The sequence below is a fragment of the Triticum urartu genome, chromosome 1A (assembly GCF_056163025.1).
Source record: "Triticum urartu cultivar PI428250 chromosome 1A, HENAU_Tu73, whole genome shotgun sequence".
NCBI lineage: Eukaryota > Viridiplantae > Streptophyta > Magnoliopsida > Poales > Poaceae > Triticum > Triticum urartu.
In genome coordinates, this window is record NC_141873.1 from 520474907 (window position 1) to 520545165 (window position 70259).

Consider the following 70259-nt stretch of genomic DNA (forward strand, 5'->3'; position numbering starts at 1 on the left):
CAAACTGTTTCTTACTGATTTTTCTTGTTGAAAGAGGTTAGACTAATAGATTTTTCCTTTCCACAATTCCCTAGGTAAAAATGCCCGTATCAAGGAAAAACAGTGGGTTTTAATCACTGCTAACTTCAAAGCCAAATTTTTTGATATCATGAACCCGTACTACAGTGCTGATACATTTCTACCAACAATTAGTGTGGTTATCTACAACTTCAAGGTCTTGTTTGCTGCTACATATGGAAATTCTACTTCTTTCGACATAGGTAATTTCGAATCAAGATTTGTACCAGCTCCCAAGGTTAAGGTGGGTTTTCCATGGAAATCTCCAGTTTTACAATATTTGTACCAGCCACGGGCAAATTTTTGGCTCTTTCTCCTAAAAAAACAGATTAGAAGTATTTTAAATTCACAATAATTTCCATCTTGAGTATGGAACTAATTGTGCTATTTTATTTCACAGGTATGACTCAGGAATTTTCATTCTGCAGTATGTTAGCAAGTACAAAGGTCTTGAATTGCAGGGTTTCTCTAATGTAAGCTATAAACATTTTTTCTGTTTTTTGCTCATTACTTGGAACATATCAGGAATTAAACTGCACTTTTTCTAAAATACGGTAGGATGATTTACAAGCTCTACGTCAAAAATTCCTGTTTGAGATTGTAACATGCAAGGACAATCAAATTCAACTGCCGTTAGTAACTTCTTTCCTGCAGCGACATGTAAGTTCTCTATTTTTTTTCTCCTATGGAAACAAAAGAGATGTTATTTTCTTAGAGCCTATTCTTTCATTCCAAACAGTGAAATTAATTTCTTCTAATCGCGTTTACGTTTCTTCAAATTCTTCTTTCTATTCTCAAGGGTCTCATTAATACTGCCACCTTCGAGGGAAGTGCACTGCAAGATTCAACTCCAAGGAATACTTCCATGGCAAAGAAGTTTCCTTACCGATAGAGCAATCTTTTTTTCTCTTGCTGGTCTAGTGATAGTTTCTTCCAAGACCATCAGCTGTAAACAATGTCCGAAAACAGCTGAAAAAGTATTGAATACAAGTAGTAAGACATGTACATTTTTTCAGTCTTTCATGACACCTTGGTGATACTATTATCAGTCAATTTCATCAAGTTGTAAGCTCACCACTTTTTATGATAGTTTTAGAAGTACCAGTTTGTAATAAATGGAACCAGCACCTGGTTTCATAAAATGGAACCAGCAACCATTGTTTAGTAAATTCAAGGTTTTTCTGTTTCATGTTTCTTTGGGAGACAGTTGAAATAGTGGAACAGTAGAAACTATACCATTCTTTAATTTACTACCATTGTTGAAACAGAAGAAACAGAAGAAACAGAAGAAACAATGGAACCATTCTTTACTTTATAACAGTAGAAATAGTGTAAAACAGCAGGGACAGCAACCAGTGGAACAGCTTCGCGAAGCAGAAACAACGAAACGCTTGAAACAGTTCAAAAACAGTTCGCGCGCGCCAAGCGGCCCACAAAGCCCACCAGTCAGCTGCCCCTGTGCGAAGCCGCAACTAGTTGACGCAGAATGTGTCACATAGGAGTTCCCGTCTTTTTAGCAGTCTTTCGAGGGGTTCGTGGTGTGGCCCATGCCGGTCCAACTATATGAGGCAGGCCGTACAATGGGCCGATGGCACAAACAGAGCTCCATGTTTCTGAAAAAAGCACAGGTTCATCATTCCACTAGAAAAACAGAGCTTTGCTAAAAAACTAGAGTAGATGTCAAGGATAAAAAGATCTTTGTACAAATAGATAGCAGATTTTTTTACAAAAATAATAACAAAGCCATTTTCATATGTAAGTCCACACAACTAAAACATGACATTACAATTGAGTTCATAGTATGTTTTTTTGGAACTTATTTCTCATTTTCAGACAATACAACTCTTTATCCTATATTTAAAAATGAAATACATGAATATATCACTAATTAATAATTATTTATGTTTACTTTTAAAAATATATATTTCTCTAATTAATCATTACTCCCTTTGTTCTAAAATATAAGGTGTATTAAATTTTTGAAAAGTCAAGCATATTTGTGTTTGACCAACTCTATTGGAAAAAATATCAATATCCTCAATACTAAATCTCTATTATTAGATTCATAACAAAATGTTTTTTGGTATTGTAGATATTGATGATTTTTTTCTATAAACTTGCTCAGATATAAAATGTTTGACCTTATGAAAAGTTATACACCTTATATTTTGAAATGGAGGGAGTATTTATGTTTACTTTTTGGTGATATCAACATTTTGGAGGGCTCGGAGAGATATTAAATATGTGCAACTTTGACATTTTTCCGACAATAGAACTTCTCACCTACTCAACAAAAAGGAATTACTAACTTGTCCTAAATACCTACTGATGATGGTGTGGTTAAAGTTTTAATGTTTAACTAATGGCATATGAAAATCATCTTAATAAAGTAAGTTAGTATAATAGATTTTTCTACTAACATATTCACATCAAAGTAGTCAAAGTTATATGGGGACTATATCCATGTCTAAACCTTGAGCAAAGTGTGCTTAGTTCCAATGCCTACATACTCATAACGTGGGTGTCCTCCTAAAATTGGTAACAAGGGTTCATTGTCAAGAAATACGCTCCTTGGGTATCTTGGTTCAGTCATTTCTATGGATGGTTCACCTTCTGAAACTTGGGAGAGCTGACTTGGTTGTTTAAAAGCATATTACTTTGTGTATCTTTTATCCGTACCTCTACAACTCTACAAGGGAACATGTTGCAAATGGTTTCTCCAACTTCTTATACTTTGATCATTTGCATGGTTCTATTGTTTTCAAATTGTAGTTTCTTGTTTTTGCTTTCTCGGGTGGTTAGGCTTAATGAGTACTCCCTTCGTCCCATAATATAAGAGCGTTACCCTCTTATATTATGGGACGGGGAAGTCGGAGGAAGTATTTTTTTTTCTTTGGTGATTTGGTCTCACCTTTTGATTCTTAGCATTCAACCTCAACTTTCTTTGTCTACTAGATCGTTGATGGCGCGCGTTGCCGCACCTTATCTAATTTGGCTCTACAATTATTTGGGATATGAAATTATTAGCTCTAAAGTGGTATCATGATTTCTTGGAACTTTGTTCTTGTCTCCTTGTTTTACAAAGTAATTGAAGAGAGAATCTGATTGGATTGCAAGAAAGTGTTTGAATTTTTCCTTAAGTCTAATGGACTTGTGGTTGGTTCAAATTTGGGTCTGTACGTGTATGGGTTTCTAGAATGGTTGGCGGATACTTGTTTTTTTAGAGAGAGAGAAGTTGGCAGATACTTGTTGTGAAAAAGCTTTGTTGCAAAAGCGTCATGTTACAACATCTCAAGAAACAAAAAATTCAGGAAAAACAATAGGTATATTTGAGAAAATAAAATAGGTGGCACAAATACGGCTTGTCAGTTGTAATCAGATTTTTGAGATCGTTTGGGATCACATGAGAAAATCTGATGCCAGTTATGTAGTACCTATTGTATTGCTTTCATGCACAAAAATGGTCAATGGAGCTCGGCCTCCATGAAGGCCGGATTTCAAATGATAAAAAAAATCAAATTTGCATGTTTCAATTTTTTAGAAAATACATACATGCTTAGAGACATAATGCACAAGTGAGTAAAATTTCAGGACGAAATATGTTAAAATGAGTGCTACAGAAAAAACAAATACAAGGCTTTTTAGTAGGCGCATTATTCATCCTCAAAGTTCATGAATTATTATTTTTTTCACAAACACATTTCAAGGTATTTCATCCTGGAATTTTAAACACACAGAACTCACATCCTTGTATACTTGTACAATTTTTTCAGGTTTTTTGAAACTGAGAAGTTCAAAATTTGAAAAAAAAAATTCACAAAATTTGGCCTCCATGGACCATGGAGGCCGAGCTCCAGAACACCCCACCCTCTTGCAGTAATACATTATTTGTACCTGAAATTGGAAAATGATAATAGTTTACTTTTTTTATTCAAAATGATAATAGTTTACTGGAAAATTAAATAGCTTTGTTTGCTAAGTACTTTAGCATGTGTTTTAAGATTTTGGACACTGATACAGTGTGTACCGCACGGACGTTGTCTCCTCGCCGGAAAATCAACCACTGTTGCATCTCCACGGCACTCGCACTCCTTGCACATGGAATCAATGGCCATAAATATATCCCGGTCTCTCGGTTTATCACACTTCCTTAGAGCATCTACATCCATTGTGCCCCCCAGAGACATTTTGAGGCGCTTTTTCGGCCTCCTGGGTTGCCCCGGTGGAATTTTTCCAATGGGGGTGGGGGTGGGGGTGGGGGGAGGGATTTTTCCAGCTGTGTCCCCACCCAGGCGGACGCGTGGCGGCAGCTCAGAGCACGGGGAGGGCGGGGACCAGGGCGGGAGGCGCGTGTGGCGGCAAGGGCATCGCCTCGTGCCGCAACGTCGCCCCATGGTGCTGGTTCCGCTCCTCGAGGTAGGCGACGGTGATGTCTACTACACAACCTTCTTCTTGTAGACGTTGTTGGGCCTCCAACTGCAGAGGTTTGTAGGACGGTAGCAAATTTCCCTCAAGTGGATGACATAAGGTTTATCAATCCGTAGGAGGCATAGGATGAAGATGGTCTCTCTCAAGCAACCCTGCAACCAAATAACAAAGAGTCTCTTGTGTCCCCAACACACCAAATACAATGGTAAATTGTATAGGTGCACTAATTCGGCGAAGAGATGGTGATACAAGTGGTATATGGATAGTAGATATGAGTATTTGTAATCTGAAATTATAAAAATAGCAAGGTAACGAATGATAAAAGTGAGCGTAAACGGTATTGCAATGATAGTAAACAAGGTCTAGGGTTCATACTTTCGCTAGTGCAAGTTCCCTCAACAATAATAACATAATTGGATCACATAACTATCCCTCAACATGCAACAAAGAGTCACTCCAAAGTCACTAATAGCAGAGAACAAATGAAGAGATTATGGTAGGGTACGAAACCACCTCAAAGTTATTCTTTCCAATCAATCCGTTGGGCTATTCCTATAGGTGTCACAAACAGCCCTAGAGTTCGTACTAGAATAACACCTTAAGACACACATCAACCAAAACACTAATGTCACCTAGATACTCCAATGTCACCTCAAGTATCCGTGGGTATGATTATACGATATGCATCACACAATCTCAAATTCATCTATTCAACCAACACAAATGACCTCAAAGAGTGCCCCAAAGTTCTACCGGAGAATCACGACGAAAACGTGTGCCAACCCCTATGCATAGGTTCATGGGCGGAACCCGCAAGTTGATCACCAAAACATACATCAAGTGAATCACGTGGTATCCCATTGTCACCACAGATACGCACGGCAAGACATACATCAAGTGTTCTCAAATCTTTAAAGACTCAATCCGATAAGATTACTTCAAGGGGAAAACTCAATTCATTACAAGAGAGTAGAGGGGGAGGAGAAACATAAGATCCAACTATAATAGCAAAGCTCGCGATACATCAAGATCGTGCCAAATCAAGAACACGAGAGAGAGAGAGAGAGAGATCAAACACATAGCTACTGGTACATACCCTCAGCCCCGAGGGAGAACTACTCCCTCCTCGTCATGGAGAGCGTCGGGATGATGAAGATGGCCACTGGAGAAGGATTCCCCCTCCGGCAGGGTGCCGGAACGGGTCTAGATTGGTTTTCGGTGGCTACAGAGGCTTCTGGCGGCGGAGCTCCCGATCTATTGTCTGTTCTAGAAGTTCTAGGGTACGTGAGTGTTACGGCATATCTCTCTCAAGGTAGTTTTGGTGATTGATGACAACATGTTTGCGGACTAATCATGTGCTTTGAGTAGTTCACAGATTCATCCCTGGCACGAGACGTTTTCTTCCTTTCGGAGTGTCTTTCAAGACGGTGTAGCTCTTTCGTTTCTCTCTCAGTGGACTAGTTGCGTAGAGGGCACCGTACTATCAAGAGGGGGTCCGCTGGGGTATTGCATGGGTGGAATCAACACGTACACATCAGCTTCTCACCCTCCGAGCTCTTCCATTCCATTGAAGAGATCTCTCCTCTTTTCTTTGTCCTGTCTGGGTCCTAGCGGTAGTACCGCTGAGGAGCCACAAGCGGCAGTACCGCTCCGTAGCGGTAGTACCGCCCGTGACTCCACAGTAGTAGTACCGCTGGGGTGCCTGGCACCACCGCCTCGTCCTCAGCCTCTTTGGAGAGATCCTCTCTCTCTTCTGTGTCCCAGCGGTAGTACCGCACTACCAGCGGTAGTACGACTGAAGGGTCACAAGCGGCAGTTCCGCTCCGCAACGGTAGTACCTCTCGTGACCCCGCTGCCATAGTACCGCTGGGCTGTCTGGCTCCTACCGCCTCGACTCGAGGGCTCTTTTTCTTGTGTCGGGTTTTGCGGCACTAGTTGCGGTTGTAGAGGCGGTAGTACCGTTTCAGGAGCGGTAGTACCGCCCTTACGACCGCGGTAGTACCGCATTGGGTCCTATTCCCTACTAGTCTTCTCTGCGCGGCAGTACCGCTGGCTGGAGCGGCAGTACCGCTGACCTAGCGGTAGTACCACCCCCTCTTAGCGGTAGTACCACCCTATGCGGGGCTGGTTGGTGGGGGCAACGGTTGGATTGTTGCCCCCACTGTAAAAGGGGGTCCCCTTCTTCCCTTTGACCTACCTCTTTACCTTCAAGCTCCATTAAATGCTCCAAGATCCATTTTCGCCCGATCTATCTCTCTAACCAATCAAACTTGTTGATTTGCTCGGGAGTGGTTGAGAAGGCCCCGACCTACACTTCCACCAAGGGATTTTTGATTCCCCCACTCATCCCTAGCGGATCTTGTTACTCTTGGGTGTTTGAGCACCCTAGACAGTTGAGGTCATCACGGAGCCATAGTCCATTGTGGTGAAGCTTCGTGATTTTGTTGGGAGCCTCCAATTAAGTTGTGGAGATTGCCCCAGCCTTGTTTGTAAAGGTTCGGTCGCCGCCTTCAAGGGCACCAATAGTGGAATCACGACATCTCGCATTGTGTGAGGGCGTGAGGAGAATACGGTGGCCCTAGTGGCTTCTTGGGGAGCATTGTGCCTCCATACCGCTCTAACGGAGACGTACTTCCCCTCAAAAGGAAGGAACTTCGGTAACACATCCTCGTCTTCACCAGATCCACTCTTGGTTATCTCTTACCTTTACTTGTGCAAGCTCTTTAGTGTTACTTCTCTTGCTTGCTTGTATGCTTGTTGTTATTGCATCATATAGGTTGCTCACCTAGTTGCACATCTAGAAAACATACTTTGATGCAAAGTTTAATTTGATAAAGAAAAGTTAAAAATTAGTAGTTGCCTATTCACCCCCCCCTCTAGTCAACCATATCGATCCTTTCAATTGGTATCAGAGCCTCGTCTCTTTATTAAGGACTTTACCGTCTAAAGAGTATGGTTGATACCGTAGACGGTGTGGAGGAACACTCCGGTGTGAATCCGATCTCGTCTACGGGCGATGGGGGAACCTCGGTATCTCGTGAGGAGTTCAATGTGGCCTTAGAGACATTGAAGACCTCCATGACGACCGAGGTTGAAAGCATGTTTACTAAATTTCTTGAGGGGCTTAAACTATCCACCCCACCATTGAAAGTGGGTGACCCCACCGACAAGGTGATGGATGCTATCCCCGACAAGGGGGAAGCTAGTAGTGAAAAGGCTCCTTCTTCTAGTGGTAAAAAAGGCACCGGCATCTTTGCTCATGTGGAACCACCACTTGTTTATGGTGGACCAGTTCCTTCTACTCATTTGAATCATGCCGGTCCTCCCCCTAAGATTGTGAAAAATGAGGACTTTCATTCCTGGGTTTACCGCTTTAAATGTCATTTAAATCATGTGAACACTAACCTTTGGAGAATCATTGAAGAAGGTTTCTATCCGCATGATCCAAGCAACTTCACTCCTCGAGAAGCCGCAGATAATCAATTCAATGAGAATGCTCTCTTCATCATTCAAGATGCAATTCCACCCGAAGACCTACCTCATCTTCGTCCCTTCGCCTTGGCCAAAGATGCATGGCATTGTGTTGTCTCTCTCTACCGGGGAAGCGCAAGCATTCAACGCTCCAACAATGAAGTGGTGCAAGATGAGGCCGATGAGTTTGCTATGAAAGAAGATGAAGAACCTCGTGAGCTTTATCAGAGAGTAACCAAACTCGCGGTCTCACTACAAGATCACGGGAGCAAGGACACGGATGACAATTGGATCAAGCGCAAATTCCTCAAGGCAATGATGCCCTACCACAAGGCCATGTCCTCCGTCATTCGTCAAAGACCGGACTTCCACACTTTGACCTCAAGCGAAGTGTTGGATGAGTTTGTGGCCATGAAAATTTTGGACAAGACCGTCGACAATGCGGTGCTCCGTTCTCAACGGGCAAAGAAGCCTAACCTTACATTGAAGGCCAAGCTCACCGTTGAAGAAGAAGAAGAAGAAGAGGAGGAGAGCAACCCCGAAGATACGAAGTATGCGTATCATGAACACATGGCACTTGCTTCAAGGCAATTTTGGAGCAAGAAAAACTCGAGGCCAAACTTTAGCAAAAACAACTCAAGTGGCACGAAGAGCAAGCAACGTGTAAGGACTTGCTACAATTGCGGCAACGTGAGTCATTTTGTTGCAGAGTGCCCATATGAGAAGAGGGAAGACATTGGTGGCAAGCTCATCCGAAAGGACAAGGCCAAGTCGTTCCCCAACAAGAGCAACTTCACCAAGAAGACTCCTCCCAAGGCATTGGTGGTACAAGAAGAGTACAATGAGGATGATGATGATGATGAAGGTGATGAGTCGGTTGCCATGGCCTCCGTTGCCATTGTGACGACTTCACGGGTGTCTCTCTTCGACTCACCCAATGAGAGCATCACCGCCAAGTGCCTCATGGCTAAAACCACCAACAAGGTAACCCCCAACATCAAAATTACCATCATTAATCATCCTTCTCCGACGGATAGCATTAATGAACTTGAGGGAGGTAATGTGGAGGCTAATGAGTTTGAGGCCTTTATGGGCAAACTCAAGGGAAAATCCAAGAAGCACTTTGTTGCTCTCTTGGAACAACTTGGTGAAGCCAATGACATGATCGAGGCTCACGAAGGCACCATCACTAAGATGGAAGGGCATAGTCGTGACTATGCCGATGAGATTTCGGATCTTTCCAATGCTCTTGAGGAAGAGTGTGGTCTTCGTTTGGCTCTTGAGGAGTCACACAACGTTGATCATGCTAAGTTAAAGAAAGATTATGATCATGTCCTCATAGTTTCTCATGTGCTAAACTCCGAGAAGGCCGAACTTGAGGTTGATCTTGCTAGACTCAAAGAGGAGTTTGATCTACTTGACAAGGCTCACAAGGTCTTGAAGGGTGCTCATGCTAGCCTCAAAGAGTCTCATGATCAACTTCAAGTAAAGCTAACCAAGGAAAAAGCCACTTTCACTCGTATGATGTTAATTGATAATGCAAATGCTACTAACCCATGTTGTGAGCATGTGCATCTCGTTGAGGAGAACGCTAAGCTAAAGGGGCAACTTGAGAGAGGTCTTGCGACTTGCATACAAGGCAAGAAGAACCTCAACGATCTCTTGATCAACCAAAAGGGAGTTGTGGCCAAGGAAGGGGTTGGGTATGTGCCCGACTCCAAGAACAAGAAGAAGAATGACAAGACCAAACGACCTCCTCCTCTCATGCAAACCTTTGTGAAGGAGGGAGAGAGTGCCTCCGAGGAGAAGAAGAAGAACAATGCAAAGGGTGGCAATGTCAAGAAGGGCAATGTCACCCCTCCCAACAAAGCCGGCGATTTTAATCCTTCTTATGTGTTATGTCGTGCTAGTGATGGGCATGTTTATGCCAAATTTGTTGGTTCTCTTCATGAATACATTGAATGGTCTATTTGGGTTCCAAAGACCCTTGTTACTAACATCAAAGGACCCATCACAAAATGGGTACCTAAAACCAAGCATTGATCTCTTGTAGGTGTTTGCTTCCGGTGGGGGATCATGGTTGCTTGATAGCGGAGCTACAAATCATATGACCGGAAGCAAGGACTTGGTGGTGGACGTGCACAAGGTTCCATATATGCCCACCAATATCGAGTGGGGTGACGCCTCATCTTCTAAGGTATTGGGACTTGGCAAGGTGGTCATCTCTCATGATCTCACGATAGAGAAGGTCATGCTTGTTGAGTCCCTTGCATACAATTTACTTTCCGTTCGTCAACTTGCAATCATGGGCTTTGCCACTTTCTTTGATATCGATACCGTGGCCCTCTTGTGGAGCAAGACTCTTAAAGTAGCCTTTGTTGGGCATGTCGAGAACGGTCTATATGTGATTAACTTTTCGGAGCGACCCACTAAGACCGCGATGTGCCTAATGGCTAAAGTTGATGTGGGATGGCTTTGGCATCGCCGTTTAGCCCATGTCAATATGAGATCTTTGCAAAGTCTCCTCAAGGGGGACCATGTCCGTGGACTAACGAATGTTAGCTTTGCTAAATATCGTGCTTGCGGTGCTTGTATCGAAGGAAAGCTACATGAGAAGGCTCACCCTCCCACGACTATCATTTATTCAAAGAGGCCTTTGGAGCTCCTTCACATGGATCTCTTTGGGCCTCCATCCTTCGATAGTCTTGGAGGTAGGAAGTATTGCTTGGTGATTGTGGATGACTACTCAAGGTACACGTGGGTGTATTTCTTCAAGAGGAAGAGCGAGACCCAACAAACCGTCATTGACTTTGCAAATGAAGCACAACGTCAACACAATGCAAAGATCTTGACAATAAGAAGTGACAACGGCACCGAGTTCAAGAACGCACCGAGTTCAAGAACTACACCTTGGATGAGTTTATTAGTGATGAGGGAATCAAGCATCAATATTCCGCACCCTACACCCCTCAACAAAACGGTGTTGCAGACAGGAAGAACCGGGCGTTGATGGATGCGGCAAGGACCATGATGGTGGAGTTCAAGTCTCCGTACAACTTTTGGGCCGAAGCCATCAACACCGCGTGTCATGCATCCAATCGGCTCTACCTCTGCAAGGTCTTGAACAAGACTCCATATGAGATACTCACCGGTAACAAGCCCAACCTCAAGTACTTCTGGGTATTCAGGTGTAAGTGTTTCATTCTCAAGAAAGGTGTTCGGTTGTCTAAATTTGAGGCTAGAGCTTATGAGGGCATATTTGTTGGTTATGCTACAAACTCTCATGCTTACCGTGTCCTCAATAAATCCACGGGACTTATTGAGGAGACGTGTAACATGGAGTTTGATGAGAATAACGGCTCCCAAGTGGAGCAAAGTGGCACTTGTGATGTAGGTGATGAAATTCCTCCCCAAGCCATAAGAAGAATGGGTGTTGGCTTTATCCTACCCATTAAGGAACCCCTTGTGGCCGAAGGAGAAGGACAAAGCTCCACTCATGTGGAGCCATCACCAACCCAAGGCCCACACGCTTACGAAGAACAACATGAAGGCCCTCATCCTCAAGAACATCACCAAGGGCAAGATCACGCTCAAGACGGTGTTGACACATCAAGTGATGCCCAAGGCCAAGTTCTCTCCTCCGAGCAAGTTCAAGAACAAGAACAAGCCCAAGACAACGCTCAAGATGATCAAGTGACCACTCCTCGTCTCACCCCCGAGGAGGAATTAGAGCGTCGTGCCACCAAGGTTGCGTCCAAGCACTCCACCAAGGATCATCTCATGAAGAATGTGCTTGGAAGCTTAAGAAAGGGGGTAAGCACCCGTAGACAATTAGCAAATTATTGTGAGCATCATGCGTTTGTCTCTTGTGTGGAACCCCACAAGGTCTATGAGGCGCTAGAAGATCCGGATTGGCTCAATGCCATGCATGAAGAACTCAACAACTTCGAGCGCAACAAAGTGTGGAGATTGGTGCCAAGACCGACCGGGAATCACAATGTCATAGGAACCAAGTGGATATTTAAGAACAAGCAAGATGCCCATGGGATTATCATTCGCAACAAGGCTCGTTTGGTAGCACAAGGCTACTCCCAAGTCGAGGGTATCGACTACGGTGAAACCTTTGCTCCCGTTGCTCGTCTTGAATCCATTCGCATGTTGACTGCATATGCTTCTCATCATAACTTCAAGTTACAACAAATGGATGTGAAGAGTGCTTTTCTTAATGGTCCTATTAATGAATTGGTTTACGTCAAGCAACCCCCCGAGTTCGAGGATCCCTACTTTCCCGATCATGTGTATCAACTCGATAAGGCACTCTATGGCCTTAAACAAGCCCCACGTGCGTGGTATGACCACCTTACCGAGTTGTTACAAGACCGTGGTTTTGAAGTTGGGCTAATCGACCCCACTCTTTTTACTAAGAAGGTCAAAGGGGAGTTGTTTGTGTGCCAATTATATGTTGATGATATTATCTTTGGTTCTCCTAACAAAGCTTTCAATGAGGAATTTGCCGCTCTCATGACCTCAAAGTTTGAGATGTCCTCCATGGGAGAGTTGAAGTTCTTTCTAGGGTTCGAAGTGAAGCAAAGAAGAGAAGGAACCTTCATCAAGCAATCCAAATACACTCAAGACATGCTCAAGAGATTCAAGATAAGTGACGTCAAGCCGGCTTCCACTCCAATGCCCACCAAGTGCCAACTTGACTTAGATCCCAATGGTAAAGTGGTGGATCAAAAGGTATATCGCTCCATGATTGGATCCTTGCTTTACCTTTGTGCATCTAGACCGGACATCATGTTGAGTGTGGGAATTTGTGCACGGTTTCAAGCCGCACCTAAGGAAAGTCACTATGTGGCGGTCAAACGAATCTTTCGATATTTGGCTCATACCCCAAACTTTGGCTTATGGTACCCAAGAGGATCAAACTTCAAGCTTGTAGGGTACTCAGATTCCGATTGGGCGGGAGACAAAGTGGATAGGAAGTCCACTTCCGGAGGGTGCCAATTCCTTGGTTGCTCTTTGGTAAGTTGGTCTTCCAAAAAGCAAAGTTGTGTGTCTCTCTCGTCCACCGTGGCGGAGTATGTAGCAGCCGGTAGTTGTTGTGCACAACTCCTATGGATGAGGCAAACTTTAAAGGATTGCGGTGTCACTTGTGACAAAGTGCCTCTTTGGTGTGATAATGAAAGTGCCATCAAGATCTCTCTCAACCCGGTGCAACACTTCAAGACGAAGCATATTGAGATTCGGTATCACTTCATCCGGGATCACATTAGGCGAGGAGAGATTGAGCTCAACTATGTCAACACTCATGACAACCTTGCAGATATTTTCACGAAGCCCTTGGATGAAGCAATATTTCGCGAGTTAAGGCATGAGCTAAATATCATTGATTCGAGCAATGTGGCTTGAACCCTTGCACACCCCACCACGCTCAATTTGCTGTCTAGTTTAGGTGTAGGCATGGGCATAGGGGGAGTGTTGTTCTCTCAATGAACTCTCCCTCCCCCATTATGCATAAATTGATCAAGTATTTCTCTTTAGCCATTGTTTGATGGTAGTTGTGTTTCAAAGACGAGGTTTGGTCATGGGCTCAAGGTTAAAATCTTCGCGGCGCCATACCTCTTGAATCAAACATAGGTGGCCTCGGCCACCGCCCTCTCTTGAAGAGGTGTGTCTTGGTCGTTTGCTGGTGTGCTCTCTTTTCTTGCCGTTTTGTTTTTCCTCGAGCTAGGCCGTGTTGTTTGGTTGCCGTGGCGTACTAGGCGGTACTACCGCTGGTGGTGCGCGGTACTACCACTTATAAGCGGTACTACCGCCCCCCAGCGCGGTACTACCGCCCCCCAGCGCGGTACTACCGCTGAGGGACGGGACCAGGGGGTTATATCGGGGCAAGGGAGGTTTCTTCTCCCCCATACCCATTCGCTTTGCCCCCTCTTTCCTCTTCCTATCTCCAGCCTCCTCTCGCTGCGGGAGGGCTCCGGCGGATCTCCGTCTCCGGGGCATCCCTCTCCATTTCCTTCGGTGGAGTCGATCCCCACCTCGTTCTCTTGCCATGGATGCCGGTATTGCCCCCGTTCCTTCTCTCCTTTTGTCTCGTTTTTCAGATCTTGTTCTTAGGGGCAATGGTGGTTGCATCTCTAGATTTTTGGCTAAATCTAGGCTTGAGTAGGTTGGAGAAGGCAACTAGACTATCATGATTAGAGTTTGGTAGGAATATTTTTGAACTTGGCAGGCCGGTAGTGCCGGATCTGACCACGGTAGCAAGAAACTGTTGTTTCCCCGTCTCGAGCGGTACTACCGCTCTCTTTGGAGCAGTACTACCGCTTGGGCGGTACTACCGCGAGCATGTCACGGTACTACCGCTGCCTGCCAAGCTCCATCATATTCCTGCCTTTTCTTTGATCCTTTTGTTGTGTTTGTTGGCTTATGCTCGTTCTTTCCGGTTGTTTTGTGTGTTCTTGTGTTTGGCTCCAGGTGATTAACATCCCGAGCATCAAGCTCGCCGTATCAACCCCGGGCGTGCAACATCAAAACGCTACCGCACCTCTGAGCCAGCCGGTGGTTCCTCTAGCACCCAACCGCCTCCAGCAAGTGTTCCTCCACCTCCTCAGCACTCGAAGAGATCTGCCACCAAGCCAAAGGGGAAGACTGTGACTGAGATGACCAACAAGGAGTTTTGGGAAAGGCGTCGCCGCAATCCCTATGAGGTGGACCAAGAACCCACTTTGGTCAACCGCCCGTTCTGGAACCGATTTCAGTTTGCCATCTATTTTGATGTGATCAAGGCCAAGAAGAATCTCTTTGTTGATGTTCACTCCATTGACACGGATGCTATGGAGAAGGACCTGGAGTACTTTGGCGAAGCCCTTCAGATGTGCACTCAGCTGAACATTCTCGGGATCATGCAATTCAACAAGGATTTCGATGCAGATTTGGTGGCTCAATTCTTTGCCACCGTTCATCTTGGGACGGATGTCGACAGAACTCTGACATGGATGACCAATGGCAAGCTGCTTTCCGTCAAGTGGAAGGCTTTCATGGAGTTACTTGATGTGGTGGATCACGGGCTTGAGACTCCAGTCGGTTTCCGCCCTCACCGCAATGCTACGTCCACCCACAAGCAAGCCCTTTGGCCCTACTGCACTGTGAAAGTTCACCCAGTGACTAAGAAGAAAACCTATGAGCTGTCTCCGTATCTGGACATTCTTCATCGCATCTTCCGTGAGACTCTCTTCCCTCGGATCGGGAATCTGGATATGGTCCACTCTTACCTCGTGGACATGCTCCTTTTCTGTCAGCATGAGAAGGAAGCAAACACTGGAGAGAGCCTGGATATTTCTCATGCCATGTGGTCTGAACTTCTCTCTGCCGTGTCTGAGCGCAAGTGCCCGATATATGGTCCATTCATCATGAGGCTCATTGAGAGGGCCTAGGCATAGATCTATCCCAGAGTGTTGCTGGAAAATAGAGACTTGGTTTCCCATGAGATCAAGCGTCTGAGGAAGAAGGACAATTGGGTCACCCCAGCACCTCAATCCGGGGGTCCGTCTGCTGCTGCTGCTGCTGCCAAGGAGACCGAGGGCGGGGCAGCCACTGATGATCACGAGGAGGATCTTGGGCCCTCTAGCACTGAACCCTCGTGGGCGAAGAAGCTTAAACACAAGTTGAAGAAGCTTTTCTGCATGGAGTCTCATGGTCAGTACATGACTCATGTGGCGGAGAAGCATGCTAGGGTGCGCCACAAGGAGCTCATGCGTCAGATGGGAGCGACAGTTGCCAGTGGATCTGAGGGTCAGATCACTGAAGAGGAGGAGTGGATTCATCAGCATTGCCCTTGGACCGACTCCGACGCCGAGCAGTTTTCGACCAACGACGGAGATGCAGACGATCACGCTGAGATATGATGTTCGAGATCCTCAGCTTGCCATCACCTGGAGTTGTAGCGTTGCTCTTTTTCCCTTTTTGGTGTCTCACTGCCAAAGGGGGAGAGAGTGTAGGGATTTGTGTTGCCAAGCTTTGAGTTTGTCATCTTGTCATCTTGTGTTTTCTTGTGTGTTCTCTCCGTGTCTTTGTTTGGTTTGGTTTGGTGCCCGTGAGACCTAAGTTCTAGACATATGGTGTGAGACATATGCTCCCTGTCGCTACCTTATTACTTATGTCTATTCAGTACTATAGTATATTATGAGTTGCATGCTTGTCCTGTTATATACTCTTCTCTCATATATCTTGTGCTTAGGTTTGTTGGACTATAAAATATAGGGGGAGTGTTGATCCGGATGTGTGTGTCTTGCTTTCCTTTTGCTCCTCTTTCTAGGCGCACACATTCTAGGGGAGCCCGTCTATATTTTGTAGTTCTTAGTTTTCTTACGTTTATATATTTTCCTTGTGCAAATCCCTAGTTGTCATCAATCCACCAAAAAGGGGGAGATTGTTACGGCATATCTCTCTCAAGGTAGTTTTGGTGATTGATGACAACATGTTTGCGGACTAATCATGTGCTTTGAGTAGTTCACAGATTCATCCCTGGCACGAGACGTTTTCTTCCCTTCGGAGTGTCTTTCAAGACAGTGTAGCTCTTTCGTTTCTCTCTCGGTGGACTAGTTGCGTAGAGGGCACCGTACTATCAAGAGGGGGTCCGCTGGGGTATTGCATGGGTGGAATCAACACGTACACATCAGCTTCTCACCCTCCAAGCTCTTCCATTCCATTGAAGAGATCTCTCCTCTTTTCTTTGTCCTGTCTGGGTCCCAGCGGTAGTACCGCGCAACCCAGCGGTAGTACCGCTGAGGAGCCACAAGCGGCAGTGCCGCTCCGCAGCAGTAGTACCGCCCGTGACTCCACAGCAGTAGTACCGCTGGGGTGCCTGGCACCACCGCCTCGTCCTCAGCCTCTTTGTAGAGATCCTCTCTCTCTTCTGTGTCCCAGTGGTAGTACCACACTACCAGCGGTAGTACGGCCGAAGGGTCACAAGCGGCAGTTCCGCTCCGCAGCGGTAGTACCGCCCGTGACCCCGCTGCCGTAGTACCGTTGGGCTGTCTGGCTCCTACCGCCTCGACTCGAGGGCTCTTTTTCTCGTGTCGGGTTTTGCGGCACTAGCTGCGGTTGTAGAGGCGGTAGTACCGTTTCAGGAGCGGTAGTGCCGCCCTTACCACCGCAGTAGTACCGCGTTGGGTCCTATTCCCTACTAGTCTTCTCTGCGCGGCAGTACCGCTGGCTGGAGCGGCAATACCACTGACCTAGCGGTAGTACCGCCCTGTGCGGGGCTGGTTGGTGGGGGCAACGGTTGGATTGTTGCCCCCACTATAAAAGGGGGTCCCCTTCTTCCCTTTGACCTACCTCTTTACCTTCAAGCTCCATTAATGCTCAAGCTCCATTAAATGCTCCAAGCTCCATTTTCGCCCGATCTATCTCTCTAGCCAATCAAACTTGTTGATTTGCTCGGGAGTGGTTGAGAAGGCCCCGATCTACACTTCCACCAAGGGATTTTCGATTCCCCCACTCATCCCTAGCGGATCTTGTTACTCTTGGGTGTTTGAGCACCCTAGACGGTTGAGGTCACCACGGAGCCATAGTCCATTGTGGTGAAGCTTCGTGGTTTTGTTGGGAGCCTCCGATTAAGTTGTGGAGATTGCCCCAACCTTGTTTGTAAAGGTTCGGTCGCCGCCTTCAAGGGCACCAATAGTGGAATCACGGCATCTCGCATTGTGTGAGGGCGTGAGGAGAATACGGTGGCCCTAGTGGCTTCTTGGGGAGCATTGTGCCTCCACACCGCTCTAACGGAGACGTACTTCCCCTCAAAAGGAAGGAACTTCGGTAACACATCCTCGTCTTCACCGGATCCACTCTTGGTTATCTCTTACCTTTACTTGTGCAAGCTCTTTAGTGTTACTTCTCTTGCTTGTTTGTATGCTTGTTGTTATTGCATCATATAGGTTGCTCACCTAGTTGCACATCTAGACAACCTACTTTGATGCAAAGTTTAATCTGATAAAGAAAAGTTAAAAATTGGTAGTTGCCTATTCACCCCCCCCCCTCTAGTCAACCATATCGATCCTTTCAGTGAGTATATATGGGTGCAGGAAGTACGTCGGTGGAGCTTCGGGGGGCCCACGAGGCAGCGGGGCGCGCCCTAGGGGGGTGGGCACGCCCCCACCCTTGTGGGCACCACCCTTCTCTCCTGGCGTGGGGTCCAAGTCCATCCGGTAGCTTTCCTTCCAAAAATAACTTCTCCAATTGATTTCGTTCCGTTTCGACTCCGTTTAATATTCCTTTTCTTCGAAACACTGAAATAGGCAAAAAACAGCAATTCTGGGCTGGGTCTCCGGTTAATAGGTTAGTCCCAAAAATAATATAAAAGTGGATAATAAAGCCCAATATTGCCCAAAACAGTAGATAACATAGCATGGAGCAATCAAAAATTATAGATACGTTGGAGACGTATCAGACGGCCGCGCGCACTAGACGTGAGGTAGACGTCAGTGCATCCAGGAGGTGGAGGGCGGCTCGCCGGTGGGGAAGGGGCTTCGTGGAGGACGGCTCGCTGGTGAAGAGCGTTCAGGATCGCCGGAGCGAGGAGCAGGGGCGGTGGGCATGCGGGAGAGAGGAGAGAACTTGGTCTTTTTTGCATGCAGTAAAGCACGTGGTGGGCCTAGCCAGGAAAGGGAAGGAGAGAGATTAGAGAGGCTGGCAGTGGGCCTTTTGCAACTAAAATATAGCGCCAGCGCCCCAGCTGCCCCCGGCTCCTTGGGTTTGCCTTGCGTGCGCCGATTGTAATTTTGGCCAAATCGGCGCAAAACGAGCCCCCGAGGGTGCGGCTGGGACATTTTTTGATTGCCGGTGCTAAAAAAGGCTCCTGGAGGCACAGATGGAGATGCTCTTAGCAAGTCTTACAGTATGTTCATGATTGTATGCACTCTATTTTTCCATTGCATGAGCTTTGGCATGACAACAATGAGTGCAAGATTGCAAGACTCGTGCCTTGTCACCATCTCTTTCTCTAGCACTTACATAGAAGATGTAGAATCTATGTTTTTCTTGATGAAGATGAATCAGATTTTCATGTGATCAAAACATGTGTCGGTGACCTCTTCATTTGGTTGAACCATTTTACGCTGAAGGGTGCACTTTTATGACTAGGTGTGATGTCACTATAAGAAATATGTCAACTAGTGACCTTCGGTCAGTGACCCTGGAAGAATTGGTCATAGATCTATGACCATTTGAGACCAATTGGCCAAAAGCTGTTTGAGGGGCTCCAAACCCTAAACTATAACGACCATTTTGGTCAGAAAGGTTGTAATTTCCTTACACGAAATGGTCATAAAGCAGATAGCACAGGTCCGCTGCCTTATTTCTAGCTGATCATGACCAATATAGATGGTCATAACCTTGTAAATTATGGTGGGTTGCTATGACTAGGCGCCACCTCATCAGTTTTGCCTATGTGTCATGTCCATGTGGCAGTTTTTGCCCTAGGTTGTGAAGCAACCTATATTTCTGTCATTCCAAAAATTCCCAAAAAAATCTCATAAATTCTTTGGGTCATATCTTCGTCAAATATGTAAAAATCCTTCCCTACCTAGTTCAAAACTAATTCAACAATATTCATTTTCCTATTATGTTCACAACAGCACTTTATGAAGGAAGCGCTATTTATATATTCTTGATTATCCTCGAAATTTCTGGGCACTCTTTCCTATCCAAATCATTGCCTCATGACAAAATTCAGCTCCATTTGCCTAGCAAATCTTCCTCGGAAAATTTCCAAAGTTTTTGTCCACCTAGAAGCATTGTGAAGGAAGTGCCTTTTTTATATATCCAAATGGTATCAATTTTATACAGTGCTTTCCTATGCCCAAATAACCATCCTCCACCAAATTTTAGCTCAATCCATTCATTATTTTGAGCCCAGCTTCAACATTCATATTTTTGTGCAGTGTGATACTTTGCAAAGCAAGTACCACCTAGGATCCTCCTTTTGAGCTGAAAAATTGTGAAGACATTCCTCTTAGTAGATGATCATCCTCGGCCAAAACTCACGCCCATTGGCCATGTGCATTTCCCGTACCGCTAATCAAACACTTGGCTGCTAATTCATCTTTGAGCATAGGTCGGTCTCCTCGTGAGATTCTTCTGTTGTAATTTTCTTCCTAGCACCTACATGTTGAGTGCACAACCCACTAGACATGTCTGGGCCTCCCAAAACGCATGTCAACGCCAAGGTCACGCGGTGACCACGCGGCGGGCATGCGAGTTTACGCGTTTTGGATTTGGGGCCCTGGGCCACCATCCAAACATCGACGTGTCGCCACCAAACCATGTATTTATGCTTAAATAGATACTTATGTAACTAGAAATGATTTTTGAAAAAAATAAAGAGCAAACAATAAGGTAGCTGCAGTTCAAATTTGACCCGCTTTCTACTAAATCAGCGGAAATTTGTCTTTTTCACCAGAGGTGGATCAAAACTTTAGAAACCCAACCATTTTTCAATTGTGCATTAAATATGGCCTAGTATTTTATTAAATTGATTAGTTCCAATTTTGCAACAAATATATGATAGGTCCTTCACAAAAAAACTCATTTCGGGCACTCAAAAAATGGAAAATGAATTTTCCGTTCAAAGAAAATGAAAACTCCCTTAGGCAACATTGTTTGGAATTCCAAGATGCACCCTTGTGCACAATATGAGATCATTTGAACAAACTATGCCATGAATGTGGCCATAAGATTGATCATTTGGCTTGAAAGCCATGAATTTTTACGCATAATAGCTCATTTCTGTGAACACCTTTTTAAAATAATTGTCGTATTACAAGTTTATTATTTTTCTTGGAAACTTGGTAACATATAATGACACAATGTGAAGGTTTTCCATTTTTTTGATTTTTCTGAATTTTTTATGCCTATTTCAAAATGCGGTCAAAACGGCGGGTTTGACCGTTCCTAGCTAGTGGTTGAATCTTGGAAAACTTTTGACGTTTCTCTGATTAAATAGATACTTATGTACCTAGAAATGATTTTTGGAAAAAATAAAGAGCAAACAATAAGGTAGCTGCAGTTCAAATTTGACCCGCTTCCTACTGAATCGACAGAAATTTGTCTTTTTCACCAGAGGTGGATCAAAACTTTTGAAACTCAACCATTTTGTCAATTGTGCATTAAATATGACCTAGTATTTTATAAAATTGATTAGGTCCAATTTTGCAACAAATATATGGTAGGTCCTTCACAAAAAAACTCATTTTGGGCACTCAAAAAATGGAAAATGGTTTTTTCATGCAAAAAAATAAAAACTCCCTTTGTCAACATTGTTTGCCATTCCAAGATGCACCCTTTGTGCACAATATGAGATCATTTGAACAAACTATGCCATGAATGTGGCCATAAGGTTGATTATTTGGCTTGAAAGCCATGAATCTTCACGCATGATAGCTCGTTTCTGAGAACAAATTTTAAAAATAATTTCCGTATTACAAGTTTATTATTTTTCCTAGAAACTTGGTCACATATAATGACACAATGCGAAGGTTTTCCAAATTTTTTTAAATTTTTATGCCTGTTTGAAAATGCGGTCAAAACGACGGGCTTGACCGTTCCTAGCTAGTGGTTGAATCTTGGAAAAAATTTGACGTTTCTATGATTAAATAGATACTTATGTACCTATAAATTATTTTTGGAAAAAATAAAGAGCAAACTATGAGGCAGCTGCAGTTCAAATTTGACCCGCTTCCTACTAAATCGACAGAAATTTGTCTTTTTCACGAGAGGTGGATCAAAGCTTTTGACACTCAACCATTTGGTCAATTGTGAATTATATATGTCCTATTATTTTAGAAAATTTATTTGGTCCAATTTTGCAACAAATATATGGTAGGTCCTTCAAAAAAACTCATTTCAGGCACTCAAAAAAATGGAAAATTAATTTTCCGTGCAAAGAAAATGAAAACTACCTTAGGCAACATTGTTTGGAATTCCAAGATGCACCCTTGTGCACAATATGAGATCATTTGAACAAACTATGCCATGAATGTGGCCATAAGGTTGATCATTTGGCTTGAAAGCCATGAATCTTCACGCATGATAGCTCGTTTCTGAGAACAATTTTTATAAATAATTTCCGTATTACAAGTTTATTATTTTTCCTGGAAACTTGGTCACATATAATGACACAATGCGAAGGTTTTCCAATTTTTTATTTTTTTTTAATTTTTTATGCCCGTTTGAAAATGCGGTTAAAACGGCGGGCTTGACCGTTCCTAGTTAGTGGTTGAATCTTGGAAAACTTTTGACGTTTCTCTGATTAAATAGATACTTATGTACCTATAAATTATTTTTGGAACTATGAGGCAGCTGCATTTCAAATTTGACCCGCTTCTAACTGAATCGGCGGAAATTTGTCTTTTTCACCAGATGTGGATCAAAACTTTTTACACCCAACCATTTGGTCAATTGTGCATTAAATATGGCCTAGTATTTTAGAAAATTGATTTGGTCCAATTTTGCAACAAATATATGGTAGGTCCTTCACAAAAAACTCATTTTGGGCACTCAAAAAATGGAAAATGGTTTTTTCATGCAAAAAATAAAAACTCCCTTTGTCAACATTGTTTGCCATTCCAATATGCACCCTTGTGCACAATATGAGATCATTTGAACAAACTATGCCATGAATGTGGCCATAAGATTGATCATTTGGCTTGAAAGCCATTGATCTCCACACATGATAGCTCGTTTCTGAGAATATTTTTTTAAAATAATTGTCGTATTACAAGTTTGTTATTTTTCCTGGGAACCTGGCCACATATAATGACACAATGCGAAGGTTTTCTAATTTTTTTGATTTTTTTTCAATTTTTTATGCCCGTTTCAAAATGCGGTCAAAACGGCGGGAATGACCGTTCCTAGCTAGTGGTTGAATCTTGGAAATTTTTTGATGTTTCTCTGATTAAATAGATACTTATGTTCCTAGAAATTATTTTTGGAAAAAATAAAGAGCAAACTATGAGGCAGCTGCAGTTCAAATTTGATCCGCTTCCTCCTGAATCGGCGGAAATTTATCTTTTTCACCAGAGGTGGATCGAATCTTTTGGCACCCAACCATTTTGTCAATTATGCATTAAATATGTCCTAATATTTTAAAAAATTAATTTGGTCCAAATTTGTAACAAGTATATGGTAGGTCCTTCACAAAAGAACTTATTTTGGACACTTGAAAAATGAAAAAATAATTTAAAAGAACTCATTTCTCATAACTCTTTAAAAAAATATTTGTCTTATTTCAATTTGTGATTATTCCTGAAAACTATAGTCAAATTTGCTGACACAAGAAGAAGTTTTTTTTTCAAATTTTCAGGTCATAATAAAATATATAACATGATTTAGCACCTTACTTTTAGTCAATTACGACCAATTTAAATGGTCAAAATATCATACATGTATACTGCGTTCTGATTGGTCCAGGGGCCTCTCACGCGGATCATGGATAAATCACCGTCCGATCCTCCTGGATCCAACGGCCCTCACCTCACGGTCTCACCCACCCACCACGAGCTACCCCTAAAAAACCCACCACACACCACTCCTCTCTCTCCCCGTGCAGCGAACCCTAGCGCTCTCACCCTCTCCCTCCCTCTGGATCCACCGCCGCCGCACACAACTCCTCCTTCTGGATCCACTGCCGCTGCCCCCAACCCCACTCCCTCCCTCTGGATCTCGACGCGACGCCGCCCCCACCCCACTCCTCCGGCGTTCCCCACACACTGTCACCGCTCGGAGACCCCCACCCTCGCGGATCCAACGCGTCGACGCGTCCTCCGATCCAGATCGACACGCCCCTTCCACCACCCCCGCCATCGCCGCCCTGACCACCCCCCTTCCGCCACCCCAGCCCGCTCCACCTAATCCACCGCTGCCCCCGACGCCATGGCGGACGCCAACAGCAGCAGCAACCAGCTGCTCGCCGACTTCTTCTTCCCGCCCTTCGACCGCGTCGACCGCGTGCACCCTCTCTCCCAGTCCCAGATCAACCCGGCGGCCAGGACCCACGCGAAGCGACGGAGATCGGCTGCGTCGCCCCGCCACCGCCTCCTTACTTCCTCCCTCGGGGCGCTCGAAGATCCCGTGCCCGCTGCGCCTCCTCTGCTCCGACCTTCTCCAAGCCATCCATGGAGCTCCATCGTCAAGGTGCCTGATTCGTTTCGATTTTGATTTGCTTCTGCTTTTGTTTGTTGCTCAGTTCTGTACTGTTGGTGATGCCATGGTCCTCCCTTTCCATTGCTGCAGGATAAGAAGAAAAAACCCTAGCTAGGCCTGGAGGATGTGTTGGATTGGAAAACCACTCGAGCAGGGAGGAAGGAAGCAAGGAAGGTCACCATGGACCTCGCCCAACTCCCACCCTGCAGCTGTAGGTAACCCCCTCCCTCTCCCTGCCTTGTCAGACCTGAAGATGCAGTGTCTAAGATATTCAGTAATCTCCGCATCTGATTTGTGCAGTTTGTGCACATCTTGTCTGGTTGTCTAAAAGAATGGGGAGATGCTGCGTGCAGGCACAGGAGAATAAGCCACGGGTGAGGAAGACTAAGGAGGAGCGGAGGGAGATGGTCGAGTCCTTCGTCGACACTTACTTCCCCCATATCTTTCCCCTCTCGCCTCAATTATAGTTTTGAATTTTGTGTGTGTAGGCATGTAGTTGCCAGTAGGATTTACTTCACACGTTTATTCTATTTCTTTCTTGGTGCCCTCTGTTTGTTATTAGGATTTATTTAGTTCACACACGGCTGTTGGTAGTTTGTTTTGCAACCCTTTGCAGAAAGTTTGCATTGCAAGCCTACTTCTCTAGCGCATTGTTTCTTAGAATCATGATGCAACCTATATGTTCTATGATTTTGATGTTTTTTTGTGGCGTGATCTAGACTACAATTATCCACTGCTCTTATTTTTGCAATTTGGTCTATATGATTGGAATGCAATGTTGATAAAGTGTGTCTTCCTCTTGAGCATCGTTTTGAGCAAATGTTCTATATAGAAGTTGCTGCCGCGGGTTCAATTTGTTTCGATTTGGCTGGGTATGAGTCCCCCTGTTGCAAGGTGATGACTTGTCTCTCCCTTTGTTCGTTTCGCTCTGGCCACGGTCAAGTGTTTGATTGGAGTATACGCGAGGATAATATGTCATGTATTTCATTAGACAAATAATACTGCCTGTATTTGCATGCTTGCAGGAATGTGTCAAATACTTGTTATGTACATGTAGTGGCACGAGAGTCAAGGTTTACTAGTGCTTGCCTTCTTGTGTTATCCGGACACATTGGTTAATCTACTTTTCTTGTGATTTCCCAATTCAATATCTAAGAAAAGAATCTATAGACTTTAATGAATTCAATGTATGATCCTGATGAGAATTATATGATATCTACCTGTTTTTATCCTTGACCAGTATCAATTGTGGTAGCTCTTAAGTGACACATACTTTTTCTCGCTCCGAGTTCCTAAGCATGGTATTATATTTTTGTTAGCTAGAACATACAATCTTTGAATTTGCTGAACATTAGTAGCTAACTAAGTTGTGCCCCATTGATGTCTCAATTGTTACATTACATCTAAAAAAGTTAGCCTCAACTAACTGTGAGATTTAGAATGTTCAAATTCAGATCTTATGTTCTCAAACTGGACCGGCTTTGGGACTTATATATACACAAATCAGTACTGGAGTAGGTTTGTATGATCTCCTGTTAGTAAAATTACAACATAAATAACTTCCCATGTAGTTCTGCTATTTTTAGTTTGGGTTGAAGTGATTGGTAGGCCTAGTGGTTGTGCAATTTTGTGGTCCTATCCTGTATAATTTATATGCACACCTCATATGAATCTGTGATCATATCCAGTGAAATTTATATGCATGTTCCACTCCACTGTCTACACATTTACTTAGTAATACATACTTCTGCACTTCTGTTATGTTTCTCTCTTTGTTTGTATGAGGCGGCCAGGCTGCCCATTTTGTAGCAGTCTGCTTCCATAGTGTTTGTATGGAGTCGAGATGTACATAGACATGTTTTCTGAAAGTGTGACTGCACAGTATTGAGAAGTAATCAAGTTTCCTGTAGTTTTTACCAGAACCATGACCACTGGCTCAACGCCGACCCGGCCGTCGTCATCACCTTGGAGGACGACGAGGACGCCGCAGGCGCAGTCGGCCCCGGCAGCGGCTTCCACCACTACCACGTCATCGTCACCTACCAAGTCCACGACGACGTCTGGTCCTTCGAGTCCTTCTGCAGCCGCTGCCACTGCTCCATCCACAGCTTGGGTGGGACTCGTCGGATCGGCCTCCTCATTTCCCATTTCAGGTAGTACATCCTTCTTGCTCGAATCTACTATTTGATCTGCCTGCACATCTCTCGCTCCGGCGCAGAATTGATGTGTTCTTCCTGGATTCTTGTGTAATGAGCTCTTCTTTTTTTAGTACTTCTGTAATGGTATTCAGAAATAAAATTCATATGTTTCTATATATGTTCGTTTAGATAAGTATGTCAATACATAACTAGTAATGTAAATGGTGTGACGCAGTTCTGAATATAAATGCAAATAGCTTGTGAATGTCAATCTCATGTATTAGGGTCCTGTTCTTGTAAACCTTATGTAAAGCTAAAATTCTTGCTGTGTGCAGGGCGGCTAGTGATGCAGCAAACCAAGCAGTAGCAGGCACACCAAGCAGCAACAGGGGGAGGGTGTCTCTCGAACGTCGCCGCTGCCACTCATTGCTACTGTCACTGATTAATGATGGATGATCGCCGTTAGTTTAGCTCGGCCACTGTTAGTTTAGCTCCTTGGTAGTCCCTCCATCTCTTGCAAGCGTGTAGAAATAGAAATGGTAGCTGTAGTCCCATGTAGTTGTAGTTCCTGTACTCGGTCTGCCCTTTGTTGCTTCATTTCTATGTTAATTCAGTCTCTGTTGAATGTATCTACTGTCTACTGTTGTGGCTGTTGAAAGAAATGAAATGGTTTGGATACATACCTACATGCTGAGATGTAAGCTGGAATAGCCATCTGCCCTTGTGATGTCAACCTTCTAAATGCATGTTGTGGAGGCCCAAAATAGACTGGATTGTAAAAGGGCCGAGTCCCAAAAAATAAATGAATTATAGAAGGCTACATCCTAGAAAATAAAATGGGCCAGGCCCATGAACCCAACAAAAAACTGATGAAAAAAAACACAAATAGGCTGAATTAATGGGCTCGGCCCCATGGAAAACACCGAATCGGACCGGGTTGAATCTTGTCAGTGACCTTTTCAATTGGTCGCAATTTTGCCACGTCAGATTGCCACATCGGATCCGACGTGGCCTGTGCAGACAGTCAGTGACCAAAACAGAAGGTCATGGGTTCAACGACCTTTTATTTTGGTCGTAAATGTCTACGACCTTCTCACAGAGAAGGTCGCTAATTTTAGTTTACGACCGCCAGCTTTTGACCTTCTGTTTTTAGTCACAAAAAGGTCGCAAATGAAAAACTATGACCTTTCAGCGGCCAATAGTGAGGGTCACAAGTTGACATATTTTTTGTAGTATGTTCTCACAACTTAATCTATGACTTTCTTCTTCGTAGTCACTATTTTACAATTATTGCAATTTGTAAAATGGGTCCAAGCTAGCATTTTGCCAACCAAAACACCATAAAAAAACATGGTCGTGCCTATATTTAAAACACCATCAGATTACAAAACAAACCTTTTCAGGTGGAATTCCATCCCGCAAATGGCGTCAACTTGACTCAAGTTGATGTGCTCCGATGCAAATGGTGCCGGATGGATCGAGCGCAAGTGCTACCACACACTCATTCACGCGGGAGTGTCATTCTCATTTTACTAAACAACCAAAAAAACATAAACACAATATATGCTAATACTAAAGAAAAACAATTTTAGTTGTGCACATGCTTTGTACGAGGGTTCAAGTCCTAGACCAAACATTGGTGGTTGCAATATTTTTGGATTTATTTTAAGCTTGCGGTGATGTTCTTTCAGTTGGAGGGGGTGTTCCCGTCGAGTGCGAGGCGTTTATGATGACTTCATGAAATCTCAAGATCTCATGCCGGCTCAATCTCTCGAAGGTGCTTATAGGGATAGGGTGTGTGAACGCGTTGTGTGTGCGCGTTTATAGGGAGTATGCTCGTGTATGTGAAAGACTTTGATTGTGCTCTATTCAAAAAATATGATGATGCAGTGTGGAAGGAAAGAGAGAGGGTGAGGGAGGAAGAACCTCAAAGGACCAAACATTTTCCAAAACTATAACATGGTAAAAATAAATTAAAGAAAGAAAACAATCGCCAACTCCAAAGGCGAATCGACCCCCCACTCCCAATCGCCGCAACCGCACCACTAGCGCTGCCCTGATCGGCACCGATGGCGGGCGATCCGACCGGCGGCGGCGGCGGCTCCGCGGCGGGCAAGGGTCCCCGCTCGTCGACGCGGCACCAGCAGTTCCGCGACCGCGCCAAGACCCGCGTGGACGACCTCCAGGAGATCTTCTCCGGCCTCCAGTCCGCCCGCAAGGAGAGCCGCTCCGCCGACGCCGCCGTCCTCGAGGAGCAGGTCCACCAGATGCTCCGCGAGTGGCGCGCCGAGCTCAGCGTCGCCTCCCCCGCCTCCTCCCTGCAGGTGCCTCTCCAAACCCTAGCCTTTCCTGTTCCCTCCCCTTACGTGTTCAGGGTTTGCTGTCTCTGACTTTTGTTCTCGTGCCGCGTTGCAGAACTCGCTGGGGAACAACCAGGGTGCCGCGGATCCGCCGTCGGAGACGCTGCGGCTGCTGCAGCTGGCGATTGAGGAGGAGGACGACGCCACCAGCAAGCTGGCGCAGCCGATGCAGCCCTCCCGGCAGGATGGTCATCAGAATCTCAACCCCGGACTGCAAGTACATGGGGGGACTGTGGATGGCGGCGCCGACGCGTCACAGCAGTCAATGGGTCATGGAATGCAGGGAGAAGTAGCCGATGTTGCTAATGCATTGTTCAGTGATCAGGTACCTCACCGTGATCCTTTTTGAATGGTTTAGTGGAATGGTATTTTTTTGTGTGCCATCATCAGTCATGTGGATGAAATTGTGTGTTCGACTAGTATGACCTTCTTACTGACTAAATGTGTACTGTTAGTGGGGGTCAATCCTTGCCTAGTTGCCAGTTAGCTCCGGCATGGACTGAAGCATTCTGATGTGCTGTGTGATCCTTTGTAGTGTGCAAAAAATATCGTAGTGTAGAAATTAAGGTTTGGTGAGTAATTTTGTGTTAGCAGATACACTTATTGAAAAACTATATTGATTTTACTTCTATATCACTATATGTATGTGTACTCGGAGTACATGTGACAAAATTGTTCATTTTTTAACTGAACCAATATGTTTCGGTAGCAGTCGCACTCTTTGTTGGTGTGGACTACTTATGATCCTGTTATTGGTTTTGTCGGCCACTTCTTTTGTTGGAAAAAGCCAAGTGCTTGTATGCATTGTCCGTAGTTGACCTTGATAAATAATCAAAACTATAAAATAACCCCATAGTCCCACACCTTCGTATGAGATAATGACAAAAAGACTGGGGCGCTTTAGTATGCCATCGCAGCATAGAGAAATGGGTTGTTCTATTACGAGTAATGTGTTGCAGCATTATTTTTTCTAACCATCTGAGAAGCACAGGTCACAATAGTACAATTTATTCATTGGTTAACCCAATTATAAATTGGAATTAATGATGACCTTCGTAAGTTTAGATGGTGAGGCCTTGCTTGATGATTTTATATCTCCTTTGAAACAAGATTCGGTAGTTGTTTAAAGGTTTTAAGTTTCTGCTCCAAACTGGTCCTGTTGAATTTTAGTTTCTGAATTCTCTTCCTTTATTTGATTTCTCTTGTGTACCTTTTCATATGGTAATGAACACGTGTACATTTGATAATGCTTTTGTGGTCCTCCTTTTTGTTATTCTTTACAAAGCGTGCCTGCAAAATTGTTGAATCAATCAAAGTGCTCGTCAATGTGTTCATGTATGCTGTTGTTACTTTTCACTTGTCAGTATGTAACTTTTGGTCTGGTTATTGTAACTTAACTTTTCATGTTTTTTTTTCTACTCATAGCTTTAATGAGATTTTGTCATACCTTTGATTGCAGATGTACTATATAGACCATGAACTGAGTATTGATGATTTTCTTCATGGGTCAAACCCAGATGGCCTCAATAACCTGCAAGGGACTGGTCAGCCGGAACATCAACAGTTCAATCTGCCACTAGATCTGCAACATTCTAATAATTCATATGCTGATGCAAATAACTCTGTGCAAAGTACTGGAGATGTTTTTTTCCACATGTCAGACTTGCTCACAACAGTCGGCCCGTCGCCTTCTCAATATTTGGGGCCAAAATGTGCACTCTGGGATTGTGGTCGACCTGTGCGAGGATCAGAAGAGTGTCAAGACTACTGCAACCCGTATCATGCTGGTTTAGCTTTGAGTGATGATGGTCTTCTGGGGACAAGGCCTGTGATGCGGCCAAGGGGTATTGATTTGAAAGATGGGCCCCTATTTGATGCTCTTTGTGCAAAAGTCCAAGGAAAAAATGTTGGTATTCCTGTCTGTGAAGGGGCTGCAACGTCAAAATCACCTTGGAATGCACATGGTATGCTTGGTTATTAAGTGTTAGCATTTTGGGTGAACATTGATATCAGCAAATTCTTGTGCTAATTGTTGGTTCCCTGTTGTTTTTGCAGAACTTTTTGATCTTTCTCTTCTTGAGGGTGAATCTCTTAGGGAATGGTTATTCTTTGACAGACCAAGAAGGGCATTTGAGAGCGGCAACCGCAAGCAAAGGTCGTTGCCAGATTACAACGGCCGTGGATGGCATGAATCAAGGAAGCAAGTGATGAAGGACTTTGGGGGCCTGAAGAAATCCTATTACATGGACCCACAACCATCCAGCAACTATGAGTGGCACCTTTTCGAATATGAGATCAATGATTCTAACACTCTAGCCTTGTACCGGCTTGAGTTCAAGGCGTCTGATCCTAAAAGGAGTGTTAAATCAAAACTGGGCAGCAGTTCACTCTACGAAATCCAGCAGCAAATGGTCAAGCTTAGTGCAAACAGTCCGGTGGACAACAAGCGGGGTGCTAGGAGCAAGACAAAGGCTAGTCAAAAGGACACCAATGCGAATGCATATCCAGCTCTCAAGGCCACCAATCAAGCGGGTGCTTCAAATGCTTATGAAGCAGTGCCCCTCAACATCCCCAATCAGGCCAGTGCCCCCAGCGCTTACCAAACAGTGGCTCCCAACATCCCCAATCAGGACAGTACCTCGAATGCCTATGAAGATGCATCACAGGTGGACCCGATGTCATATCTGAATAAAAACGTTGTCTATGGACCTCATCTTCCATATGGTTACCCCGATGGAAAAGGCGACTTCTACTGGAACCCCAGTGGCGGCGCCTGAAGATGCAATATGCCAAGCTCATGAGCTGTAAGGCGTCTCAAGACAGATTGTAACAGTGTCAACTAAAATTTGGGGCTCAGCACCGTGGCCCTGCAGTTTTTCGTAAGTGTAGACATCTTGGATAGATACCATGTTTGGTGTGCTGTACTTTGACTGTAAAATATAGTCCGGTTCTTGCCTGTCGAGCTAAGATAGAGGATCTAGGTATCTGCTTCTTCAGAAGCTGATGCGGTTGGACCCTAGCAGCGGAGGATTCGCAAATTCAGTTGGGCTCTGTTTTTCTTCTTCTTTCCCTTAGATGTGTATATATCCTGAGAATGGTCGAGGATTCGTATGATTCGCGGAATCCCAGATTCACTTGCGTTTCACATGCAAGATTTGGTGACAGCTCCAACCATTCTCTTTTTTATTTTTTTTGAACACCAGTACAGACGCAAGTGCTCATACATACGTGCATACACTCGGGAAGCGGATTAGGAGCACTCGGGTGCTCCACCCCCCTATATTCAAAAATAATTTAATAATTCAAAAAAACGTCAAAAAAATCCTGAATATATTTTTGAACCAAATATGACTAGGTATTGTACTCATATAAAAAGTTTGGCCAATGAATGATTCTCGTTAACTTCGGGGCAAATAAGACAAATTTATGACGACAATATAGCATGAATAGTGCTTGTATCTAGCATTTTCTGAGAAATCTTTAACCCCGGATACAATAAAAGTCATTCCCTGTTTAATCTTTTTGTACGAGTGCAATACTTGGTCATATTTGATTCCGTAAAAAGTTTAGGGATTTTTTTACTTTTTTTGAATTACTAAATTATTTTTAAATATAGGGAGGCGTAGCACCCGAGAGCTCCTATGCATTTTCGCATACACTCGTCTCTATGAATGCACAACCTACCCCTATGAATGCACACCTGCACACCCTATCTCTATGAACGCATCGCCGGAAATCCTGAAATAAAGCCAGAAATAATGCGAGCTGATGCTACTTCACTGTTTGAAGTTCGAAAGAAATCCAGAAATAATGCAAGCACCAGGACTTAGAACACCAGCAGCTGATGCTACTTCTCTGTTTGAAGTTCGAAAGAAATCCAGAAATAATGCAAGCACCAGCACTTGAACCCTAGCAGCTGATGCTACTTCTCTGTTCGAAAGAAATAAACGTTACCATGTGCTGGTGACTGGTAACTGGAATTTCTTTTCTTTTTCCAGGAAGAATACAGTATTTGTTCGCCTATAGTCAAACTTTCTCAAAACAAAATCTGTTGCCCAACTTTTCTAAAACAAAATCTGTTGTTTCCGATCGCATACTGCATGTTGGCAAGGAACAGCATTGCAGACAAAAAGAAAGCGAGTAAAATTTGGTTTAATCTTCTCAACGCAAGGCATAATGGAGTCAATGTGATAGACAAGATAATTAGGTAAATCTGAACCAAACTAGCAGGTTCCTCGCCTACTAACCACCACGATAACATGGCAAGTATAACATACCCTAAATTCCGACAAACAGAAAGAAGCAAACTAGTAGCGTAGATAAATCCAGCAAAGATGAGACTTTCGGACTCGTTATGTTTTCTCCTCCATCTCACAAAAATTGTACCTAGGAGCTCTCTGCCCTCCCACATTTCGCCTCTCTTGTTTCACAAGCTGCGGTTTTTCACTCGGATGGGGGTGTGCTTCAGAGCGGGCATGGTGGGACTTCGAGCGTCGCGCCAGCTTGGATCTGGCCCCATCCGATGAGGCGCCAGTGCTTCTCGACACGGCGGCTCAGGGCCACCTTCTCGCCTTTGCTAGTGCAGACGGGCGCGGTGAGCTGGAGCTTGGCGAGATCGTTCTTCACGGCCACCACACGGGCGCCGGTGGACATGGATCCAATGTTAAGCATCAGGATCTCGCCCTTGGTGAGCTTGGAGACCTTCCCTGCCTTCTCTGTACCCTTCGTTCTCACACCCAGCAGCCTTCGGAGAAGGAAGAAGTTGATCTGCAGAGAAATGTCCAAGGATGTCATTAACGGCTATCACTTGTTTGGCCAAAATCATTAAGCAAGAAAGATTCGACAAACCTCAAGCTCCACGAATACGTCGGGAAGTGACCCGATTTCTCCTAGAACCTGGCCAACCAGCCTGTCGGCACGAGTCAAAGTTGGATCCATGGTGGTTCCCACACCGATAAGCCCTCCTGGCACAGCAAATTGGAGTTCATTCTGCTCTGCGTAGAGCGAGACGATCCTCGAATAGATTGGGGTGCATTTGATGTTGCCACTCTCATCCTTCATGACAATGCCAGGGCGAACTTCAATATTCTGGTTCACCCTGAGGACTCCCTGTAATAAGAATCGACATTCAGTTTATGTTTACAGCCAGAGCTCTCATGATCGAATTCTGTACCAGGACTGAGATCTGCATACATACCCTGAGGATGCTGCCACCTGCTACCCCACCCCTAATTTCATCAACCTCTGAACCAGGCTTGTTGACATCAAAGGAGCGAATAACAATCATGTTGGGAGGTGAAGTGAAGTTCCTTTCTGGAATGGGGATTTTCTTAATAATATATTCGCAGATCACATCAATGTTGTACTTCAGCTGTGCAGATATTGGCACCACAGGAGCACCTTCAGCTATAGTGCCCTGCACAGATGGTAGTAAAAAAGATCAAACCATGAAAGGGAATACATGTATTTATAACACGGGCAATAACACACAGTAGTGACCTGGATAAATTTTTGGATTGCTTCATGCTGGTTCATTGCTGCGCTTTCCTGGATAAGATCGATCTTATTCTGCAAAATTATGAGATGCTGGAGACGCATGATTTCAACAGCTGCAAGATGCTCGGATGTCTGGGGTTGTGGGCAGCTTTCATTTGCTGCTATCAAAAGCAAGGCTCCATCCATGATAGCTGCTCCATTAAGCATTGTAGCCATGAGAATGTCATGGCCCTGTTCAACAAGGTAGATATTGTAAATACATAAAACAATTATGTAATATCATATTCAAGTTCAACTAATGAAAAGAATATCTAATGATTGATCAGATAACTCTGATGACTTCCCAATTCATATAATAATTCAGTTGAATAATTGGGAATGCACTTATTAGTGTAAACAGCCATTATCATCTATGGTGATGCAAGGGAAACCTCACGATCATAATTGACAGCAAATAAAACTGTAGGGTGCAAAATGTTACTAATCACTTGGGTACGGCAAGAAATGATCAGTGTAAGCATTCATGTACTAGATCTGTAGAAGGGAACATTCATGACAGCAAAAGGGTAGGGCTTCGTCATACCGGGCAATCAACAAAGGAAACATGTCTCAGGAGCTTCATCCTGGTGTTTTCAAACCCAGGAACATCACAGGCAGGAGTATCTTCTTTTCCGCTTCCATAAGCCCTTTATATAATTGAAATAAAAGTCAAATAATGTAAAAGAGCTTAAAACCTTGTAAATAATCACATTGACTAATTTCTGAAGGTCAAGTTTGAGATTTCAATCATGAGTTTTACATTGTATTCACTAGAAAACAATCATGTGACATACAAGTTTAATAATTTATAGGAGTACAGAACAGTGCCCCCTGAAGTTCTTTGCTCTAAATTGTGAAGAGGCTGATAGTCATAGAAGCTAATCATGTAAAAAAAGATAAGAAATTCAGCATACTTGTAACACATTGGTCGTGGACATCTGTCATCCTCGCATTTATATATTTTTGCATTAGCATAGCCCAGCTTGATAGTGATGTTACGTTCAAGCTCATTCTTGAAGCGAACAGTCTACAAATCAAAACAAAGAAATCAGAAAACAAGAATAATAATAAAGAAATTCCATATGAAAAAGAATGTGCACATCAACATTCATCAGTTACTAATCATTCTAGAAATTATTGTAAAAAACAAAGGCAAAGAAGCATGAACTACAACAGTGCCATTACTCAAGCCAAGAAACTAGAGCACTTATATTTTTAATAGTAATTCCAAGACCAAACTTTTATCAGGTTTAAAGAAATCTGCAGTGCATTCCTAGCAAGTGCTAGGTTAGTTTACTCGTTCAAATACCAAAAGGCAATCTAAGCATGGCATATTTGAGTAGTATGGCAAACTCAGAAGAGCTACTGCTCAATGTGATAAGGCTTGGAAAGAAAATATGGCCACCGGAATGAATGATACCTGAACTCCAGATATAGCTTTCACAACAGTAGACTTTCCATGGGCCACATGACCAATTGTACCTGAGGTGTAACATGAAGATCGTAAATATTATGCCCCCGCATAAAGTCACCCAAAATTCAGATATGACCCAAATACCACAGAAAAATATAGATAAAAAAGCAAACAAGAGCAAGTGATGGTTCACAAATCAAAATTGCAAACAAAGTAACTTGTTATACTAATGAAAAGTTTGCTCCATCAAAGCCCCCAGGTATTAAGAGTTCCAATGACATTTTCCAAAACTGTGGATTTTGCATAGATATTTATTTAGTCTTAAATAAAAGACCCTTCATGTGCATCACTTAAGGTAACATGTGGTCCATCAGATTATCTTAAAATAATCGTATTGCTTCCCCCATGCACTCACAAAAGGATTAAGCGCAACCAAAAAGCAACGTCAGACTTCAGTATGGTGGAAATGCTTAAACAGGTGCATAAAGAGAAAAGATAATGGTTCCAACATGTAACTGTCTATGTATCAGAGGAAAAGATAATGGTTCCAACATGTAATTATCTATGTATCAGAAAAATAAGGGGCATCATGCAAAAGACACTCCAGTCTGAATAATATGTGTAAAATAAGCATCACCAGCAAACATATGACAGTAAATAGGAACCATTCCACAGTGAATTGCACCACACTAAACGCGCAGAGCTCATTAGCTAACGAGGGACAATCCACATAGCTTGTAATGCTGTACGCCTATGAATTCTCCACACTGATTACTACTTGACATTAAACATTGCCAAAAGGATGGTATCAGTACCAATGTTGATGGTCGCTTGGCGCGAGATGACTTCAGGTGACAGCGGGTGGAGCTTGGTGACATCAAGCTTGGTTAGGTCCTGCTCCATCAATCCTCGGCGTGCCATGATTGAAACTGAAAAGGAAAAAATTGATAAATAGGGTTATCAGCTTGCCTCTTCTACTCCTGTTCACTTACGCAAAGACCAATTGCAGGGAAATAGAACACGTGCTATCTCCAGCAGTCGGAACTGCAACAGACAGTACACTGATCCAAAAGGTCAACCAGAGTCTAAAATCTGACTCAAAGATGAATTGCTAATCTGATGTCACGATAGCCACTATCTACCACACACCATACAGAAGCACATCAAGCAACCGAACTAGTAGCAGCAGCCAATTCACACTAGCAGGAGCATTGGCTGTACCAACAAAACCATACTAAGCATTGACAGTGCCAGTACCATACAAAATTGTTTCACTGGCAGCCACCAGTCCAAACTAGCAATTCACACTAGAGCGATAACGCACGGGAGAGGAGGCAGAGAGATGTGGAGAAGAGTGTTGGTGGAGACGGGACGAGAAGAGAGAGCTGAGGAACTCACCGGCGTCTGGCGGCGAGGGCGGGGCGGAGTCGGGGGACGGCGGCGAGGGACGTGGAGGGCTCGGGCTCGAGCGGCTAGGGGCGTTGCGGAGGCGGCGGAGACAGCCGGCGGCGAGGGCGTGGGGCGGAGTTGGAGGAGGGAGAAAGCCGGCGGCGCGCTTGGGTGGGGTGGGGGAAAACCTAACAGAGGAGCCGAGCGAGCGTGAGAGGGGAGAGGGGCCAAAGCGAGCGGGGCGAGAGAGGATGATGCGAGTTGGGGGCTCGGTGGCGGATTCGCTGTAATTTTGGGTTCTGATAGGGGCAGAGCCATGAAGCGAATCGTTTTTGTTTGCTCAGCTGACGGGCCGGCTACGCTACCTATTTCTCAAGCGTGTCTCGAAAATTAACAGGGTAAGTTTGTTTTCCCCTACAAAAATTGTTTTCCTTAAAAATGTAGGCTCTGTTTGTTCTTTCCTTTATAATTTTCCTGTGAAGATGAATCAATCAAGAATCGAAAATTGATGTTTGTCTTTGGTGGATGGATCCTGTCCTTGTTCGCCTACGTCTATGTGTCTACAGGTTGGATCCTTTCGATCTAGCCTTCTTTTCAACGGCGGTGGTTGCTGTTCTGGTCTTAACACGACGACTTTCCGACTATTTACTACAACAATGTTTTCCCGACTCCAAAGAGGAAGGGGCAATGGTGGCGGCGCACCTTCGGCTCGCTCCAGTGCTTGTAGTCGTCGCTAGGTGGTCAACGGACATGTATGTAATTCTTACTTCTGGTGTTCTTTGTACTAGACAATTGATGGACATATCGTAGTTTTCTAAAAAAAGGCTATGCCATGTAAGAAAAAGCAATGTCGTGCCACTGTCTATCATGGTGTGTCCAAAAGCATTGACCATGCGCTACGAAGTTTACATAGTAACAAAGGTTTTGTGGTTAATACACATGGACTAATAGAAAAAATGCTGACCATTCCTATTATTTATCCCGTATAAAAACCTCAGCGAGGAGGAGGAAACTTTTGGATCGTCTACTTTTTTCACAAAAAAGCAAAGCTTGCGTATCTTTTCATTGATAGAAGAGTAGAACAAGTTATAAGGTCTCAAAGAAATGAAGTGGAGAGAAAGGGGGTTAGGAATACGAAGTATGACATGCTGACTACTCCTGACGATGTTGGCCAAGCCAAAAGCCCCTACTTGTGCCCATAGCCGAGCTTCGTCCATGATGAACTATAGGAAATGGCTCAAGGAGGGTTGTAGACCGTCAAAAACGCATCCATGCTGATGCTCCCGTAGGTTCCATGACGTCAGAAGGAAGAGGGAAGAGAGCCCTTTTCGATAGAAGGAAGGGGACGTGGCCAAGGCATCGAGCCACCACTCCGAGAAGAGGACGTTGGGTGGGTTGGAGCAATGGTGGAACGGCACCATGCGAGGAACTCGTACCATAGCTAGCGAGAGAAGGAGCATCCAACCAGGAGTTGTTGCATGCTCTCTGGCTCCTGGTCGCAAAGGAGGCAACACTTGGCATGAGGCAAGCCATGGCGCGTGACCCTTTTCCGTGGTCCAGCACCGGACTTGGGCAGCCAGCCACATGAATATCTTGGTGTTCAGAGGCGCCCAAGTTTTCCAAGTTAGCCACCAGTGCAAGTCCGACAACGAGCCAATAAACATGGCGGAGTAGTGAGAAGTGGCGTTGTAGACTTCAGACTCAGTCCAACACCAGACGAGCTTGTATGGGATATCTGAGAGGATGGTGTGGTGGTGCATGCGCCAAAGGGCACCAACACCGTGTTGAATATGTTGGGCCCATCGAACGTGAAACCAAGCCGGCACGCCGCCGCCGCTTCTAGGCACGCACCTTGTCGCTATTCACAACACTTGCCAAGCTCTTAGTTGGAGTGCTGGGAAGCCGATGACCGAAGCTAGGACCCATGGTTTCAACCAGTCGATCACCATAACATGATAAATGACGCACAACAGAATTTTTGTAAAAGTGCCGCAACACATTACTTTTATATGACCAAATGGCGCAAATTGATAGATTCATACACGGGGGAAATTGCTGATAAAAATATCAAAGTACAAATAACAATTTGACATGTGGGTCCCGAGCATCAAGTACATGTGGCTTGCCACGTCGTCATTTTCAAATATCAAAGTAGAGGGTAATTATTGTCAATATTATCAAAGTAGGGAGTAAAAACTGGAATTCAGTCTATTTTCAAATATGTGAAACGTGGAACTTACTACCTCCGTCCTACAAAATAACATTGTTTTTTTGCAACATACAACTTTGATGACGACGATGCACGGTACTAAACATATTCTTGTACTCCCTACTTTTTGCAGAAAACATGAGGAAATCATTGATTAAGGAATTAATGGACGTGATCTGGTGTAGTACTAATTAATGTCGATATAAATAGGAGAATATTGACATTTAATAAGGAGAGAAATATAAGAGTAAAGGAGTTGATCTTCAAGATCCGGTCGCCCCCTCCCTATATAAACCCCATGCCCGTACACAAGAGCACTGTATTCATAGCTAGAGACGCTGGCGGGCATAGGAGAGAAAAGAAGTCTCCTCATGGCGCTCACCATGAACAAGAAAGCGACGCCTGTGTGCTTGGTGTCTCTCCTCCTCGTGATGTCCGCCGCTCTCCTCTCGTGCCACGCGGCAGGGAGGGACATAGGTACGTACGTGTGCGTGCGTGCGCATCGGACCGTTTTCTTTAACCTCATCGTCGACATACTATCTCTATGGTTTATAGGGCTTACCTCAAAATTTTGGTTCTTTCATGTTATAAGTCTCAGTTGTATTTCTCCCATCATATGTTCAAATTATAAGATGCATTAAATTGCTGTATGCAAGGATTAAGAGAAAACTCACCAATGGTGCTAGAGTTTTGGCCATTCATTGGTCAAGCATGCATGTATTGTAATTAATGCATTGGTAAGCCCACTATTTGTGAGGGAAAATAACGCATTAATTGAGTGCTTTTACAAACTATATAAAAGTTATTTCACCATCTACCTTGATTGGTGAGATTTTTTAATTAAGTCCTATAAACATTATCGATTCATTTTTCATGCTACTCCCTTCGTCTCATAATTTAAGACGCATGCATGAAACTAGTGCATTAATTGAGTGCTTTTACAAACTATAAACATTATTTTACCATATACCTTGATTTGTGAGATTTTTGAATTGAGCCCTATAAACAAAAAGAAAGGGTATTATCGGTTCATTTTCCATGTTACTCCCTCCGTGCTCATAATATAAGACGTTATTGTATCTAATATGTGAGTATATTAATGTAATAATGTCTTATATTATGGGAGAGAGGAAGTATAATATGTGTATGTATATCTACACTGTTATGTTTTGATGAAGCCTGCCAACGAAACGAAGCCAGGTGACCTGATTCGGTCTTGGTTTGTTGTGCGTGTGTGTGTGCAGGCCCAGCAGAGCAATGGGCCAAATACTGCGTCGCCAAGCCGACGTGCAAGACGGCGCCGCAGGCGGCCCTCGACGCGTGCAGGAACGACTGCAACTTCTTCGGCTACCCTGCGAGCAAGGCCTACTGCTCGGCCTTGGAAGGCGGCATCTGTTGCTGCCTCAGGTAGTACGTAAAGAAGCTAGCGACGACGGCGGACACGTGTCGTCATCATGTGCTAGCTAGAAAGCCAACCGTGCATCAGCCAGTCAATTCCTTTTTTTTTTGTAACGGAGAAATCAAGAATCCATCGGTCGAGCCTGCATTGTTTACGCAGAAGAAAATAACAAGGTCAAGAGAAAAATTTCAATCAATAAATATAAACGTCGACCTGCGTGTGTGCCAAGTACCAACCGGTAAAACGTGCGCGTTTCTCGCCTGTCGCCGCAGTAAGAAAAGTCGCAACTCATTTAAAAAAAAGAAAAAGAAAAAAAGTCGAGCCCGTTACCGTAGCGCGCACGGTAACTCGCACCGTGCCGGGCCGGGCCGGGCCGCGCGGAGCCCGAAGCGACACGGCCGCGGGGGAGCCGGCTGGGCCCAGGACACTGGCTGGCTTCTCCGCACTTCCTCCGTCCGCCGAGCCAATAAAAGCCGAGGCGCCGCACGGCAGGAGAGGGAGAGAGAGAGACCATCCCACCACCCCGCGGGAAGCAGCCTGGGAAGTAGCTAGGGTAGCTTCGAGGAGTCCGCACGCGCCGCAGCCGCCGCCTCTCCCCAGCGCCACCACAGCCGCGCCCCATGGCCAAGGGCAAGTTCAAGGGCAAGCCCACCGGGCAGCGCACCTTCTCCTCCAAGGAGGAGCTCGGTACGTACGGCGCCGCCGCAATGCCCGCCCCCTCTACTCTTCCCCGGTTCGATTCGCGAGCTCCGCTGGCGGTTTGTTCGGTCGATGTAAGGCGCTTAGTTCGTTGCGCGATCGGCGGCCGGCGCGCGCGGCGGAGGCGCTCGCTGTCAAGGGCGCGCGGTCCGCTTGTGCTTGTTTTAGTCAGCTTGAAGAGCGTACCGGAGTCGATTGGCGCCGCAAGGTCGCGCCTTTGGGGTGGGAGGCGCAGATCGGACGGTTTGGTGCCCCGATCGACCATCCGTTCGATGCTTTGGCCACTTATTGGGTTCGTTAGCTTGAGTTTACCCTTTGAAAATAAGGGGGAAGGGTTTGCTTGTGTATCCTCCACGAGCCGGCTCCACTAATTAATTGGTGCCGAGGCTTACTAGCTACTGCATTCCGCGTGTGGACGTTCCTCCCGACCATTGTTTCGGTTGTTCGACCCGGTTATGACTGCTTTGTTCACCTGTAGAACTGTGTGTCTGTCTGGCCGGTTGTCTGCTTTGATTGGAAGTAGCACCTTAATTAGTTTAGCACTTGTCGACTGTTCCGTTCAGATTCATTGTGCAATGTGGGTATATTAATTTTGCAATGTTCTCTGTGGGTAAAATGTTCCTATTTATCTGTTTTTGCTCTTGTGACGATTCCTGTAAACTGGAACATTGTATTCTGGGGCATGGTTTTGTCTACTCCAATAGTACGTAGGTGAAAATTGTCAACACTTTGCCAAAGTTTTGAAATTAAGGTGGAAATTTGACGTTATGCTAGCTTTGTGTTGCTGCATGATAATTATTTGGACAAGTAGATGTTCCTGGTTTGCTCCAGCTACTTTCCTAAACAAATGAATCGCCATCCGCCGGAACACCAGTTTTTATCCTCCTTTCACTATTTTGCACTACCCTCCGTTCGATAATTCTTGTCGTCGTTTTGAACTAAAACGACAGCAAGGATTATGGAACGGAGGGAGTACCTATGAATTGGCCCTTTTACAAATCTCTTCTCATAGTTTTCATCTGAAACTGAATGTAGAGGCTGGTACTTCAGCAGATCGCCCAAAGACCTTTTCTAAGAAGGTTTGCATGCATCATTTCTTCCCAATTACGATACCAGTAAGATCAGTTTGACTAGACTATCTCATATGCTTGTTTTGGCTCTTGGCTTGTATTTGTAAACCAAACAGAAGCAAGAGGTATCTAACAGAAGGGAAGAGTCAATTGAGGAGGAAAGCGATGAAGAGGTTGAGAAGACTGTAAGTTATTCTCTTCCTGAAAAACTTACATCAAACTCTATCTAGATCCTTCAGTCCTTCAGCGTATACACTATTTATTTTACGTGACAATCTGCTTCTGTTTTTTACTTTAGCAGAAACACAAAGGCACTGCAGGTCTCATCGAGATTGACAATCCAAACCTGGTGAAACCAAAGAGTATTAAAGCCAAGGATGTTGATGTAAGTCTGATTTTTAATATGTGTTTCCTCCTCATCTTCAAAATATAATGTACTGCGTCCATGATTATGGATAGGCTGGCCACATTACAAGTTTACTTTTCTAGAAAGAAGATTTGCTGTTCCAATATAAGAATTTTCTACTGCATGTACTTGACTCCTTCAGGCTGTTATTATGCACACTCCTGTCATAAACTGTGTTATAGTTAGGGCCTTGTAAGCATTTATCAGTTCATATCTATTCGCTAACTCGTTTTGCACCTGCACAGGTTGATAGGACAACTGATCTCTCCAGGCGTGAAAGGTGTGTGCATGCATTTCCTGGGCATGCTTCTTTATGTACCATTGATGATTGTGTAAAACATATTTATCTCCTTTCTATGCGAGTTATAAGTGCACTTGAAATGTTGCTGACACAATCGGTACAAGTTCTGGAATGAAAAATGAAATTTCAGTGAGCTGATATAATAGGACTATCTAGTACTCGCCATTCTTTTTGGCGGTTCTATAGGTGTTGTTGCACAAGGAAATTCCACCCTTTGTTATGTTTTTATGTCAGGGGCTGTTGAAGAAAAAAATGCCATGTTATGCTATTATATTTATTCTGCTGTATGTACTTCGCTTGTAATTATAATCAACAATGATAATATATAATTCACTATTTGAAACGATTAATAGCCTATCCAGAAAAGAGAATGTACATTGCCAATGCAGTACTGTTACTTTCAGTGCATTTTAATTACTACGATTTTTTTTGCTCTTTCAGGGAGGAGCTTGAGAAGCAGAGAGCTCGAGCGCACTATATGAGACTTCAGGAGGAAGGGAAGACAGAACAGGCTAGGAAAGACCTAGGTGAGGGGTTAAGAGAGATTGTCTCAACTATTCTCCCCTTCGGTGCACACGATTATGATCATACTTTCCATTATATATATTTTTTCAATACAGCACATCCAAGATTATAATTGACTTCTACTATGTTCAAGCCCATTTTACCTTACCTTCCCACTTGAGCCTTGTGTGCAAGCCCATTTTATGATATGGTTTTAAGCATGTTAGGTCTAAGGAAGTTGGTGCATTTTAAGCGTTAAGTATATGTGTCCTTCCTCAGTCCCAAAGCAGTACAAGAATAGAAAACAATGTATTTCCTCTCTTTTTTTAATGTACTGCAAGTATATATGAGGTTGTCATATATTTCGTGCATTGGATGTTTACTGTGGTTGCATCTTTGTTTAGTAGCATCAGAGCATTGTTCCTTTGACTATGGGCAAACAACCGTGATCTTTACCCATCTTTTTCGCAAATGCAGATCGCCTTACCTTGATCCGGCGGCAGAGGGAGGAAGCTGCAAAGAAGCGCGAAGAGGAAAAAGCTGGTACACCCTCTTTTGCCGCTGCTAGTAACATTGTTTTAGCTTTGCTTCGGCATGTATTTAGTCGACACGTACAAAACTGAAACCCTGAACAAACCTGTTATGTTAGAATCAAAACATTTACCTGCATCTGCTATTTTCTACACTTGCTTGATTTCTAACCTTGTGCCTCACTGCTTGCAGCGAAAGAGGAGAGGAAGGCTGAAGCACGCAAGTGAGCCAAGCTATGGATGGACCAGACATGATAGATGTGTTTTGTTGCGAGACTCAACGCTGATATTAGATGAACTTCCTTTTACTGCCTTTATTATTTGCCTGTAGTAGTATGCAGTATGACCGAAGAACTGTGTGAATGATGCCTGTGCTTTCATCCCGTTAGATGTGAATTCTGAACTTGGGGTTGTTGATCTTCAAGTTAGCAAAAGCTTCTGTTGTCCTATAGGATTCATTGATTATTTTTCGTCTGATTACTCTGTACCTTCCCTGTATGCTAATGCATAATCAGAACATCTGCTATTTTCCTGTAAAAAAGTTATTTTTTCGGCTCTGCCACGGTAGGATATCAGTGTAGCTCCCCTTTTCAAAGTTCAAAACCTGAAAACTATAAGGGCAAAAAAAAATCGACTCCGCTGGGGATCGAACCCAGAATCTCTGGTTTCGTAGACCAGCGCCTTATCCATTGGGCCACGGAGTCCTCGACGAATGATATTAAGGACGGCCAATTGGATGAATGACTTTCTGGTGATAACATTTCTGACAAAAAATAATCGACTCCGCTGGGGATCGAACCCAGAATCTCTGGTTTCGTAGACCAGCGCCTTATCCATTGGGCCACGGAGTCCTCGACGAATGATATTAAGGACGGCCAATTGGATGAATGACTTTCTGGTGATAACATTTCTGACAAAAAATAATCGACTCCGCTGGGGATCGAACCCAGAATCTCTGGTTTCGTAGACCAGCGCCTTATCCATTGGGCCACGGAGTCATTGATGGGAGAGCAAAAATTCATCTCTCTGTTCATCAGATTAGGTTAAATGAACCCGCAAAAAGAAAAGATTAGGTTAAATGACAAATTCATGACCTTAGAAAGGTGAACAGTGACACGTGCAAAAAAATAAATAAGTTGACACGTGAGCCACATAAAAATGAAAAAAAGTTGTGATTTTAAAAGGTAAACAGTACACACGAGGTTCACCGCTAAAAAAACACGCATCACCATCAAACTTTGCACCTCTGTACTATACATCTATATTATCATGTCGAAATTCTTTAAACATTTTCTAAAACTTCAAACTATTCAAAATAAAGTGCTCACTGACACCTGTGTTCCAAAGTGACTTTCCTTTTTGCAAAAATAGTTTTTTTTCCCTTGATAGCTGCAAGATTTATTAGAGCAAAACCAAACCATATAATATGGTAGAAGGACATACCTAGGCATGGATTCATCATCCTTCCAGTTTCCCGCATTAACTGGACCAATTATCTTGTTCTATATGAATTGCAAAAAAAAACCCACCCTCCAACAAGGTTCTTGCAAAAAGAAGAAGAGAAACTGGAGTGGGATTTAGACAACAGTGATGCCACCACTGCTACTCCTGCTAAAGTTAGTGTTCAGGAAAAGTTCCAAGTTCCATAATTATATTTCTAGGATACTTGGATTTCACTATTACAAGGAGATTATATCTCTGCACATGTCACACACAAGAGTAGTGGCCTACTATCTTAGTACCTCCAAGCACTAGCGGAGCTACCCAAAATTTTTTGGGCGGGCCACAGGGAACAAGGCCAAAGGAAATCACAAAATAATTACTCTCAGAGCCCAGCTTTCCGTCCACTCTTCAGTGTTTTTTTCTTGAATAGGGCGGGCCAAGGCATAGTTTTGCCTGCATGTAGCTCCGCCCCTGCCTCCAAGGTTGAGGATCCAGAATGTTTACCCTTAGATGGTGATGATTGGATGAAGCCGTCTGTTGTATACACGCCTTGCTGGATGGAGAGTTCCTTGATAGCAAATATAGTTTAGAAGCCAATACGGGGTTATAACACTTATTGCTTGTAGCAAACTCTTTGTTTATGTTGAATTGTCGTCATGATAAGGTGGACTTCTTTGACTTTCCATACGCAAGCATACTAGAAGATAATCTCTGTTTCTGTGTGGGGCTTTACACGCCCGAAAAGCGCGCAATGTGGCACAATTGGAGGCAGCCCATGCACCAGATCGTGTCTCTGCAGAAGCGGCTCGATGACCTCTAGACAGGTACCGAAGGAATTGATCCCTGATGCTCCTGATCATCACCATACTCATTGATCACTGGCGCGGCTACTATCTTGTCAATAGTTTGCATCGCGACCAATGTTGTATGGCCAGAACACATAGTGTTTGGTTCTGGCATCGTGTTCATGGAATTCTACCATATTCTATTGTAATTGGCTTGTTGCATGAAACAAGATGGCATTTATCTAGAAACAAAGTTTCATTTATTTGGGAATAAATTCCTTTTTTGTTGGAACCAAACATGTAATCGATGGAGTGAATTTGTGTTATGGAAACAAATATGTTCTTATATTATGGGACAGAGGAAGTACATAGTTGGAAGCAATTTGCTAGTTGATTGAAGCAATATTGTGATGCTCGGACCCCAATAGTCGGGGAACGTCACCTGGGAGGGAGCCTTGAGCGAACTTCCCCCGTTCCCCAGCGGGGAGGATCATGGTGACCCCAATTGGCCCAAAGATCGACAAAATAGTTTTTCTTTCCGGAAGTGCTATGAACAGAAAATAGAAAAAAAAATGCCACAAAAATTGCCATTTTCCTAGTCGGCACCCAATTTTTTTTGCAAAAAAGCAGTAAAGAAATGCCAACTCTAAAAAAATGTCATCCTCTTAAATAATAAAAATGCCATCCTCACAATAATAAAAATGTCATCCTCACAATAATAAAAATGCCATGATTTTATAAATAAAACTGTTATCCTCTCATAATAAAAATGTCATCCTCTTAAAAAAATGCCATACTCTTATAATAAAAAATGCAATGTGAAAAGTAAAAAAAATCAGGATTTTTGGACAAATTAACAAACAAAAAGCTACAACAGATGCCAACAAATATATGCAGAGATGCCAGAAAATATATCTTCTAGTACCACTAATCTCTAAAACATATATGCAGCGGCAAATCGAACAGTTTAGAACGTTTTCGAACATTTTCTTGAAAATGTGATTTAAAAAAAATTCAGAACAGTTTCAGAAAAATGCGAACAAATTCTGAAATTCCAAAAAGGTTTTGAAGATGAGAACAATTTTTCAAATTTGTGATTTATTTTTGAAATTCCGAACATTTTCTGAAACTCCCAAACATTTTTTGAATTTTTGAACAAAATTTGAAAAACAGGAACATTTTTTGAAGTTCAGAAAAAAATTGAAACCACGGACATTTTTTGAATTTGTGAACAAATTTTGGAAAACGGGAACATTTTTTGAATTTGTGAACAAAATTTGAAAAACAGAAACATTTTTTGAAACTCAGAACAATTTTTTTAAACCGCAAACATTTTTTGATACACTAATATTTTTCGAATTTTTGAATTTTTTTTGAAAACCAGGGACATTTTTTGAAATTCTGAATAATATTTAAATTTCCAAAAAAATTGAAAAAGAAAAAAGGAAAACAAAAAGGGAAAGATGGAAAACAAAAAACAAAAAAGAAGAGAAATAGAAAAATGAAAAAGAAAAGGCCGGTTCAGGAACCTTCTAGAAGATTCCAGAAACCGGAAAACCTGTCTGGAAAACTCTAGAAGGTTCCCAAAACCGGAAACACTGCAAACAGGTTAAATGGGCCGGCCCATGACATCGCTCGATCGGCAGGTCTGTGCGAAAGGGTGACACTTTGACGCAACGAGCGTCCAATAGGAAATTCCCAACGGTTGGCCTTCCAGGGAACGTCAGCAACATTTTCATGCTCATAATTATAATATGCAGTTTACTGGACACTTTTGTACGGGTAGGTCAAAGCAAATTTGAATCAACATGGAAGAAAAATTATCCAGAAGTGGAAATAAATTTCTTTTTTTGACCGGATCCAGAGGTGGAAGTAAACAATTACAGTACTAGTACAACAAAACCAGACGTGGTCCTTTCCAGATCGAATCAAAGCTGTCCGATCTCCCGTGCTTTCCCCAAAACCAGTCCGTACTCCGATTTGATTCCTCAGTCCATGGCCAAATCCAATACGTGATCCAACGCCCTAAGGTCTTGCAATGCGGAGGTCGCCGGCTGAAGAAGAGTTTTTGTTCAGAGTGGCCCGGATCCTGGATTGGTTTCCTCAGCTTCTTCGCCGTCCGGAATGACGCGATCGTCAAGACCAAATCACGGGGTCGGACTGGATGAGCCTGCATTTGGCAAATCTGGAATAGTTCTGCTGCTACCTTTGGTTGGAGAGCATTGGCACTTTGGTGGCTTTCACGGGGTCGGACTCGGACTTGAACAAATCGGGGTGTGAAACTGGAACAAACTCTAACCTACCATTGGCCTTGGGCCCTGGCTATGTACATCTTCCCTTGTTGGTAGCCGAGGTAGAAGCAAAGCATCAGACTATCGAGACCCCTACCTGCCTGCCTGCCTGTTCCTTTGCACCGCGTGCGCACCGCGCAGTCGCCAGACATCATGGATCCGGCGGGTCTGCTACCCGGCGATGTGCTCGCGGACGTCCTCCGGCGCCTGATGCCGCGCAGCCTCGCCGCCTGCCGCTCCGTCTGCAAGGAGTGGTGTGCCGTCGTCGACGCCCACCGCCTGCTGCGAAAGGACCTCCTGCCGCTCTCCCTGGCCGGCATCTTCGTTGTCTACCGCTTCGTTGACGGCGAGCACTTCCCCCCGGCGTTCCTCTCGCGCCCCTCCGTCGTAGGCAAGATCCAGGGTAACCTCGGCTACCTCGACGACGTCCACAATGACTGGTCCCACATGACGGGTCACTGCAACGGCCTCCTCCTCCTCTGGGGAGGCGTGGCCAATCCGGCCACGCAACAGTGGGCTAGTCTACCGCGTCATCCTGATCGGACCCCGACCAAAGGCTTCATCAAATACGACTTCCTCGCGTACGATCCTATGGTCTCGCCACATTTTGAGGTGTTCTTCATGCAGTGTGTTAGGCGCAGGTATGGGAACTGATACGAGAACGAAGCTGAATTGGTCCCCGCGAACCCAAACTCAGAGTGGCCTCCATCGCCTTACACTATGAGCGCATTCTCGTCAAAGACCTGGCGGTGGGAGGAAAGATCTTTTATCAGGGAAGGGATGGCTCCACGGTCCATCGACCCCAAGCTACTACCGCTCATGAAAAACGTGTTGTTCCCTCGTGATGCTGTGTATTGGCGGGGCCGGCTCTATGTGTACAACATATTTTTTGTTATCAGGTATATATGTTTTGTTTCCCTATTTTTCTTAGCAAAGGCCACCCAATACCAAGGTGACTAGCTAGCTAATGTTGTACAGTAATAACGAATTTATTTGTTTGTGAAGATTGGATTTAGAGGATAATAAGTACCGAGTAATTGAACTCCCCCCGATTAGTGAAGCACGCGGAGATATTATGCCTCATTTGGGAAAATCTGGGAATATGGCGTTTACTATGGATTCGTCGGTGATTGCTGCAAACTTCAGATTTGGTTTCTTAATGAATCAATTGATCACACCGAATGGATGTTGAAGCATGAGATTGGCCTCAAGCCGTTGCTAGAAAATTTTCCTTGGGAACACAGTCATGGCTCTTGGTTCGTGCAAGGTTTGAGGGATAACAATGATGAAACACTTGACAGAGAGAAACTGGAATGGGATTCAGACAACGATGATGCCACTACTGCTTCTGCCACTGAAGTTAGTGTTCAGAAAAAGTTCCATAAATACATTTCAAGGATACTTGGATTTCATCCTTACAAGGAGATTATCTTTTTGCACATATCGGATACAAGAGTAGTGGCCTACCATCTTAAGAACTCCAAGGTTGAGGATTTGGGGTGCTTACCCGTAGATGGTGATGATTGGATACAATCGTCCTGTGTATACACGCCTTGCTGGATAGAGAGCTGCTTGAGAGCAAATAGTGTAGAACCCAATAGTGAGCTCTAGAATGTATTGCTTGAAACAAGTTATCTATTTACGTTGAATTGTCACCGTCCATTTACGTTGGACTGCTTTAACTTTCCACGTGGGCGCATATTAAAAGATAATCTCTACGAGTGGCTACTTCTAATGAGTCATACTAGCAAAAGGGTCCGTGCGTTGCAACGAGAGAGAAAATAAGTGTGTTCATCAAAACATCTGTCATATGGTAAGATAGTATGGAACGGAGCCACCAGAGGGAGCCTCACGCGGAGGTGTAGAAGAAATGTATATCAGCTGCGCATTAATCACAAAACCAGCCTTAGCAACGATGCAAAGAAAGCTTACTTCTCCAAAATATTGAAATCTACATTTAATTTTTTTAGGGGACAAATCTACCAATTGACCTTGCAACGATATGCTTTTGACTTTACATTGATGCCAGTCATCCTTGTAGCGTTCATGTGGTCGGCTTTGCAACATCGTCCTCTAACTTGAAATACCATCGACCATACTTGCAGCATATGCATAGTCGGTTGCACCATGGCATTCCAACTTTTCCAGTAAAAAAGAATAGTGGCAACTGGTGTTGCATTGGCATGCTTATGCTAGATGCATAGAGTGTTTGCTCTTGGAACGCCGCGCCCTGCTTGCAGCAGCAACAGCCAGGCTTCTAGTGTCGTGTATTCCGGTTGCATCAATGATGTACGATCAATCAGGTAAAATTTTAAAATAAAATGTAATATTTTTATATGCATGATCAACATTTTTTAAAATACTTTTTTAACATTTTTATATACATGATCAACATTTTTTAAAAATACTTATTTAATATTTTTATATACATGATCGACGGTTTTTTTAAAATACTTCTTTAACATTTCTCAAATACCTATTCAACATTTTTTAAATATTTTTTAAATATTTTTTAAATACTTGTTCAACATTTTTTTCAAATGCTTGACTAACATTTTTATATGCATGATCAACATTTTTTTAAATACTTCTTCAACATTTTTCAAATACTCATTCCAAAGATAAATGGGTGCATGCACCTGTCGACCTAGAGGAAACAGACTGGGAGCCAATCGGCCAGCAGTGGGCCGACTGGATCCAATCAGCGTACAGTGGGCCGACTGGGGTCCAATCGGCCAGCAACAGGCCGACTGGATCCAATCGGCCAACAGTAGGCCGACAGGATATTATTTTTGAAAAATATAATTACGGCGTAATATTTCTGAAATTTAATAAAAAAGATGTATTATTTAAAAAAATTTGGCGTAGTTTATACAGTACTCACAATTTCTCACACTTCCAGCGAATTAAACTGATGATTAGATGTGCCTTCTCTCCTTCGTACATTGTTTGGGGGTTTGGTCTGAGAAGGGGGTTGCAGCACTCATGATTTTGCTTGTTTCGGGGATGGAATGAATTGGGCATCAGCATCTAACAGAGAGAGAGGGAGGGAGGGAGGGAGGGAGGATTCTGTTTATTACGTCAACCATGTAGTAGAAACCAGATAGAACTAAACAGCTAGGGTTTTGGTTGACTTGGTAGCTGAATCATGGTCCATGAATTTGTGTAAAACGACAAGTGTGCTACTGAACTAAAATTCTACCTGTTCATTCCACTGCCTAGTTACCATCTGAAAGGTTCTATTTTGCCACCGCAACTTTAATTAGATTGTTATAGTTCAGACTAAGGGGATCAAAATTAGTCATCTGTTAGCTATGTACTGTGGACCTCAACACTAGCTGAGTAGCTACGTAGCTAATCATTGATCTTGTCTTGGGTGAAAGGCTGGCGTTTGTTAATTCAGATACTAAAAGGTAACCGACACTGACTTTATTTGTTTACTTTCCTTCTGAACTCTTATTTGCTTAGCTTCTATTGATGATATTTCTAATCTTTTATCTTCGTCGGTAAACTCAACTGCATCTCAGTTTTCTGTTCCCATTTCCTGGATTGCGGGTCCTGATGCGCAAGATTCTTCTGTTTGCTACAGCGCACGCAGGCCTGGACGATGGCAAGCATTGATGTGCGCACGTCGTTGCAACAGCCACATCTCAACCATCCCGACGCACGCAATAATCAGAGGTGCCAAAATGATTTGGTGTTTGCAAGGGTCGCTTTTGTTGCATTTTCTACATGAGAAACCATCTCAGGCTGTAAGTTTGCACAGCCTGGACACTTCACTTGCATACCTTGTTAGTTACTGATTGGACTATACGTAATTATGTTCACTTATATATATAACAAGAGTTACTTTACCCAACTCCCAAGGAAATTGATAAAAGAAAAACATGTCTGCATACTAAATGTTCTTGCAAATCTTGTTCTCAGATTGTCAATTGAAGGCGACAACAAGATATTCTCATGTTCTTTTAGAATGTTTATTTGGGGATTAAAATCTTGATAATTAGATGTACTGCTTCGCTTCATATGTAATTTCCCTCATGCCTTCTAATCCGTTCAGATGACTAGCTATTATCCACATTAGGTTTTGAAATGCCTATGCTCTATCTAATTGGTCGTTCAATTAGTCAAATAGCCGTTTCATTTTTATTATGCTGACACAAGATCTGTCTCTGTTCTAAGATTTAGTTTCTGGTCACTTTTTGTGAGGTTTTTCATCAAAGATTCTCTTTAAACTCCTATTTTATACCTTTCTTTATGGTTCTTTGCATGGAAGTACTCTGTTTTCTTGCTTATATTATTCTTCTGCTATCATACAGATTTGGATGCACCTGCACAGTACTGATAGTACATGAAATTCATCAACCTGCTGTTGCCGCAACCAACCAAAATCTGCTCTAACAGAGTGATGAATACAATATTCATGCTAAGCTTTCTTCAAATTATGCTAATTGATCTTAAAAAGCTGGCTACTGGTGTTATTTGCTGCAATTTATTTCTGACAGCCAGTAGTCTTGGAATGCTTTCGTGATGCAATTTATTTCTGACAGACAAGCTATGCTAATTGATCTTTAAAAGCTGGCTACTGGTGTTATCTGCTTTGTGGAAGGCTGTTAGCATTAAAATTTAGTGCTCGGCTGTTCATCATAGTCTCATTCCCTAGATAATTAATGAGGCATGAAAAATAGGTGAAATTGCAGGAAAATTGAAGATGGGAACACGATTCATTTTGTCAATGAGAACATCTACTGTTACAGATACACTTTCTGTATTCTACCTATCGATGGCGTAATGTTTGAATATTAAGTCATTTCTTTTTGTCATTAGCAGGTGCTTTTATTTATGTTCATATTCCACGTATGCATGTGCTGCTCCGGTGATGTTTTATTAGTTGATTGGCATATATGGATCTCTCCATGTTTATTAGTTGATCTCCAACCCCTACTTTGCTGTGGTGCTATGGGAGCAAGAAGAGCATGCATGCTTTCTCTCTACATCTAGGGTCCATATGGCCAGATTGACGGGCCTAAACTCTGGGTGAGCTCCTCCATGACCCGATCGATTTCTTACCTTGCTGGTTGTGTCATATGGCTATTAGCATTTGATTGATAAATATTTCAGTTTTACTGGATGATCTTGCTTTACCCATCTGCACCTTGAGTTGATCTGTTCTTTCATGTTTACTTACTTTTGCTACTATTCTTGTGCAGCTCAAAGGTTTCTTTCAAGAATCATGAGAGAACATTCAAGGAGTGGATTATTTGGAAATTAGAACCTTCAGATTTCTTAGAAGTGAGGTTACTTTCCAACTAGAATTATAGGCAAGCATTGGTCTTTAATTTGGAAGTGATTATCATGTCTAAGAAGGGAGATCAACCCGGTTTGGTGTACATGATGTATGATCCCTTTTTTATTGATTTCTTATACTATGTTGACATGACTTATTTCACTCAATTTTCTGGTTTTTTTACACCATACTTCATGCGGTAGCCATACAAGATCATTTATTATACCATTGTACTAGCATATTACAAAATATTATGCTAGATATAGATGGATTAACATGAAGATAATTTCTTTTGTTCTGTTTTTTCACTAGACATAGATGCTATTTATGCTTCTTTAGCAGTGACATCATAGTCAACTTGCATTTTCTGTCTTTTAGCTACACTACCAAATCCAGCAACTTTGATTTGTTCGTACCATTAGGCTGTAAGGAAATATTACTATATGTAACATGTTTTTTTTTTCTTAAGCTACTGTTGTTGCTTCTCATGTCCGAAATATATTTCTTGATGCAGCTTCACTCAGATTTATGTGAATATAAGCGTAAGAGGTCTAGTGGCAATGCTACAAAATCATTGCAGGCGTGAGTATCCAGATTGCACTACTGCTGGCCGTTTCTTGCCATTGCCTACAACAGGCTTCTGACAAAGCCAAGTCATGGCCTCATTAGGCCCCTTTTTTCAGCCAAACTGAAAGCACTTCATGTTAGCTTGTATTCGCTTTTGGATTAACTACAATGCATTGTACCCATCCATGCTCCAGGGTGAGCCGCACATTTTTTGTACATATCCTCGTTAGATGTACCAACGCCTATGATGGTTCTGAACTCTAATAATATAGTATCATATGTTTCGATGTTCTACAATTAGATCATAATGTTATAGCATATGCCCATATTGATGTACATGAGTTAGACTAAACATGGCAGCCGAATGTGCCGAGACAAGATAAATGCGCACAGGCCTTCTTGTAAAAGTTTTATACACTTTTCAAGAAAACGAACTTTGGTTAATCATTAAGCTATAATTTTTCTCATATTTGAACAAGGTTATTTGAGTTCTGCTAAAAAAGTGGCAATGTTAAAAAAACGGTTATTTTTTGTAACTTTTGCAAACTTTGTGGAAAGAAGCTGCAAATAACTGATTTCGCTGTCAAGTCTACAGTCCAATGTTAATCTAGAGGGTGGAATCTTTAAACTTCGTTGATGCTTTCTTGTCCGTTTTGATCTAATATCTGTCTGATGTGGTTTGTATAAAACTTATGGTAGTATAATTAGTTTTGCTTTTTCTTGTCAGGATATAATAACATTGTAGATAGACGGAGACTGAATCAGTTCACACTACTTTGATGTCTATCGAGCCAATGGGACAACAAAGGTAGTTCCTTTGCATAATTTGAAGAATGTTATTTCATACTGCACGATATGTCTGACTCCTTTCAGTGGGCATTCAATTAATTTGAGGCATCCTTTCCTAGGATCTTACCTTGATATTCCTCTATTTTCTCCTATTCGTCCCATGCTTTTTTAAGAACTGAAATAAATATAACCAGTGTTACAAATGTTTGCTGAGGAAAAGTCCTTGCAGAAAAGAAGAACCGGAAGCAGGTTATCTATCTTCACGAGCAAGTCGGTGTTTGTAAACCTTCACCAGAGCCATTCCAGCTCTTTCAGAGCCACAAGGTGAGCCGGAAGTCAGTGTATGTTTGAACGAGCACACTCGCTTCTCACAGAATTCATATAATTATTAGAAGCTCAGAACCAGTCATGCCAAAGATATGAAGTGAAACTCATTTATAGGCAAGGAAGTTGAGGAACCAAGACCCCAACGGCGCGGAGCAGTTTGCCGTCGAGAGGACTAGGGCTGCCATCAGGGACCTCTAGACCAAGCTCAACATCTCCCTCGTGCCTCCATCAACACCGTGTCTTGGAGGGTCGTCGCCGTCCGCGACGACGAGCTACTGCCGCAGCTTTGTCAGCCACACGGTTAGAGGGAGGCATCAAGGGCCTGCCACCGCTGCCGGGGCCGACGTGCGTGTAATTTCTATTAATGTATCTTATGTTGCCAAACAACAACATGCTCCTGTCAATGCTATATCGTTGTGGGTATGGCATTTCAGTTTCTTCCTCAGGTGATATTCCAATATAATAAGTTCCATCAAGAATTGCATGTACATGTACTGCTATCCTGATCCAAAAAGGAAAGTAAAAAGGGCGTTCATCTACCTGGCATCGCCCAGATGCCCATCAAGCGGCGCGCCACGGGCGCGCCCCAACTACTAGTGGATAGAACGCTCCCTGGGTGGGCGTGTTTTCTGATTTTTGGAAGCGACAAAACCCACCGCTCTCTCTTCTCTTGGTTCGAAACTGTCGAGATGAACGGCCTGTGTGCGGACGCTGAATCGCGTGGAGCAGCGTTTAGGTTAAAACAAGGGGTTTTTTGGTTCCTAGCCACACTTTAGCACATCTAACCTTAGGCAAGTTTGATCAAGTTAGGTAGGTGTTTGGTTCTAGCCACATCTAAGGCAAGACTTTTTTATGAGCAGTGAACCCTACATGTCATAGACATAAAAAGTGGGGCATGATTTTCTTAGGCAAGCCAAAGTGTGGCTAACAATTTGAGCAATTCAACTAAGGCAAGTGTGGCAAAAATCATGTGGATATGACAATGATAGTCATAATCCAAACAACCCCCAAATGCACGAACGATTTTGGATACCACAACGCAAATAGTTCACCACGAAAGACATTTAAAGTTCAACATTCGGATCAAAGGGGAGTCAAAGAAGAGCAAATGCATATTACATTCCTTGCTCATCAAAGGCGCAACTACTGATAAAAATAAACTATGGCAGGCTTCCTCTCCATGACATGATCTTGATTGAGCAGTAGGTTCCCGTGCCCATTTCAGTCTTCCTATCCTGTCGGAAAACAAAGATTAGGCCACTTGTCGAACAGTAAATGCCAAGACCAGATGATGCGAATCAGAATAAAGAACAAAGGCCAGGTTGAAAATAATGTACCCGGTGATGAAGTGCTGATCGTCAAGCAGCTCCGTCCGGCCGAGGGTTTCCTTGCCCCTCTGGATCCTGGTCATTGTTCACCTCTTGCCCACCCTCGTTGTCATTTCCTCCTGCAAACCAAATGAAAAGCACCATTAGTCCTATATAATCGAACTAGGTTGACATGCAATAATTAGAGTGAATTCCACTTTTTACCCCATATTTATACATTTGTGACACTAATTACCTCTTCCAGTGAAAATTCGTCTAGAATACCCCTTTTGAAATCTTTGGACCCTTATTTTTTGATGCGTGTCCATCAGGTAAGGTGTGAGGTGACGCCCTGTATCCAAAAACATGTGGACGGCCACAAGGAGTGGAACAGATAGACAAGAGAAGTTTGGACAAGATCGCCAATGATGCCCTCCGATCCTTACAGTTTTTTTTACAAATCAATGACGCAACATGCCGATCCTATCGACCATAAACAAACAAAATGTAAAACTGGGGTAAAACCGTGTTAAAAGTCTTCAAAATCTGACATTTCGATAAAAGTTCCGCTAAATAGGGTAATATGTGTCACAAATGTACAACTATAAGGTAAAAAATGGAATTCACTCCAATAATTAAGTATGAAGTAGTACCACGAGTCAGACGCTCGTAAACTGCGAAGCCCATGACAATCAGGTAGACTATCACGGTCACCCAAACGCCAACATCTGTGGACAACTCGATCTTGTAACTTGAATCCTCATTGACGGGAGTTGGAGGGTAGTACATGTCCCTTGGTGATGCAGGAGGCGCCGGACTGGCGGGCGCTGGCAGGGATGGCGGAGACGTCGCAAAGAAATCATCGCATGCCTCGTACGGCTTGTCCTGGGAACGTCTCTTACCTCCACACTTCAGGTAAAGACTGAACACGGCCTGGGAGGTGGTGCCCGATAGCGCCAGCTGAGGCTCATCGACCACCAAGCAGAGGCAGCCGGCCATGTCCACTGTGGGCAGAACCGAGGAACAGCAGGCAGCGGCATTGGTTGGCTCAAACTCTTCCACACAGTTCTTGACAATAGCGGTGGCCAGCTGGGTGGCATTGCAACCTTCAACAGGAGAAGCAAAGGATTGTCAGCGTTGCGTCTAGGATCGAACGTGCAAATACTAGTACTAGGCTAACACGGACAGAGGATATTATAGTACGTAGTAGGAGTAGAAAATAAAGTCTCCCACAATAAGAAGACCAAAATGGCAGCGGAACAACTATATGCTATTCTGTCTGTATCTCAGACTTGGGAAGTGTATCCAACAGGCAAATTACCAAAACAGAGTGCCTGCGCACGGAGCCGAATCGCAACTCCGAAATACAGTAAATCCTAGTATTACGAGCACACGTAGTGTGATGATAGTGATACTACTACATATGGATGCAAAAGTGTGCCAAGAAACATGAAAACAAGGCCTTGCAACCTTCAACGGAAGAAGCAAAGGATTGTCAGCGTTGCGTCTATGACTGAACATGCAAATCCTACTAGGCTAACACGGATAGAGGATACGACAAAATAGTCTCCCATAACAAGAACACCAATGACAGCGGAACAACTGTATGCTATTCTGTCTGTATCTTAACTTGGAAAGTATGGGACAGACAAGCTACCAAAACGAGAGGAATCGCAACTCCGAAATAAATCCTAGTATTAGGAGCACACTAATGTGATACTACAAGTCGATGCAAAAAGGGAATGTGCCAAGAAACATGAAAGCGAGGCCTTTTATACCTGATGGCTCCACGGAGGCCGAGATCGAAGCGGATGCCGAGGAGACAGAGACGAGCGCCGCCGCCGCGAGCAGCAACACCACCCAAGCTGCGGTCGCAAAAGCCCTCATCCTGCTGGTGACCCTGAGAAAGCAACAAGGACATGGAAGTCACGATTGAGTGCGGATCTAACCCCAGGAGAAAACGATAACCAAATCATAGCAACAGCCCGATCCGCCGCCTCTCCACCGCCGCTCGCCTCGCCTCGCCCGAGAGGAGCGCAAAACGCTCGCTCTTCACCGCCGCCAGCCGGCAGCCGCCTCGCCGGAGAGTGGCGCTTCTTCGCCGCCGCCAGCCGCGTGGCCAGCGCTACTCTCCGGCGAGGCGCCTGCCGGCTGGCGGCGGTGACGAAGTGCTCCACCGAGCGAGGCCCTCTGCAGCGAGACGAGCGCGCCGATGGCTCGGGGGTCAAGCTGACAAGCCGCGCGCGACAAGAGTAGGGCGAGGACGCGGTTGCCTACCTGGAGGGATCGCACCGGGCTGCTGCTTCCGGTCGCTGGTGCCCCGCCGGTGCGGAGGAGGAGGCGGGTTTGGTGCTTTGGCTGGCTGATGGAACGGGTGGTGTGGAGGAGAGCGATGCGGAAACCGGTGCGTCCTCTTATAGACTCGGGGCAAGGGGAGCGTGGTGGCGGCGGGCGGGCGGGCTGGCGCCTGCTGTTGGTGGGGTGGAAGGGAACAGGGGGGATGGAGGAAGGGAACAGGGGAGGGAACGGTCCGACTCCGATCACTGAATACCCCGCAAAAGCAAAAGAAAGGAGTCGCTGCGTTGCGCAGCGACAGACTTTTTTGACATCGTGTGCCAGACTGCGACTCTTTTCATTTGAATTAGTAGTACTACGGACTGTTGTGGTTTGAATGATTGGTATAGAAATCCGTTTCCGACTTGTTATGTTTAATAGCAACTCCAACAGGCCGACTCAAACGAACGGTGATTTCGTCCGTTTTTTTGTCTATTTGAGTCGGTCAGACGAACACGGACATCCGCTTCTGTGTTTTGATTGGCATACGCGCCCAACGCTCGCCCGACCTATTTTTACGGCACCGATAAAAAAAAATTATGCATGCATATCTAAAATGAAAACAACTTAATTAAACATTAAGCCGGCGAGAATTCACGCGTCCACATTAGTATTAAAAGAAAATTAAAACAACCTAAGAGCAATTCCAATGGGTGACCCATTTAGTCCACCGCCGTCCGTTTGGGTCGGCGAGGATAGAAAAGTCGGCCTAACGCGTCGACCCAAACGGGCGTGCGTCCGCTTTTCGTCCGCGGACGACCCATTACCGGCTCATTTTTGAGCCGGATTTGCGTCAGCGCGGATAAGCGACGGACGCGCGCACGCTCGCCTTCTCCTTTCCCCGGGCCCGCTGGTCGGTGGCTCATTGGCCTCCCCCACCCTCCAGCCAACATCAACCCTCGCCCGCCTCCTTTGTCCCCGACGCCGCTGCCCTTTTTTGCCAGCGACTGTCAGCTGCCGCCGCCTCCACATCCGCCCAGCAACGCCGCTCACTCCTCCCGTCGCCCCGCCACCGCCGTCTTGCCGCCAAGGAGCAAACTGTTTTCCACCGCCGCTCCCCCAACCGCACAGCCGCCCGCGACCAAGAGGCCGCCTCGCCGCCCCGGCTAGATCCTCACCGGCACGCTCGTCGGATGCCGGCCACTCGTCGGACGTCGGCAGGGCAGCTAGCTGGTCCATGCGCGCCGTGACTCCCCTCGCCGGTTGTCTCCTTCTTCGACGCCCGCAAGCTGTTCGACAGTTTGCCAAGGTACGAAAATGAACTCCGCCGACGAGTTCTTTTTCCACAATTTCCTTTGCGACTCCGACGATTCGTCGTCCGACGACAAGGAGGAGATATTGGCTGCCGTGTTGGTCCATCACCACCTCAACAACCAGTGGCTGTTGTTTCGTGGCTCCATTCCGGGCCACCTTCCGGCGTTGAATCGCAACCGAGTGAGCGGGCATTTCCTTCTTTGGAAGTACTACTTTGATATAACAAACCCGTTGTTCAAACGTCAAAAATTCCACCGTCGTTTCCGTATGAGTAGGCATCTTTTCAACCGTATTAGAGAGGAGGTGGTTGGCTATGATGACTATTTCGAATGCAAAGAGGATGCCGTCGGCAAGATCGGTTTCTCCTCTTATCAGAAATGCACTGTCGCCATCCGAATGCTTGCATACGGAGTGCCCGGTGATCTCATTGACGACTACGTCCGTATGAGTGAGTCTACATGCCTAGAGTCCCTATATAAGTTCTGCAAGGCTGTTATTGCTGTGTTTGGCCCCGCGTACTTGAGAGAGCCGACAGTTGAAGATACAGCCCGTTTGTTGGCGATGAATGCTGGAAGGGGCTTCCCAGGGATGCTTGGCAGCATAGATTGCATGCACAGGGAGTGGAAGAATTGTGCTTCAGCTTGGCAATGGCAGTATAAGGGACATGTCAGGGCTTGTGATACGTCTCCATCGTATCTACTTTTTCAAACACTTTTGGCCTTGTTTTGGACTCTAACTTGCATGATTGAATGGAACTAACCCGGACTGACGTTGTTTTCAGCAGAATTGCCATGGTGTTATTTTTGTGCAAAAATAAAAATTCTCGGAATGACCTGAAACTTCACGGAGAATATTTTTGAAATATATAAAAAATACCGACGAAAGAATCAAGGCCAGGGGGCCCACACCCTGTCCACGAGGGTGGGGGCGCGCCTCCCTGCCTCGTGGGCCCCCTGGTGCTCCACCGACCTCAACTCCAACTCCATATATTCACGTTCGAGGAGAAAAAATCAGAGAGAAGGATGCATCGCGTTTTACGATACAGAGCCGCCGCCAAGCCCTAAACTCTCTCGGGAGGGCTGATTTGGAGTCCGTTCGGGGCTCCGGAGAGGGGAATCCGTCGCCGTCGTCATCATCAACCTTCCTCCATCACCAATTTCATGATGCTCACCGCCGTGTGTGAGTAATTCCATCGTAGGCTTGCTGGATGGTGATGGGTTGGATGAGATTTATCATGTAATCGAGTTAGTTTTGTTAGGGTTTGATCCCTAGTATCCACTATGTTCTGAGATTGAAGTTGCTATGACTTTGCTATGCTTAATGCTTGTCACTAGGGCCTGAGTGCCATGAATTCAGATCTTAACCTATTATGTTTTCATGAATATATGTGAGTTCTTGATCCTATCTTGCAAGTCAGTAGTCACCTACTATGTGTTATGATCCGACAACCCCGAAGTAACAATAATCGGGACCACTCCCGGTGATGACCGTAGTTTGAGGAGTTCATGTATTCACTATGTGTTAATGCTTTGGTCCGGTACTCTATTAAAAGGAGGCCTTAATATCCCTTAGTTTCCAATAGGACCCCGCTGCCATGAGAGGGTAGGACAAAAGATGTCATGCAAGTTCTTTTCCATAAGCATGTATGACTATATTCGGAATACATGCCTACATTACATTGATGAACTGGAGCTAGTTCTGTGTCACCCTATGTTATAACTGTTGCATGAGTAATCGCATCCGACGTAATTATCCATCACTGATCCAATGACTACGAGCTTTTCACATATTGCTCTTTGCTTAGTTACTTTTCCGTTGCCACTGTTACAATTACTACAAAACTGCTACTGTTACCTTTGCCATCGTTACCGTTACTTCCATACTACTTTGCTTCTAAATACTTTGTTGCGGATATTAAGTTATCCAGGTGTGGTTGAATTGACAACTCAGCTGCTAATACTTGAGAATATTCTTTGGCTCCCCTTGTGTCGAATCAATAAATTTGGGTTGAATACTTTACCCTCGAAAACTGTTGCGATCCCCTATACTTGTGGGTTATCAAGACTATTTTCTGGCGCCATTGCCGGGGAGCATTGCTCTATTCTTTGAGTCACTTGGGATTTATATCTGCTGGTCACTATGAGGAACTTGAAAGACGAGAAAACCAAAATTTATCCCTCAACTACGAGGGGAGGTAAGGAACTGCCATCTAGCTCTGCACTTGATTCACCTTCTGTTTTGAGTAAACTTGCGACACCTAAACCTACTCCTGCTATTAATTCTGATATGTCGCATGTTATTGATGATGCCACTTCTGCTTTGCATGATACTTATGATGAAACTACTTCTATGCTTGATGCTACTGTGCCACTAGGTGAATTTCTTGATGAACAACTTGCTAGGGCTAGAGAGAATGAAATTATTGAAAATGATAATATTGATGAAGGTGATGATGAAGATTCTCCTCCTAGATATGAATTGCCTGTTGTGCCTGAGGGCTATGTTATGGATGAAGAAACTGCTAGAGACTTTCTTGCTTGCAATGATAGGAATGATCTTAAGAAATTATTAGCTAAGTTGAAAGAAAAGTCTTTGAATGCTAGAATGAAATATGACCCTGCTTTTGCTACTTCACCTATCTGTATTACTGATAAGGATTATGATTTCTCTGTCGATCCTGAGATAATTACTTTGGTTGAATCTGATCCTTTTTATGGCTATGAATCTGAAACTGTTGTGACACATCTTACTAAATTAAATGATATAGCCACCCTATTCACTAATGATGAGAAAACTCGCTACTACTATATCCTTAAATTATTTCCGTTCTCATTAAAGGGTGATGCTAAGACATGGTTTAATTCTCTTGATCATAGTTGTGTGCGTAGTCCCCAGGATATGATTGATTACTTCTCTGCTAAATATTTCCCCGCTCATAAGAAACAAGCTGCTTTAAGGGAAATATATATTTTTGTGCAAATTGAAGAAGAGAGTCTCCCACAAGCTTGGGGGAGGCTTCTCCAATTACTTAAATCTTTGCCTGATCATCCTCTCAAGAAAAATGAAATACTTGATATCTTTTATAATGGACTAACCGATGCTTCTAGAGACCACCTGGATAGTTGTGCTGGTTGTGTTTTCAGGGAAAGAACAGTTGATCAAGCTGAATTGCTATTGAATAATATGTTGACTAATGAAAATAATTGGACACTTCCTGAACCCACTCATAAGCCAACTCTGAAGAAAAGGGGTATTCTATTTCTCAGTCCTGAAGATATGCAAGAGGCAAAGAAATCTATGAAAGAAAAGGGTATTAAAGCTAATGATGTCAAGAATTTACCTCCTATTGAAGAAATACATGGTCTTGATTTGCCGCCTGTTGAAGAAATACATGGTCTTAATTTACCACCTATTGAAGAAATACATGGTCTTGATAACCCGACACAGGTAGTAAAGGTAAATTCTCTCTATAGATTTGATGAAGGTGATATTCCTCGTTATAAGTCTGCTAGCCAATGCTTAGATGAGTTTCAAGAAAACTTCAATGCTTATGTTGGTAGACAATTAAAACGCAATGCTTATATGATTGAACACTTGAGTGATTATATGTCTAGAGTTAAAGGTGAACTTAAACTCATTAGTAAACATGCTTCTATGGTTACCACTCAAGTAGAACAAGTGCTTAAAGCTCAAAATGATTTGCTCAATGAATTAAATAATAATAAAAATGATAATGTTGTTAGAGTTATGACTAGAGGGGGTAAAATGACTCAGAAACCTTTTTATCCTGAGGGCCACCCTAAGAGAATTGAGAAAGATTCTCAGAGAACTAATGTTGATGCACCTAGTCCTTCTAAGAGGAAGAAAAAGAAAAATAATAGGACTTTGCATGCTTCTAGTGAACCTGTTATTGACACACATGAGAATCCCAATGATATTTCTATTTCTGATGCTGAAACACAATCTGTTGATGAACATGAACCTAGTGATAATGTTAATGATGATGTTCATGTTGATGCTCAACCTAGCAATGACAATGATGTAGAAACGGAACCTGCTATTGATCTTGATAACTCACAATCAAAGAATCAACGTTATGATAAGAGAGACTTTGTTGCTAGGAAGCACGGTAAAGAAAGAGAACCATGGCTTCAGAAACCCATGTCCTTTCCTCCTAAACCATCCAAGAAAAAGGATGATGAGGATTTTGAGCGCTTTGCTGAAATGATTAGACCTATCTTTTTGCGTATGCGTTTGACTGATATGCTTAAAATGAATCATTATGCTAAGTACATGAAAGATATTGTTACAAATAAAAGAAAGATACCGGAAGCTGAAATTCCCACCATGCTTGTTTATTATACTTTTAAGATGGAATACCTAAGAAACTTGGAGATCCAAGAGTACCAACTATACCATGCTCCATTAAAAGAAACTATGTTAAAACTGCTTTATGTGATCTTGGAGCCGGTGTTAGTGTTATGCCTCTCTCTTTATATCGTAGGCTTGATTTGAATAAGTTGACACCTACTGAAATATCTTTGCAAATGGCCGATAAATCAACTGCTATACGTGTCGGTATTTGTGAGGATGTTCCTGTTGTGGTTGCAAACGTTACTATTTTAACTGACTTTGTTATTCTTGATATTCCTGAGGACGATAGTATGTCGATTATCCTTGGTAGACCCTTTTTGAATACTACAGGGGTTGTTATTGATTGCAACAAAGGCAATGTCACTTTTCATGTTAATGGTAATGAGCATACGGTACACTTTCCGAGGAAACAACCTCAAGTCCACAGTATCAATTCTATTGGAAAAATTCCATTGATTATTATTGGAGGTTTTGAATTTCCTCTTCCTACTGTGAAGAAGAAATATGATATTCTTATTATTGGGGATGTGCATATCCCCGTTGAGGTAACCTAGTGCTATTTGAAATTTCTCTAGTCCCATGTTATTCGAAAAGAGTTTGTTAACAAGACTTGATCAACCTTGTTAGTGGATTCCTTTTGATGAGCATGAGATGGATGAAGTTAGAAAGCACAACTCTCTGTATCCTCCTTTTACTTTCTATTATTTAGATTAAATAAAGTAAAAATAGTATTTTTTTTGTCTGTTTTCCGAGTTATCCTTGCAATAAAAAAATACTCCGAAAATAAAAGTTTTCCAAATGCCCTGAAATTGAAATATGATTTTTTTCTAGAATATTTAAGAATATTTGGCACTGAGAACACACCAGGGGGAGCCAGCACCTGGCCACGAGGGTCCAGGGCACGCCCAACCCCCTAGGCGTGCCCCCTGCCTCGTGGGCCCCTGGTGGCCCCCCTCCACTTATTCCTGCACCCACACACTCCTTCTTCCTCCCAAAAGAATCGCCAACCAGCTCAAGCACGAGTTCTAGCTCATCTTGCTGCCATTTTCGATCTCCTTGCTCAAAGCTCCACTCACAAACTGCTTTGGGGGATTGTTCTTCGGTATGTGACTCCACCAATGGTCCAATTAGTTTTTGTTCTAGTGCTTTATTCATTGCAAATTTTTGCTGCTTAGGTGACCCTGTTCTTGAGCTTTCATGTTCAATTTATATGGTCCCAAGTAGTTCTAATGCATGATATAGTCTCTAGGAACTTGTGGGAGTAGTTGCTATCAATTTTGTTGAGTCTGGTTCACTTTTATTTTAAGTTACTAAAAATTTCAGAAATTTTCAGAAAATGATGAAGAGATTATTGAGGGGCTCTTCGAGCCGAAGCTTGAAGGACAAGCAAAGTGAAGAGGATAAGAAGCCCAAATATAATCTCCCTCGCACCGTGGAGGTTCGGCCGTGTGAATGGCCTTGTGATGATTTCTTGAGGGCAGCCGGGATTCATGATGATTTTTATTATTTGGCTGAGAATGCGGGCCTCACCGACTTCCTCCGCGACCTGCGCGAACAGTATATCCTACTCACTAATATTTTTGTGCAAAATTTTCATTTCCATGCTAGGAGGTCACCACCTTCGGTGGATTTTTATTTATATGATGAGTATAAGGAGATGTCCCTTTATGATTTTTGAGAGGTTTGCAAGTTACCCTTTGCGGGCAGCATAGAGGAACCGCATCGTAATGATGTGGAAGGGTTTATTGATATGATTGTTGTAGGGGAAACGAGGAAAGTTTCCGATGCAAGAATCACCAGCATACACTTTCCGGTTCTACGTTGCTTTGCTTTAATTGGTCGCGGGAACTGTGGAAACCGTAGTGTCCCTGATATTGTTATTTTGTGCCATGCCTTGTTTCGTGATAACACTTTTAGTCTAGGCGCTATTGTTGCTAAGTGGTTAAATTTGAACTGTATGAAGGGTCCCATCTTTGGAGGTATCTTTGCTTCGCGTCTTGCTAAATATTTTGAGATACCTATTAGACACTATGAGAAAGAGGAAAAGTTGCTGCCTCCTATTTTTCTAGACTACAAGAGTATGGTAGCACATGATTTTATTGTTAAGAACTAGCTAAAGAGCCCGTGCGTTGCAACGGGAAAAAAAATAATACACGCTCTTAACCTAACAACCATCACTCAAGACGAAAACAATAGGTCCATCTTTTTATTTTAGCGAAGCATCATATTTGTGTTGCCTCTTATCCTATTTCTCGCCCTCGTCAGTGGTGGCTTTAGTGTTCACACAAACCAAAACATGTTTGAATGTTGTTAATCCTAAGGCGTCTCCCCTCTCTCTCTCTCTCACTCTTGCGATGAGAAATCTGTTGTTTTCCTCTGGGACATTTTCAGAGGTATGCATGTGTAGTTAACGATGTTTTCTTTTCCCTATATGGTTTTAGTGGGTGTTTATTTGCAATCCGGATCGCCGCTGGTACGAAAGAAAAACAGATTGTGTGCTATAGATTATAAGTTTGCTTCGAAAATAAAATAATATTTTAAAAATATTTAACATGTAAAAATAACAGCATATTCATATTCTACACATTTTTCTAATCAAATTTCATATATAACATGTTCAAATCGAAGTTACGGTTTAAAAGGTATGAATAATTTGAAAATGTATTTGTTTAACCTAAATATCTTTCAAAAAATATTTAAAAATATTTAGTAGATAAAAATAACATCATATTCCTATTCTAAATATTTTTCTAATCAAATTTCATATATAACATGTTAAAATAGGAGTTACAGTTTTAAAAGATATGGATAATTTAGAAAATCATTTGTTTGATTTAAATATGATTCACGGATGAATTATCTATTAGCTCAGGGGTGTTTTCAAAAACATGTAAAATAACTATTCGGGCTGTGACTTAAGTGAGGACTGCGGGTTGAATACAGAAAATAGCAGGGGCTTTTTTGCAAAAATGTCGTGACCGGTGTGCGAGCAGAAGCTGTGTGTGCTTTATTATTAGGTAAAGATAAGAAGAAGATGCTTAACCATAGATTGATATTTGATAAAAATTACTTTGAGAGTATCACCTTGCCTGCTCCTTCTTTGTTCAACATATTTTCAGGCATGTACCTTGTTCTGCCGGAGGCCATTCATGCCTACCGGAGCCTAACATCAGCTCCAGAGCCCGAGCCGGAGCCACCACTTGATACTCACCGTCAATCTGTTTATCAGTGGGATCCAGAGGAGATCGCTAACCAGAGGCACCCTGAGGATCTTCCTCAGTACTATTATTATTTGGAGCTTTCCCGTGTAAATAGTTTTATTTCCTTTCTTTCTTTGGGGGTCGATGGGAGAAGACCATGATGAAAATGACGAAGTGGCTCTTATATGCATTATTGTTGATTTAACAAAGAGCCCATGTTACCTTGCCTTCTCCTTTGTATCCGATGCTTGCAGATTCCAGCTTAGTCCAATGCACGTGCACTATTATTATCCACACCGTTTGGTCGTGCAAGTGAAAGGCAATAATGAATATATATGACGGACTGATTAAGATGAGAGAAGCTGGTATGAACTCGACCTCTCTTGTTTTTGTAAATATGATTAGTTCATCGTTCCCGATTCAGCCTATTATGAATAAACATGTTTGCAATAACAATTAGAGATTATAGTTGCTTATGCCATACTTAATTAGCTAGGAGTTTATAATGGTTTACCTTGCGTGCCAACATGCTATTAAAATGGTTGTGATGTGGTATGATAGGGTGGTATCCTCCTTTGAACGATTCGAGTGGCTTGACTTGGCACATGTTCACGCATGTAGTTGAAACAAAATCAACATAGCCTCCACGATATTTATGTTCATGGTGAATTATATCCTACCCATGCTTGCACTCAGTATTGATTAATTTTAATGCATGTTCATGACTGTTGTCGCTCTCTAGTTGGTCGTTTCCCAGTCTTTTTCTAGCCTCCACTTGTACTAAGCGGGAATACTGCTTGTGCATCCACTTCCATAAACCCCAAAGTTATTCCATATGAGTCCACCATACCTTCCTATATGTGGTATCTACCTGCCGTTCCAAGTAAATTTGTATGTGACAAACTCTAAACCCTCAAATGAAATTCTGTTTTGCATGCTCGAATAGCTCATGTGTCAACTAGGGTTGTCTGTATCTTCCATGCTAGGTGGGTTATTCTCAAGTGGAGTGGACTCCGCTCCTCACTCACGAGAAAATGGCTGGTCACCGGTATGCCCAGTCCCATGCTCAAACCAAATCAAAATAATTGCAAACAAAACTCCCCCAGGATTGTTGTTATTTGGAGGCACTCGTTGTTTCGAGCAAGCCATGGATTGATGCTTGTTGGTGGTGGGGGAGTATAAACTTTACCATTCTGCTTGGGAACCGCCTATAATGTGTGTAGCATGGAAGATATCGAGATCTCTCGGTTGTTATGTTGACAATGAAAGTATACCACTCAAAATATTATTTATCTCTATTTAAAAATCGAGCTCTGGCACCTCTACAAATCCCTGCTTCCCTCTGTGAAGGGCCTATCTATTTACTTTTATGTTGAGTCATCATTCTCTTATTAAAAAGCACCAGTTAGAGAGCACCACTGTCATTTGCATCCATTACTATTAATTTATATCGAGTATGACTATGAATGGATCTCTTTTACCATGAATTACAATGTCTAGTGAAAGTGCAACTATCCCTAGGTGGTTTTGGTAATTCATGACAACATATAGCTCATTGAGCTAATGCTATTCCAAGATGATTATTTCAGGAAAGCTCAATGATTGGCATGGCATGGATGTGAAAGTGGAACCCTCAAAATGCTAAGGACAAAGGATTGGCTCAAGCTCAAAAGCTCAAGACTCTTCATTTTATATTTTAGTGATCCAAGATCACATTGAGTCTTTAGGAAAAGCCAATACTATCAAGGAGGGATGAGGTGTTGCTTAATGAGCCTCTTGCTTCATGTGCTTAGTGATATGCTCCAAAACCCTCAACTACTTTCCCATATCCACATATGACCTAAACCCTAAGCCAAACTCGGTCCTACCGATTCTTTCTATCCGGCGCCACCGAGTTTCATTTGTCATAAGCCACTGCCAAACCCTAGAAATTCAGTTCTACCGATAGGGATCTCGGTCTCACCGAGATGGGATTGCAAACTCTCTGTTTCCCTTTCGTAACTTTTCGGTCTCACCGAAAGAGCGAATCGGTCCCACCGAGATTGCAATGTAAATTCAGTGTTTCCTTTTTGTAACTTTTCGGTCTCACCGAAAGAGCAAATCGGTCCCATCGAGTTTGCCTGACCAACTCTCTGGTTAGCTAATTACCAAAATCGGTCTCACCAAGTTTGTGTAATCGGTCTCATCGAGATTA

General features: G+C 43.5%; 4 protein-coding genes, 2 long non-coding RNA genes, 3 other non-coding genes and 1 pseudogene across 10 annotated transcripts; 5 read left to right on the forward strand and 5 right to left on the reverse strand.

Annotated features, from left to right (window-relative positions):
- Window positions 1-28263: 28263 nt before the first annotated feature.
- Window positions 28264-31815, forward strand: LOC125524984 (transcription factor VOZ1). The gene is made up of 4 exons (XM_048690015.2): window positions 28264-28615; window positions 28707-28976; window positions 30111-30615; window positions 30707-31815. Exons 1-4 carry the CDS (start codon window positions 28361-28363, stop codon window positions 31426-31428), a joined length of 1752 nt encoding a protein of 583 aa, XP_048545972.2. The 5' UTR covers window positions 28264-28360; the 3' UTR covers window positions 31429-31815.
- Window positions 31816-32783: 968 nt separating this feature from the next.
- On the reverse strand, window positions 32784-37233 carry LOC125524994 (eukaryotic translation initiation factor 2 subunit gamma). Its single transcript, XM_048690023.2, has 9 exons — window positions 36999-37233; window positions 36416-36529; window positions 35607-35668; window positions 35101-35213; window positions 34731-34833; window positions 34151-34378; window positions 33849-34067; window positions 33500-33760; window positions 32784-33418 (listed from the first exon to the last, which is right to left on the reverse strand). Exons 2-9 carry the CDS (start codon window positions 36519-36521, stop codon window positions 33116-33118), a joined length of 1395 nt encoding a protein of 464 aa, XP_048545980.1. The 5' UTR covers window positions 36522-36529; window positions 36999-37233; the 3' UTR covers window positions 32784-33115.
- Window positions 37234-39520: 2287 nt separating this feature from the next.
- Window positions 39521-40809, forward strand: LOC147992160 (uncharacterized). Its single transcript, XR_015615119.1, has 2 exons — window positions 39521-39675; window positions 40443-40809. It is a non-coding gene; the product is annotated as an uncharacterized LOC147992160 (long non-coding RNA).
- Window positions 40810-41099: 290 nt separating this feature from the next.
- LOC125537330 (uncharacterized) lies at window positions 41100-44657 on the forward strand. Its single transcript, XM_048700639.2, has 8 exons — window positions 41100-41284; window positions 42332-42375; window positions 42483-42551; window positions 42668-42751; window positions 43018-43052; window positions 43515-43600; window positions 44055-44120; window positions 44301-44657. The coding sequence occupies exons 1-8, from the start codon at window positions 41218-41220 to the stop codon at window positions 44333-44335; spliced, it is 486 nt and encodes a 161-aa protein (XP_048556596.2). The 5' UTR covers window positions 41100-41217; the 3' UTR covers window positions 44336-44657.
- Window positions 44658-44738: 81 nt separating this feature from the next.
- TRNAR-ACG (transfer RNA arginine (anticodon ACG)) lies at window positions 44739-44811 on the reverse strand. The gene has a single exon. It is a non-coding gene; the product is annotated as a tRNA-Arg (tRNA).
- Window positions 44812-44885: 74 nt separating this feature from the next.
- TRNAR-ACG (transfer RNA arginine (anticodon ACG)) lies at window positions 44886-44958 on the reverse strand. The gene has a single exon. It is a non-coding gene; the product is annotated as a tRNA-Arg (tRNA).
- Window positions 44959-45032: 74 nt separating this feature from the next.
- On the reverse strand, window positions 45033-45105 carry TRNAR-ACG (transfer RNA arginine (anticodon ACG)). The gene has a single exon. It is a non-coding gene; the product is annotated as a tRNA-Arg (tRNA).
- A 3674-nt stretch (window positions 45106-48779) lies between these two features.
- Window positions 48780-50237, forward strand: LOC147992162 (uncharacterized; annotated as a pseudogene).
- Window positions 50238-54596: 4359 nt separating this feature from the next.
- LOC125525004 (uncharacterized) lies at window positions 54597-56046 on the forward strand. The gene is made up of 4 exons (XR_015608457.1): window positions 54597-54675; window positions 55208-55288; window positions 55499-55593; window positions 55711-56046. It is a non-coding gene; the product is annotated as an uncharacterized LOC125525004 (long non-coding RNA).
- Window positions 56047-56608: 562 nt separating this feature from the next.
- On the reverse strand, window positions 56609-59373 carry LOC125537338 (uncharacterized). Of its 2 annotated transcripts, none has more exons than XM_048700652.2 (5): window positions 59181-59373; window positions 58682-58803; window positions 57557-58009; window positions 56934-57043; window positions 56609-56826 (listed from the first exon to the last, which is right to left on the reverse strand). In XM_048700652.2, the coding sequence occupies exons 2-4, from the start codon at window positions 58788-58790 to the stop codon at window positions 56955-56957; spliced, it is 651 nt and encodes a 216-aa protein (XP_048556609.1). In that variant the 5' UTR covers window positions 58791-58803; window positions 59181-59373; the 3' UTR covers window positions 56609-56826; window positions 56934-56954. The 2 variants fall into 2 exon arrangements, with proteins under 2 accessions (XP_048556609.1, XP_048556605.1); XM_048700648.2 differs by having other exon boundaries at window positions 56609-56831.
- Between the last annotated feature and the right edge of the window lie 10886 nt (window positions 59374-70259).

Coding starts and splice junctions, on each gene's coding strand:
- LOC125524994 (XM_048690023.2), bottom strand. CDS start 36,521: ATGGCACGCCGAGGATTGATGGAGCAGGACCTAACCAAGCTTGATGTC. Junction 34,379..34,730: donor TTTCCTTTGTTGATTGCCCG/GTATGACGAAGC, acceptor CTTGTTGAACAG/GGCCATGACATTCTCATGGC. Junction 33,419..33,499: donor ACGTATTCGTGGAGCTTGAG/GTTTGTCGAATC, acceptor ATTTCTCTGCAG/ATCAACTTCTTCCTTCTCCG.
- LOC125537338 (XM_048700652.2), bottom strand. CDS start 58,790: ATGAGGGCTTTTGCGACCGCAGCTTGGGTGGTGTTGCTGCTCGCGGCG. Junction 58,010..58,681: donor GGCCTCCGTGGAGCCATCAG/GTATAAAAGGCC, acceptor CTCCTGTTGAAG/GTTGCAATGCCACCCAGCTG. Junction 57,044..57,556: donor TTACGAGCGTCTGACTCGTG/GTACTACTTCAT, acceptor TTTGGTTTGCAG/GAGGAAATGACAACGAGGGT.
- LOC125537330 (XM_048700639.2), top strand. CDS start 41,218: ATGGCCAAGGGCAAGTTCAAGGGCAAGCCCACCGGGCAGCGCACCTTC. Junction 43,601..44,054: donor ACAGGCTAGGAAAGACCTAG/GTGAGGGGTTAA, acceptor TCGCAAATGCAG/ATCGCCTTACCTTGATCCGG. Junction 44,121..44,300: donor GCGCGAAGAGGAAAAAGCTG/GTACACCCTCTT, acceptor CACTGCTTGCAG/CGAAAGAGGAGAGGAAGGCT.
- LOC125524984 (XM_048690015.2), top strand. CDS start 28,361: ATGGCGGGCGATCCGACCGGCGGCGGCGGCGGCTCCGCGGCGGGCAAG. Junction 28,977..30,110: donor ATGCATTGTTCAGTGATCAG/GTACCTCACCGT, acceptor CTTTGATTGCAG/ATGTACTATATAGACCATGA. Junction 30,616..30,706: donor ATCACCTTGGAATGCACATG/GTATGCTTGGTT, acceptor TTGTTTTTGCAG/AACTTTTTGATCTTTCTCTT.